Source organism: Tuber melanosporum (genome assembly GCF_000151645.1).
Source record: "Tuber melanosporum whole genome shotgun sequence assembly, scaffold_11, strain Mel28".
NCBI classification, from domain to species: domain Eukaryota; kingdom Fungi; phylum Ascomycota; class Pezizomycetes; order Pezizales; family Tuberaceae; genus Tuber; species Tuber melanosporum.
Window position 1 is genome coordinate 1,201,442 of NW_003298766.1, and position 70,787 is coordinate 1,272,228.

At 46.4% G+C, this 70,787-nt stretch overlaps 6 protein-coding genes; 4 read left to right on the top strand and 2 right to left on the bottom strand.

Moving 5' to 3' along the window:
- Positions 1-1,503: 1,503 nt before the first annotated feature.
- GSTUM_00004384001 (uncharacterized protein) lies at positions 1,504-2,973 on the top strand (the record flags this gene model as incomplete). XM_002835595.2 has 3 exons in its annotated part: positions 1,504-1,723; positions 1,901-2,598; positions 2,680-2,973. Exons 1-3 carry the CDS (start codon positions 1,717-1,719, stop codon positions 2,971-2,973), a joined length of 999 nt encoding a protein of 332 aa, XP_002835641.1. The 5' UTR covers positions 1,504-1,716.
- Positions 2,974-4,813: 1,840 nt separating this feature from the next.
- Positions 4,814-6,592, bottom strand: GSTUM_00004385001 (uncharacterized protein; the record flags this gene model as incomplete). XM_002835596.2 has 7 exons in its annotated part: positions 6,370-6,592; positions 6,263-6,284; positions 6,145-6,208; positions 6,079-6,096; positions 5,670-6,018; positions 4,948-5,607; positions 4,814-4,894 (listed from the first exon to the last, which is right to left on the bottom strand). The coding sequence occupies exons 1-7, from the start codon at positions 6,547-6,549 to the stop codon at positions 4,814-4,816; spliced, it is 1,374 nt and encodes a 457-aa protein (XP_002835642.1). The 5' UTR covers positions 6,550-6,592.
- A 1,539-nt stretch (positions 6,593-8,131) lies between these two features.
- GSTUM_00004386001 (uncharacterized protein) lies at positions 8,132-9,472 on the top strand. XM_002835597.2 has 2 exons: positions 8,132-8,257; positions 8,369-9,472. Exons 1-2 carry the CDS (start codon positions 8,196-8,198, stop codon positions 9,192-9,194), a joined length of 888 nt encoding a protein of 295 aa, XP_002835643.1. The 5' UTR covers positions 8,132-8,195; the 3' UTR covers positions 9,195-9,472.
- Positions 9,473-9,562: 90 nt separating this feature from the next.
- On the bottom strand, positions 9,563-10,983 carry GSTUM_00004387001 (uncharacterized protein). XM_002835598.2 has 4 exons: positions 10,717-10,983; positions 9,965-10,637; positions 9,789-9,907; positions 9,563-9,733 (listed from the first exon to the last, which is right to left on the bottom strand). The coding sequence occupies exons 1-4, from the start codon at positions 10,870-10,872 to the stop codon at positions 9,686-9,688; spliced, it is 996 nt and encodes a 331-aa protein (XP_002835644.1). The 5' UTR covers positions 10,873-10,983; the 3' UTR covers positions 9,563-9,685.
- Positions 10,984-61,327: 50,344 nt separating this feature from the next.
- Positions 61,328-64,104, top strand: GSTUM_00004391001 (uncharacterized protein). XM_002835599.2 has 9 exons: positions 61,328-61,452; positions 61,509-62,037; positions 62,097-62,148; positions 62,194-62,233; positions 62,304-62,577; positions 62,626-62,694; positions 62,756-62,937; positions 62,995-63,601; positions 63,676-64,104. Exons 2-9 carry the CDS (start codon positions 61,952-61,954, stop codon positions 63,977-63,979), a joined length of 1,614 nt encoding a protein of 537 aa, XP_002835645.1. The 5' UTR covers positions 61,328-61,452; positions 61,509-61,951; the 3' UTR covers positions 63,980-64,104.
- A 3,894-nt stretch (positions 64,105-67,998) lies between these two features.
- Positions 67,999-68,704, top strand: GSTUM_00004394001 (uncharacterized protein). XM_002835600.2 has 4 exons: positions 67,999-68,057; positions 68,122-68,227; positions 68,293-68,378; positions 68,439-68,704. The coding sequence occupies exons 1-4, from the start codon at positions 68,041-68,043 to the stop codon at positions 68,449-68,451; spliced, it is 222 nt and encodes a 73-aa protein (XP_002835646.1). The 5' UTR covers positions 67,999-68,040; the 3' UTR covers positions 68,452-68,704.
- The last annotated feature ends 2,083 nt before the right edge of the window (positions 68,705-70,787 follow it).

A 70,787-nucleotide genomic window follows, 5' to 3' on the forward strand; every position in this document is an offset into this window, starting at 1 on the left:
AGATGGAATTCCACTACTTACCGGTCTAGCCCACATGCTCCTCAGCCCATTGGAGTCTTATAATACGGGTTTGTTCTGTAATAGGTGGTTTTTGCATCACGAGGCATCGTTGGAACCCTTTCCTCATCAATGGTGCTTGAATAGCAGTTCTCCCAACTCCAAAATCTAGCTCCACTGCTAGCTGCTCATAAGAAAGGTGTCTGTTCCTTGCTGACAGGCAAATGTGGGTGACAAGATCCTTAACCTGTATTTCACTAAGCACTAGAGGCCGACCAGAATGCTTTTTGGGAGTCGCCGGGCATGCATTATTGGAAGAGCATGCATAGCCAATTTGGCGAAGAGAGAACTTGGTGTATTCCTGGATTCAAGCATATTTCCAGCCAATAGCACACAGCAGTTGACAATCTCGATGCTGATTGTGGATCAAATAGAACCTTTTCGGAGTTGGTGGGGGTGGGGGGGTTGCCGGCTCGGACATGTCTCTTTGTTTGTATATAGTTAAGGCTCCTTGCAGTGAACTTGCTAATAAATGTTCCTGACCCCAAGGATTTTCTCTGTGTTTGCTCAGCGTTTACTTGAATAGAAGGAGTTGTGAAAAATCTTTACTCACACAAGCAGCCAAGCCACCATACCAGATTTGCTGCACTTATTCCAGCCTACAGTACATCCCTGCTAGCAAAATCTACAAAACTTATACGCTGTACCTCCGTACAACGAGCAACAAATTATTTACTCTAGCACTCAATTCCCCCACTCTTTTTGCCCTTCAAACAATGCATAAAAAAATCTAGAACTACTTGAGACCTGCTGATATTTCTCGGTCAATGGTATCCAGAAGGTTTTTTCGCCAAGAGCATGGTATTGAAAAGGTTCACCCCGGTACTTTGTGAGAAATCCTGACTCACACCTTATTGTAACCTCTTAGCGTGAAAGCGACCTTCACTGCTCGAGTACTCGGTAGATAGTGCGGAACCGGTGTTCTGAGGATACAAGTACCCGAGTACAGGGTCCGGCAAGAAGTTATTGAGCAGTTATTTGAGGTTCACCGGTCAAATTCATCCTCATCTGTTCCGGTTTATGGGTTCCTACCCTTGTACCTGGGAATATCTTTTCGCAGTTAATTTAGGTTAGCTTTCAAAATAATCCCTGTCTTGTATCATAACAAAACCTCGCCCTGGCACTTGTACTAGTACACTATCATAAAATCTCTTGAAATCTACCATCGCCCATCGGCATCGGATCGCGCCGATCAGAGACAAACACCCCTAAGAAGGAATAGTGCTTTCCAGACAGGATATAGAGGCTGAGCTTGTTGGATCCCATTAACTGGTATTCGCTATTTTGTCAACCTTCTCTGCTAAGCCTATCATGGTTAAGACAGTAATTTCTGATGTGAACCCTAGGTGATCTTCCAGAATAGGTTTAGAACCCCAATATTGGTGGGGTAGGTGGAGGGGCAACTGCCATCCATCTCATGTAAACTCAACGCCAAACAGAGAGCCACTCTATCGCTCCCACGATAATTCGTTTATCTACCGGACCTCGAATTTTCTACCTCATCTCTACTCACGATATACAATACACCTCAGGTCTATTCGCCACTTCTAGCTTTCATTCTGATCAACCCTCTCTATTCGTAGAGATTTTTATAGCTCAATTGCTTCTTAGCTGTTGCTAACCGCGTGGCCTATAATTTCACACTCGTGATCCGGCAGGATGTCACGTAAGTCGCTCCTACTGATTTCAGCTCCCATATCGTGTCACTTCCTCTCTCACCTTCTCTCTCTCTCCACGCCTACAAGATGTCTCACATCTTCACCCTCACTCTCTTCCACCTGTGATTGAAGCGTCACTAACTTTACAACTTTCCTCACAATTATTTCTCCTTTCAACTTTAAAGACTCAACTATCCCCAACCCAAACGATAAACCCTCCGATTCTAAGCCCGGAATAGTGTACTTTGAAATGAGCGAATTCGATATCCTTGGCCATTACTCTCGTCTCCTTGAGGAAGACCCTTCTAAGAGTATGCCTATCGCGGCAATCGAGTCTCTCTGTGCTCTCTGTGATGGTATTGAAGCCAATACCATTCACGAGCTCCTATCAACTATCCAACTGGGCTCAGACACTCTCAAGGAGTCAGTGCCGAATGCAATCTCCTTAACAGCTGGATGTGATCTATTTACAAAGTTTATTACACGCCATTCCCATGATGACCCTCGCGATTTTGACACGTTCAAGAGGAAACTCCAGTCGAACGGGCACTTGTTTGCCCAGCGTGCTCGCAAGGCTCGATCCATAGTTGCTGAGAATGGACTCAAGATGGTCATGAATAACCCAGTCATATTTGTCCATGGATACAGTCGGTGTATCATGGCTATTCTCCTCAACGCCAAGGAGAAGGGCAGGAAGTTTAAAGTTATCTGTACCGAGACACGCCCTAGCTGCCAGGGCCTGCGAACTGCGAAGGAGCTTAGGGCGGCTGGGGTCTCGGTCGCTGTGATTGACGATAATGCAGTCACATACGCCATGAACAAAGCCACTTTCGTCCTTGTCGGTGCCGAGGGAACGCTCGCCGATGCGAGTATTATCAATGTGGTATATATCGACCTCCTGTTTAGCTATATTTGCACTAGCAGTAGATCTAGTTCTAATAAAAAATTTCCTTATTTACGATAGATGGGGACTCAAAACGTTGCGCTCGCAGCAAGGAATATTGGCCGTCCATTCTATGTCGCTACGGAGACTCACAAATTTGTCGACATGTTCCCAGTGGACCAGTATATGATCCCGGTTAAGCAAAACGTGATTGTTTTCAACCCCGAGGGAGTTGAAGGCGCCATGTCCCAGGATGAGTTGACTTTTGTCGACTACGTTGATCCGAAATACATCACCAGTTTCGTCACCGAGACAGGTTTGATGTCTCCCACTATGGTTGGGGATAAGATCATCGCTACTAGGTTGGAAGGATAGTGGGCTTCTTTTAGATGATTGTACAATACCCTCGATTATTTACTTGACATAAATCTCTCGTTGCGATTAATGTCACGTTTTATCTACAAGGTGCTCTGGGGGCAGGCAAAGAATCTTCTGGCGTTTCACTTTCCTCCCTTCCAAGGGCATTTCCAATCTAGAGAACAACAAACAGCTCACGCCTAGTTTAAACGGTCTCGAAATTCTAGGTCTCCTTTCTATGTATGGCTTGCTCTTGCCCGGAGGCGTAGGATGAGGCGGCACAATGCACAGTTGATAATATAATATCATGGTTGTGTTTTTCCAGCACTGTATTTTTCTTTCTTCCCCCTTGCCCGGCATGCCGCCGTGCCCCCTCTTATTCTTTCCCTACAAGTAAGAATATAAGATAGACATCTTGGCTTCCTCCCCTCCTGTACGAACACTTGTATTTACGATTCCTCTTTTTCGCTCCTGCTCTGGTACCACCCGGACAAGAGGATGTTTGTCAACAGACGGTTATTAAGGAGCAAGTTCCTTTGATCATCGGTACTCACTCGATATGCGATTTTGGTCTCTTGGGTCACCCGTTTTTGGATAGACTTATGGCAGTCAACCACAATTCACCGAACAAGCCCCTCTCAGAAGCCATGGATAAAACATCGCACCATAGAACGCTTATCGATGTGCAGTGCCCAGCAGCCTCCGCCCCATCCTTGGCCCACTCCTTCTGAATCCTGCCTTGCTCCACCACTATTCCCCCCACCCCTTAATACAGTAAAGTTATCCTACTACGACCATTCCTCGAAACACGTTTTGAATCCGAATCGACGAACTGGCTCTGTCAGCGACGACGTGCCGAACCTCACTCCCCCTCCCCTCCCCGAAGTTTCGACCTCGAGAGGGTAAGGTAAGGTAGCAATAGGAAAGGGGGTGGGGTGGGGTTATATCCATCGTGCAAAGTAGCTAATATACGCATAGGCAGGAGTTTGGAAAAAATTCTCAAACTATTCTTGAGGTCGTGGTGGTACCGTACGAACCGTTCTGCACCTTCGAGGTCTTCCCTCCTGGAATCGGTTTTTTGTGTCGCTCTTAAGCTATGTAATACCTACCTATCATATGTGTACTGTACCATGGGTCCGGTGGGTGCATAACTGCATATATCCTTCCCCGCTCAGCAAGATGGATGCATGTCATCGGTAAATTGAGGCGTGTGAGCTCCCCGCGAGTTTGTCGGGGGGGGCTGTGGGGTCTCTGGGGCATGCTGACGCCCTCATTCGTGGCTCTTTTTTTATTATTTTTTCATCTTTCTAGTATTCCGGGTACTGCAATTTCTGGTCAATTATCTGTGATGTGCTCTCTTTGTATTCTTAATGGTAGTTGACGGACCGGCTACCTGCTACCTAAAGGGAAGTAAGGATAGGGAAATAGTGCACGTTTTGTGTGGTAGTGTAGTCATGAGTGGTGATGCGGTATTACTAGCGTATCATTGTAAAAAAAATACCCTTAGCGCTAGGGACAGGAGGGAAAAATGATGGAATCAAAAACAACTGACTAATCTCCTCGGCATTTTTATTAACCCCGGCTTGCGTGGAATCGTGCTTACTGCAAAAGATAGTATTGGCAACCTTTGCTGAGAAACGGAGGAGTTCAGGGTATTAATTGCTGGGAATCAAATTTTTCTACTTCGCAATCAAGTTCACCACTTCGCACTAAAATTCGAGTGAGATGTTTTTGGATTTGGATTGGTTCCCGGACAGACTATCGTAGGTGTATTACAAACAAGATATCATTGAGGGAAGAAGGGAAAAAGAAGCATAAGAAGTACCAACACCCCAGCAATTATCTCGTCGTAACCAAACTAGTCAAAATCATCGTCGCTGGCGTTGTCACCAGCTTTGTCGGGTGGATCGAGCTGGAGGTAGAAGGAGCATTGGACGGCCTGCTGAACCATTAATCAATGTAAAATGAGACAAAGGTGAGAGGGGATCGTACAGTAACGCTGTCGATCCAGAAAATTCCAGAGTTAAGTTTATGGACCTTAGCTTCGAGGTGCATTCCACTGAAACAGAATTGGAGCACTTCCAACTCAAGCCAAATTTCAAACTCAATGAGGTCGGTCTCGGGGTGCAATTCGTCGTCTGGAGTCCACGGCTTGACGAGGAGTCTACCAAGAGCTTTGAGTCCAGTTGCCTCGTACGGCTTTGCGGCAGGGTTGGTGTTCTCATCGGTATTGGTTTCGCTTCCTTCTGGCTCGTCCGCTTTCGCTTCATCTTTGCCCCTCTTCCTTTCAAGGTTGGGGAAGACGATACCAATGACTTCCAAACCCATGAACTCTGCCTTGGTAATTTTCACGTCGAGACCCATCTCCTTCTGCTCAGGGGTTCCACGGGCTTGGACACAGGCATTGAAGATATCGGTAGCCTCCCGAGTAGTCAAGCCGACGGGGGGGGTGAGAGTGTCCCAAGTCTGGGTCTCATCCTTCATGCCAGCGTAGTGACCGCCGAAAAGAGTCGAGCAAGCCATGTTGAAATTTCCTGGAAGACGATGGGAAGTGTGACGACAAAGAGCCAATTCCTTCTCAGCAAGGTCGCAGATCTGAATAGCCTCTTTGATACCATCCGCATGCTCGGGGGCCACGTTGTGGTACAAGACCTGCTCCGGATTAGAAGTTTCCTAGGTAAGCCAGGAGGGGGGAAGGGAGACGCCAAACTCACATAGTTGAGGAAATTACGAACAACCTGCGCAGCAAGTTCCAAGTGTGCGACTTCAATATAACCGAGAACGTAGGGGACTCTATGGGACAAGAACCCGCGGACAACAAATGGAAAGTCAACTTCCCACTCGTCGTCTTCGTCCAGGTTAGTCGAGACAAAATCCGTCGCTGCCATAGCTTCTAGCTGCTCTTTTTCCAAGTGGTCATTCTGCCTGTAGTCTAGGCCTCCGGAGAATTGCTTGGGGCCTGTAGAGATACCACCGAGAGTCAAGTAGGTAGTGAATATTTGGGAACGGAGAGTATCGAATTTACGCTTGGCCTTGTAGCGCTGAATGCATATCTCGATACGCCTAGACAGGGAGGTTAGCGGTAATTCACCTGCTAGAGCGGACCATAGAAAGTGTATATACTCAGAAAACGGCTTAGTCCTATACAATGTTAGTAGTTGTTTGTAAGACGAGACAGGGGTAAGCTACGGATGATAAAGCGACTGCTCTTCTAGAACTGCGTCAAGGGTCAATGGGCCTTCGACATGGTGCTCTACACTGTCGATCAGCTAAAGTTCTGACGTTAGGTACGATTGCTATGTCCCACCTTCAAATCCTGAAGGCCGAGGCTGTTTGATCCAATATTTCTTGTTAGTCAAATACACTAAAGAAATATAGGGAAAAAGCAAAAGAAAATTGGATGGGATGTAATACATTCTTTGGCTTATTCTTCTTTCTTTTCTTTTTCTTCTTAGGCGCCTGCTGGTCTTCAAGTTCACCTATCCTTACACCTTCAAGCTTAGGCACATCTTCGTCTTCGTATTCCTCACCGGCATTAACGATCTCGAGTTTCCCAATAGCTTCAGAAAGAGAAGCCTCAGCAGATTCGGACATTTTTATTTTTATTTTGTCTTTCCCGTGTCTCGTTGATGTTGCGTGGTCCGGGGTTGTATTCAGTTGGGTGAGCGTGGTTGTTGCCCCCTGGTAGTTGACGACCCCACTAAAGCTTTCTGCCAAAGTTTGGTGTTTGGAGGGGGAAGTAAGGAATTAGGGGAAACGAAGGTCGGAAATTTATCAAACACGCGTCGCCTGGGGCAATGTTGAGCGGGGAGGCGGTTGTCGCGACGGGTGGCCTAACATTTTTCTAGCATGCCCGCACACTCTCCATGCGGCTCTGGGCTGGCTGTCTGTTGGCTGGATCGTGAGTTTCTTTGATCTCTCTCACGGTAACTGTGCATTCTTCTCCAAAAATTGGGAATTTTGTCACTGGCTGGAAAATCACTTTGCACTGATTTATCTAGAAGTGCAAATAGCGGGTAAAAGAGTTAGGCCCATCATCTACAATTACATGAACAGGTATAAAGTAGTTTCGGATTTTGTAGGGGGGCCTTTTACAAAAAGGTACTCGTACGTAGTAACTAAATACCTCCTTCTTATAGATCTTACTTTCTTCACTGCTTTATAATTTTCCAGAACTCTGAGGTGTTTCCAATACTTTCCACAGGATTTGTAGTGCACTCAAAAGCTTTGGTAGATTCTCATAGGTATTGGGTGCTCCGGGAGTGAATGGGTGAAGATGGATGTTTCGATGGAAATAGTCACCGAAGGGAAGCTTTTGATCTGGTGTTTTGTGTCACAGACAGCCGGAGAGGTTTATAGTCTATCATCGTGGGTTGATTATTGTTGATAGACTACTCGTACAATAGTCCCACGATACGATACATGGCGGTATAATAGTGTCTATAAACCATGGGGGAATTAAACTTGATTTATCGTACTCCAGGTCATATTTCGTCCTATAATATCATGTGACTGATGCTTTGTCCATGTTCTCTACCCCTTCTATTTTTATAGGTTACTTCCTGGGTCCTCAAGGACAGTACCTCATGCTACCGTACCATACTTGTAAGTGCTGTTCCGCTCATGACCGGGGTCCACTTCCAGAAGACCAAATGTCTCTCCCAGATGAATGATATTAAACACGGGAATTTCCCAATCCGGGTCTAAAATACTGGTACAGTACAGTAATGACTAGAACCGCTGACACCTCAGACCCAAATGACCTTACGATGAGACCCCCATTTCCACACCTTTTGCTGTATCAGGGGCATTCGGTCTGGGAGGGAGAAACATTAATGCGAGCTCTTCGAGTTGAAGGACTTTGGTGTTTCCTTTTTTGCGTACAAATTTGGTAGATCCGCTCCTAGTACAGTATCATAATAATATTATTATATTTATCCTAGCTGAACCGATCCAGCATTCGCTAGCAAAACGCAATCCGAAACTTGGCACACGGAAAGCCCCTTTTAGACCCCGGGGCTTGTGCCTCTAATTATTACCCCACGAGGAGGGTTGTATGAGGTAAACATGAATCCTGTAGCCCCTTGGGTAGAGGCGCGGCCCCTCCCTCCGGGTGAATACCAATATAAAACTATTCCCATTCCCACTACTCTAGTATCCTTCAATCTTTGAGTCTCGATACCAAAGAAAAAACCCACGCTATCATACATATTATACTTCAAATACTCAAAACTCGCCAGATGGCAGCATCCGGACTCAAGGCTTCAGACCTCCAGGCGTTCAACTTTGCGGCGGCTGGACAGTAAGTTTGATTCAACCACCCTTTTTTTCTCTCTCTCTCAACTGTCTCCACCGACCCACTATCTAAACAAACAAACCACAAGCTTGGGCCTGTCGAGCTAACAATGGCCAGCGATGGTGTCCTCTCGGATGAATCCGGAGCACTGGTCATAAAACCCTGCACTGCCCGCGAAGTAGCCTTCTACACCTCCGCCTCCGAACACCCCAAGTTCCAAAAATGGATGCCAACCTTCTTTGGAACCCTTGAGCTCTCCGGCTCCGAGCCGGCCGCGGGACCCGTCACGAGTAACCGTAATACCTCCATCGTTTTGCAGAGCCTCACCTACGGTTTTTGTAAGCCTTGCGTCATGGACATCAAACTGGGAGCCCAGCTCTGGGACGACGAGGCACCGCAGGAGAAGCGTGATCGTCTGGACGCTGTTTCAAACGCCACCACCTCCAGCTCGCTCGGTCTGCGCATTGCCGGGATGAAGGTGTGGAAGGGCGAGGCTGCTGGCGGGTATAAAGTTTTCGACAAACACTACGGGCGCACGTTCACCGCGGAGAATTGCTCACAAGCCATCGAGGAGTACCTCTCCGCGGATATTAGTGAGGAGCAGAAGAAGTTGATCGTTGGGAGATTTTTGAGGAAGGTTACAGAAGTTCGCGAGATGCTTGAGGAACAGGAGAGCAGGATGTATTCTGCTTCTTTCCTCTTCGTGTATGAGGGCGACCGAGAGGTTCTTGGGACCGCATTGGAGGAGGAGGAGGAGAATGCCAAGAAGCCGCCGAAGGGTGAGGATGATGATAGCGAAGAAGATGAGAAGGCTAAGAAGGTTGAGGAACTCAAGTTGATTGACTTTGCCCATGCCAATTGGACTCCTGGCAAGGGACCCGACGAGAATGCTCTGCAGGGGGTTAGAAGTACTGAGAGGTTGCTGGCAGAGTTGGTCAAATGATTGCTGGGCCGTAGTAGTGTTTATACAGCACGCTTTAGATGAATTTACTCTTTGATTGTTCGGGTTATGGTCTCATGTTTGCTTGTGCTTTCTGACACGTCCCGCACGACGGTCTGAAAAGGACGTTGGAGTAAAGTCTGTTCCAACGTCGCGAGAATTTGGCAAGTCTCTGCAGCATGATTAGTCGGGATTTGTTTGCGGTGCCCATCTTCCGTGCGGGTACTCTCAGTGTGCGGCTCTGGAACAGACCGTAGCCCATGCAATCGCCCTTACACCCTCTCGCTTTCGCCCCAAGAACTGCAATAAATTTTGTAAGGGATGTGGCTCCTATCCGCGAATATTTGCACCCCTTATTTTCATTTGCCTCATTTTCTGCCAGTGGAGCTGTTTACTATATTCGGGATAGAATATCACTAGTTACACAATCCATCACTCGACTCTGAATATCTGATACCCGCATTCATCAACAGCTTCGAGATAAAATTTCCTTCTCAAATCTTTAAAATCAATTTCCCGGTAGTGGTGCGAGACTCAAGGTCCTAGGTAGTGGCCCCATGTTAGTCAAGCTTCATTGTAAGGTGAATGAATAATTACCTTTTGCGCCTGCGCGACCTCTTCAAGCGGGTAGGTCTTGTGGACATTGACCTTAACCTTGCCTTCAACGATCCAATCGAAAACTTCCTTAGAATAAGCCTCGAATTCCCCTCTCTCGGCTACACACTATTAACAACTATCCATGTATCCTAGGGTGCTTCAGAGTGACTACCAACCGATATAGCCAAACAATTGTGGCCTCAGAAGCTTAAGGTTCTTGGGCGCTAGCCTTGCAATTGTGAATGGTGGAACAGCCCCACTAGCGTTCCCCAGAGAAACTACTGTCCCTTTCCTCCTCACAACTTCCAAGTCACCATCAAAAGTATCCTTCCCAACGCCATCAAACACAGCAGCAACCCCACCGCCAGCATCCTTGGTGATCTCCTTGACCTCGGCAACCCAGTCCTGGGTTGAGTAGTTGATCAAAAACTCCGCGCCATGCTCTTGAGCTATCGCAAGCTTCTGGTCACTGGAAGCAGTCGCAATAACATGTGCACCAATCACTCTCGCGATTTGAACAAGCCATAGGCCGAAGCCACCGGCTGCAGCGTGAATAAGGACATAGTCTCCTTTCTTGATTTCGTAGCTCTCACGGGCGAACGTCAGAGCGGTGATACCTTGAAGAATACCGGCTGCCGCAACGCCTTCCGGGATACCAGAGGGAACATGCGCGACATGGAGCGGATCGAGAGCGGTATATTCTTGCTGTGCGCCAACTCCTAAGTACGCTACCTTGTCGCCAACCTCGAAGTTCTGAACGGACTTTCCAACTGCAGCGATTGTACCCTCCGCTTCTCGTCCAAGGGTAAGCGGGAACGAAGATGTCGGATAGACACCCTTGCGGAAGTACTGCCCCATTGGTCAGTTTGTGGCATCACCACACCACACCCCTTGGAGTAAAGGCGAGAACAAGGAGAAAAGGACAAACAATATCGATAAAATTCAACCCAGCATACGTATTCTTGACCAAAACTTCATTATCCGTAGGGGTCGGCACGGGTGCATCTGTAACAATCTCGATCACATCTGGTCCCCCATGAGCATTAATTCGAACCGACCGCTGGGTTTTCGGAAGTGAAGACATTTCGTAGTTGAAATGCGAAAGGCTGCTAGGAAATGGCGTGTTTATGTGGGGCAACTGCAAAGTGTACAGTAGTTACTCGCAAGGGGACGTTTAAACAAGGCAGGTATCGTTGCTTATCAAGGATCAGATCTGGTGGTGGTGGTCGAATCATGAATTTGTAAGCTTTATTTCGCAACTACAAGCTAATAACTCAAGCACAAGTATGATCCCATAAATGCCCTTCCGGCTCGCTATCTCCGTCAGCCCGGTATGGGTTCAGCTTGGCAAGTTAACGGAATAGAATATACCAGTTAAGAAGATCCAACACTTCCTCCATGGTAACCTTATACGGTGACGCACTAAAGGAGGGGGTGTTGAGATAATCATGATTTGAGATCATGATTTGGAAATTTGAAACTTTCAATGGGTGTTCGGCAGAGGGCAATTTTCAAGTCATGATTTCAAATTGCTCCTACCTCAAATCACAGCAAGCCAAACAGGCCCTTCTAAAGAGCTTTTGTACCTGAACCCGAGCACTAGAGGGGTAGCGGAGATAAGCGAACGGCAAAGTGTTTTTCCGGTACGGGAGCAAGCCATCTTCCGTGAGAACATAAAATGTAGGAAATGGGTGTTGGAAAGGGTTCGATTAATCAACTAATTAACTATTCTTAGAATAATTCCGGTGCATCCTACGAGTATGATGCTCCGGATGCTAGTAACCAATCCTCTTTACATGTTTGGTTAGGTTACTATGATACGCAAAAATTTATGGCTCCATTTTTTCTGCGGAAATCCGCATATTTCAGCTGGGTATGGTGGTGATATCATAGAACAATCCCACATAGACCCAAAAGTTTTCTTCTGGTTAAAAAACCTCTATTTTAGCCCCAATAATCGTGGAGTTCCTCTATTCTAAACCCTATGTACTCACCAAATATCACTCATATTGTACAGGATGATGTCCTTGTGTCTCAACCAGAATTCCTGTTCCGGCTGTACCCCGTTTAACTATTTGATCTGAGAGAATACAGAAAGCGGCAGTGCAGGTCACTTACCGGAGGTTCAGCTCCAATTGGAGTTGTTGCTGGTTGTGGCCAAACTTTTCTTTGCCTATAGTCTTATATGGTTTCCGTGACCGACATTGAGGATTGACTTCCTGTGTCCGGAGCCATACTGGTATTATACCGGGTCTTATCCATGAGCTGCAATTTCATTTCTTGTATGATAGCAATTGCAATGGTACTTGTACCAGTACATTAGTTTCTGCTGTGAAGGAGAGCTTGGATGAGTACGGTACTGTAAGGTACCATCCCAGTATTAGTATTGGACCCTCACTACAATCAGAAAAAGGTACGAAAAAATCAAAACACACAGTTATTACTGGAACACTGCTCATGCGGAAATCCAGGCCATCCCCGGTCTACAGCCATTGGTTCCTTCATGCTTGCATCTCGCACACTACAAGAACAGACTAAGCTACCGACTCGCAATATATAGATAAGGAATACACGCTCAATCCTCGAGCAAGACATGGAGCCTTCTCGAAGCCTATAATACCCTTAATAGTATTCTTCTGGCATCTACACTTGTAAAACATGATTTATGGTACCCTGTTCGGCATGTACTAATAAAATAAAGATAGCGATACCTCTGACAACAGCATATTCCTATATGCTTGTGCAATCAAACCTTGAAGAAAAAAATAGTATGAGAACAAGATAGCAGGTACTCCTCCTCTGATTCTGTGTGGAGGAGGGGGCATCAAGAGGCCTAAACATTGAGGAGTAATGAGTTGGAAAGTTGCGATGTTGCAAAATATTTCACTCGTGATTCCACACTGCTTTACAACACTGCTATTTCCCCTACTCCTCAACCGGTAGACCTTATGTTGCTTGCTTCTCTGTATAGAATGATTAGAGGAGCATCTGCTACTAGTACTGTGCCGGACTGCCATAATGTATTAAGCGGAAAGCGTGAAGTCGCGTGATTTGGGCTATCACATATCAATGTGCTCACCATTTTCGTCACCAGCTTCATGCATGAGGGGCACAGCAAATACGGCAGTGCGAATAAAGTGCAAATATAAGGAACAGTTTGTTAAAAGGGTCATACGTTGGAACCGTGCTTACTTATGTGGCTTATGCTTTCATTGCAGTAAGATCAGAGAAGTGCATCATGGCTTTGCCAAGTAGATGTAGAGTTCGGGAGTGTAGGTACGGTTATAACCTTCGCTCTTTCCTACCCACGTCAATACCACCATTGCACTGAAATTCAGTACGAGGGGGGGGGAAGAAAGTAATGCGACACCCGTGCAACACAAATTCCTGTACGGAAACAATATCAACAACATATAGTACTACCATTTTCCACAACCACATTCAATAAATAAAATAAGTAAAGGAGATAAAATTAAAAAATGCTTAGTATTTTCTTAAAGTAAAATAAAAAGAAAATCATAAATCAATAATGAGTTTGGTGCCCTTTTCTTCTAATAACCTCTCTGACCTGCTTTGGCATACTTCTGCAAAGATCCATAAACCTTCCATCAGGAATAGCTTTCCATGCTTCCTCCACAGCTCTGATTAGCTCTTCCTTGCTTGCAACTCTTCCATACCTTTTCCACAAGTAAGTTTCCATATCTCCCCAAATATTTTCAATTAAGTTTAGGTCTGGTGACTGTGGTGGCCAGGGCAATATATCCATCCTATTCCTTTTTCTACACTTTGTAGAATATCTGTGATTAAACCAGTAGTTAGATTATATTCTTAAGTAAGTATTTCTATATCAAAAAACAGAAAATACAATAATTATAAGGAGGTAGAACCTACCCTTTATGCCCTGGTGCACCATCTTCAACAACCCTAGTCCAACCAAATCTCTCACAATACTCATGCCAGAAAGGAATTAAAACTGGATCCAGAATATACTTAGTATACTTATAAGAATCCACTTTAACCTTTCCTGATACTACTACTAGCTTTGACCTCAAATCCTCACAAAAGGCTCCCTATACCATAACTGTCTCCCTTCTTGACTCCCAGACCTCATCAATGCAATCCTGATCATATTTCTCAGAAGGTTCTCTTATCACCCATCCTCTCTGCCCAAGTTCAGCTGTAGAGAATGAGGTTTCATCAGTCCATATAATTCTGGACCAGTCTCTTAGTTTCCAAGCTCTTTTTCTCATACACCAACCAAATCTAATTGGTATATTTTTAGGGCGCAATCCCCATCTAAAATATCTTTTAGTTATGTAAACACTTGAATCTTCATTAAAGTACTTACTTCTTGCATAGTTTTCTTTTATTTAAATTAAAACTCTAGCTGCTTTCCTAATTGTTCTGGATGATGCCTTTAATCTCTTCTTTTCTTTAATATCCTCCCACGAGAGTCTTCTATTTCTTTTATTTTCTTTAATAAAAGACTTTAGATCAAGTAGATCAGACTCCTGGAAGATTGGAGGTCTTCCTGTTCACTGGTAGTTGAAAGGACTACCTGTTTCCCGATACTATTGATAGATGCGAGCACAGATACTATAGTGAACTTTAAGGCCTATTTTTTCCTCCAATTCGGCAACTATCTTTCTGAAAGACCACTCCGCTATTTCTCGGAGAGAAATAATACAGATCCAGTCATCATGTGTGGTTTCCTGCTCGAAGCGCTCTTGCTTCTTCGTCAACGATCACCGCTACTCAAGATTTTGTGGACTAATCGCTAAATTATTTAATTTTATTATTGTTTCAACTTTACGTACATATTCCTTTAATTAAACTACTTATGCTCACTTCTGCGGGTTCCCTTTACCCTCATAGTGCTTTTCTGAAATGGTTTGGCAGGTGGTGGTGAATATAGTGAGTATTGTAGTGATGGGGGTTGGGAGTAGAGTTGCGATCTTGTAGGAAGCGGTTGCTACTGTATCGTACTACTTCTTTCTCCCCCTTGTACTGTATGATAAATTGTGGGCAAACAAAAGTGCTTGTACTCATATGGGGGGGGAGATTTGCAGGACTCAGCAGCTTCACCCAACAGCCCAAGTCAGACTGGAAATACTTAATTAGACACTGCCCAACCTGACGCAAACTGGACCGGTACTTGCAGGTGCCTCTCCCCCCTTAGTCAGCCCCCCCAAGCCCCACACACCAGATGCCACAGAGTCCATCCAGTCCCCTCAGCCCCTCAGACAGATCAACCATCTGACAGCCACAGGACAGCCTATACCTAGCCTCATCAGGCAGCCATTGGTCTTGATCTATTAGGAATACCAGGATCCAATACCCAGGAGTCACTCTAAGTAGGGTAACCTTACCTAGAATTGGAATCTCTGGTCTCCAACACAGCCCTCCGGCCCCCTAACGGGGCCCGCATATTATCATACATATCAATCTCAGTTGCGTCCTGTGACTATAATACTACAGAATTAAAGGTGTCAGAATAATACCGTATATATTACTACCATCTGTCCAACCAGATCCTATTCACAGTATATATGCCAGAGGACCTTTGGCTAGGTCTGAGAAGTAAAATGGAGTGAATCCATCAACTACTCAGAAAGTTACTAGGCTTCAAAGATGTGATATCTTTGGCATGTGCAGTAAGTAACGGGACGTTTCTGTACAAAGAGATGGTATTGAATGGTAAAGGAACTTAGCAAGAAACCAATACATTCACACCCATCCTACAATATCTGGAAGAGTTTAGAACTCCGAGGAGCACTACCATAAAAGTTATTGGACTTTACGGAGTGTTGCAACTAGGTTTCGGAACACGTTATAGTTATAAGGATAACTTTTAATACTACAATAGTGATTGAAATCCTGTTACCCAGAGCAACAAAGGGTTACTGACCTAGGGAATATTTGTCAATCAGGTGGAATAGCTTTCTGCAAATTAGTAGGAAGTCCTCCGAAAGACATCTATCGGTTAGGTAAGGAGTTATGGAGGTTTAAAGTCAGGTAATTAAAAAAATTTGTGATGACGACTACCTTCGCAGATGCAATCTGCAGATGAAATTGATCATTTTATCAATAATGGAGACAATTGGAACCAACTCAGTTCAACTTGAAAACTAGGCTACAAGGCTAAAGACTCTAAAGATCAGATAACTACTATTGGAAACAGTATGGTTCCGGGTTAGTTATATTGTAATTACTGAAGAGAGTGTGGTGATTTTCAGAGTCTCCAGATGTTTGCATCTTTCAAGAATACCTGACCTTGCGAGTTATAATCAAAGAGGTACATAGTTGTATGATGAATAGATGTAGTCCGCGAATACCCAGATACGGAATATAAATATTGAAGTACCTCCCAAGCTTTAGACATCATGAAGCAATAGAGAAGAGACCTTAAGAATATAATATTGTTTTATGATTCTATCTTACTTTCCCAAATTTACTTCACTCTTAGTAGTTATAAATGAAATGAGTGAAATTGAGCCTTCCTAGACAATCTCCCTCTACAGAAATGAATCTTGGTTGGCATAGACAATTCTGGAGTCTATCAGATTGTCTTCACCTAACATGATCACACCAATAGAGTCCCATCCCTTGACACCGAGTAGTCAATAGAGGCCTATCAGCAACAGCCAGGAGCCACAGAGGAGGCAGCACCAATACTCAAAGGTACTAGTACTAGCCACATCATCTAAGCCAACCAAACTGAAGTCCAATCAGACTGGAAAAGTGTCAGGAGGAGCCATCTGAGAACAGCCCCACAGGTCTAACAGAGGTACAGACTAAACAATTGGCAAGAGACAACCCCAACTGACATGACAGGAAGGAAGAAGGAAAGGTAACAGAAGTAGACAGATAGAAGATAGGCCCAGACTTGATATAGGTGAGGCTGCCAACCACAATCTACAACTGAACCACCTCGACGTACAGACAATGCGAGTGTCTGGCTGTTAGGCAGAGATAACTTGATAGACTTCAAAGTTGTCTAGGCCAATCAAGATTCGTTTCTATAGACGGAGATTGTCTAGGAAGGCTCGGACTTTGCTCATTTTGTTTATGACTACTAGGAGCGAAGTAAAATAGGTAAAGTAGGGTAGAATTGTAAAAACAGTATTATATTGTTAAGGTCTCTTCTCCGTTGCTTGATGATGTCTAAAGCTTGGGAGGCACTTCGATATTTATATTCCATGTCTGAGTGTTCGCGGACTACATCTATTTATCATACAACTATGTACTTCTTTAAATGTAATTCACAACGTTGAGTTTTCTTCCAAGGTGCGAACACCTGTGGACCCTGAAAACCATCACACCCTCTTCGGTAATTACGATATTTCTTCTTAAGAAACGTACTGTCTCCAATAGTAATATCCTGATTAGCAGAGTCTTTAGACTTATGGCCTAGTTCTTAAGTCGAACTGAGTTGGCTCCAATTGTCTTCGCCGTTGATAAAATGATCAGTTTTATCCATGGCTATATCTTCAAAGGTGGTCGTCATTACAACCATCGTAGGTTGTCTGACTCCGATCCTTTGTAACTCCATACTCAACCAATAGATTTTCTTTAGATGACTTCCTATTAACTCGCAGGAAGCCACTCCACAAGACTGGTAATTAATCCCTTGGTCAGCAACGCTTGGTTGCTCTCTGGGTAGTAGGTTTTAGTAACCATTGTTGTATTGAGAATCACCCCATGGCTACGACGTATTCTGAAACCCAGTTGCAACACTCTGTGAAGTTTGTTGCCTTCTTTGGTAGTGTCTTTTGGAGTTCTAGACTCTTCTGGTGTATGTAAATGTATTGGTCTCTAGTAGAGATCCTTTACTATTTGATACCATCTCTTTGTGTGAAATCGTCCTGTTACTTACGGCCCATGCCAAAGGTGTCATGTTTTTGAAGCCAAGTAACTCTCTGAGTAGTTGACAGAATTACTCTGTTCTACTTCCCAGGCCTAGCCGAAGGCCCTCTCACATATATCCTGCGAACAGGATCCAGTCGGACAGACAGCGACGATGTATATGATGTTATTCTAACACCTTCAATTCTGTGGTAATATAGTCACAGGACGCAATTGAGATTAATATATATAATGATGTGCAGGCCCCATAAGGGAGCCAGAAGGGGGTGTTGGAGACCAGAAATTCCGATTCCGAGTGGGGTTACCCTACTTAGGGTAGTTCCTAGGTATCGGGTTCTGGTATTCCTAACACTGGCAGCCAATCGTCCTACGCTACCTCAGATAACTATAAAAGCCACATCATGGGGTACAGGTTTTCAGGGTTAAAGCCATCCCCACCGAGGCAGAGAGGAAACACTTGACTGAACCACCATAAAGCCACAAGGACAAAAACTCCAAGGAAACAGTGATAAACAACATTATAGAATTCTGATGGTAGAAACAAAAACATAACAAGGAGGGGCTGGGCAGGCACCACCCTGCGACCTGAGGAATGATGTGGCCATTATGACGAGTTGAAATATGAGATGGTCATTAAGTGAACATGTGGGCATTTTGTATCATGAGAACTAAGGACTCTGTTAAAACCCAACAAGAAACATGAGCTGGCCCAAAGAATAACATTGGTAATCCCTCCAAATACAATGTCCAATCTTCCTTGTCAAACGTGAAACCTGTGAGTAGATGATAGACAGGAAGCCGAGGATATTTTACCAAAAGGGGCTCATAAGCGACTGTGATAATGTCACGAATGTGGCTTGGCACGGAAAATGTTTTCTCATGACTCATGATTATGAGTCATAGGTATGTTATTGTTTTGTGCATATGACCGATTTGGATCATATAATTTAGTATGTTATGATTGGTTATGTTTCGCACATGACTCAAATATGAGTCATAGGATGTGCGCCTGGTGAGTATGCCTTGCGCATAAGATTTATGTTTTGCACATAATTCCGTTATGATGTCATGGGTCTCACGCATATGACTCAATTGAGTCATATGATTTGCTTATTGTGTTATAATTGGTTTATCAGTATTCACACATGACCTTGCTATGAGGACATGGGTTTTGAGCGTATGACCACTTTGGTCACATGATTAGTTTGTTATGATTTGGTTTTGTGCTTGTGACCACTTTTTGGTCACATGACTATGGGTGGGAAGAACACTATATAAGGAGGTCGATATAGCCGAGGAGGATAGATTCTTCATGTTTTGTTCTAAGTACTTTTCCTACATCTTGCACTCCGCGTCGGAAGTGAGTATAACCAATACTTTACCTTATTTTGCTCGCAATAAATACTTCATCTGCTGTTACTTGTTTGTGTTTTTCGTTTTGGGCGGTCGGTTAGAAGTAGTTGTTCTTGCTTAGAAGATACTTCAGTGTGAGATATCCCTGGCCTGGTCCCGGTAATCATTGAGTATAGTTTGGGTGAGGATGGTGTCTTCGACAGCCTCCTCCTCCATGGATTCTCCCCTCCCTTCGAGGATGCTATCCCCTGTTCGGTTCTACTCCAACCCCTCCTCCTCGCTTGAGACAGCTCGTGCGGCCTTATCTCTTGTGCCTGCTACTAAGGCCGACTGTGGCCTCATCCCCACAACTATATGGTAATATGTCGCGCTCAAAGGGAACTTTAGTTTCCTACAGTTTCAACTCTGCCACGGGTGTCAGAATGCTGTAAACCTGCAGTTTGATGATTTGGTTCAGCTGATGGTCGCTGATGTGACTGTTGCCACGATGAAAGAAGTGGAGGTTTTGGCGAAGGGTTTCCTAATTGGGAGGGGCTGTTTAGCCACGTGTGGCTTAAACAAGAACACCACCACAGGACTCTTTATTCAGTTCAACTCTGATCACGGCTCGGAATACTCTCTAGCTCCCGCACCCTCCCCACCCAAGGACTCTCAAGCCATTGTGCCTGAATCCTCTGTTTTACCGACCAAGAGTGCAACTACGGTAGAGGCAAGTTCATGATCTACCATCCCTCCCCTCGCTAGGGCCATCCAAAGCAAGATGCCCAGTTTCCTCCACCAGGCTCCTGTATACAAGGCTGGCTTATCAACCCCTTCCTTTCTGGCTGGGATGTTCTCTGGAGAAATGGCTCTTTATGAGACCCCGAAGTTCAGATTAGATGACCCAGAGGATGAGGACTACAACCCCTCTGCTGCTGGAAGACGACGCCATGCACAGTTGGCGTCCCCCGCTAAATGATCCACTGCCCCAGTCCTAGGACCACAGTTTTTGGGGGCCATAAATGTTGATGAAGGTTGGAAAAAACAGATCGTTCCTGCCTTGCCGGGCCTGCCCCTTGACATGCACTACAGACGCCTGGCCATTCCCCCACCTGTGAGTCTCCCTTCGACTATTGAGGCTACAACACATTCTCCATCTCCGCTGGTAACCGAAGATGTCCTACCTACCTTTGAGGTGTTGGCCCGGGACACTCCCATGGATTTGGAAGAAGGGCGCAACTCTGAGGTGACTGGACTGGGCGACAGCATCCACACCCCCTCACCAGCAATGGCGTCCTCACTACCGGTTCTTGGTAGAGAATGGGGATTGAAGGAAGAACACTAGTCTAGCTCCCTGGAGGTTCTATACGATGCCCAGATACCGTTAGAGGTTCACCTTCCGGACACTCAACCTGAGGAAGCCGATGCTGCTGTGGCTCAGGTGGACTCAATCATGGCGGGAGTCTGCGAAATGTTGGAGGCAGGTAGGACTCCATCTCCTGGGCTCTGCTTGGGTAGCATAATTGGATCCATGATGGAAGGGGTAGAGGACATCCGCTCTGGCAACACTCAGCCACTTCTTTCCTCAGAGTCCAGATTGATTGAGGACGACAGGATACACGATATCCGGACCTGGATGTACGATGGCGCCGCATTTGGTAATGAAGGACTAGAGGGCAGAGTAAACTACTGGAGTAGGATGCACCTGCTAGAATGGGTGGTAAAGGCACTGACAGACATTGTTGGCAAACAGGGGGAGGAGATAGAAGCATTGCAAGGCAAGTTGTCCCCCCATTGCCGATCCCCTTCAGTAGGATCTGGCAATACCCCGCCTGTATTGTTGGGAACTGCACCACCCCACACCCCTTTGGAGGGAAGGGAGTATGCTACGGCAGCCCCTACTGCTAAGGCCTCCTTCACAGAGGTAGTGAAAAGAATGGCATACGTGCCCAAACCTCCCGCCGCTCAGAAGGAACAAGCTCCTTCCGCCTGCCCCATATCAGCAGCCTCCTCTCACCAGTCAAGCAGTAGAAGCCTCTCCGGTGAGGGAGAGGTGACTCTACGTATGGTTCGTGGGGGAGAAGGCAAGTCGGTGCACTGGGAAAAAGAGGATGGAGAGGATAAGGGGGAAAAAAGGGAAAGGAGACGTGGTAGATGCCTGAGTGGTGCTGCCAGAAGAAGAAGAAAGGCTGCCGGTAGATCTGATAGCGGAAAGGAGACGGCGACCCCAGCCAAGACTCAGGGGAAGAGTACTAACAGACAGGAACTGGCCCCCGTTACTGGAGCACCTGCCACTCTGCCAGCTCAATCAGAGCCTGCGGCTATGGCCAGCATCAAGGTAGCCGTAGCCCAGATGCGACAGGAGTACCGACGGGTTCCACAGAGACCTCCCAACCCACTCAACTTGGTACCGGTACTACTACAGTCATCACCGACCCCAGATGCCCATGGGAGGCATATTACTATGCAATTCACCACCCGCAAACAAGTAGCCCTACCTGAAGGAGTGGGCATCGAGGCAATTCGGAACCGGATCAATACAACCTTCTCGAACCAGGGAAAGCTTCGAGGCAATGCCCCGTATATCCGTGCGGGGCATGTCCGGCCTGAGATTAGTTGTATTTTGCTAACTCTGGCTGGATATTTTGTCACTGAACTAGGCAACTGGCTTGACAAGGCAAGGCTTGACCTACTTAGAGAGCTGTCACTCTGGGAGTTCGAGTTTCAGAGGAACTTGGAAAAGGTGAAGATCTTTGTTTCTGGGGTCCTGCTTGCTGACACAGGATGAGAGTCAATATGGAGAGTTGAGGGATGGACCGGAAGCGCAGCTTTTGATAGCCTCTGCACTGACTTGGAGCAATCTAATACTGGTGTAGTAATGGTGTCCAGGCCGGATATTATGGGATCCATTCACGCCATGAGGCAGGCTAATGCTATGACGTGTAGCATCCGCTTTGTGGTCGAGAAAAACGAGGCCATTAGGGAAAGGTTGGCTGAGGGAAAGATTTGATTGAGAGGAGGAGCCCGCAATATTCGGGTATTCGAAGAACATAGACCCCTAAAGGTTTGTGGTGAGTGCTTGGAGAGTGGCCACTTCGAAGCCACATGTGGTCGCCCACCCCGCTGCGAATTTTGTTTTGGGGTACACTTCTCCTGGGAACATATGTGTAGCAAGCTCGGGTACCCGAGAGGTGTGGGCCAAGCCTGTGGACACACTAGAAGACAATGCTGGCTATGTGACATGATGGATCATTTCACTGGATACGAGCAGTGCCCAGGAGTCAGGTCGTCACCCCCAGCTCCGTCTTCTTCAAGTATAAAACGAGAGACAGCCCTACCGACAGAACCTGCCAAGAAACCAGAACAACTGGAAAGTCAGACGAGCAGGGCCCAGAGAAGATGCCGCAGTCATGGAAGATCTCCAACACCATGACTGGTCGAGATCAGCAGTGACAAGGAAGATGAAAGCCCTCGTCAGAAGTCGGACAAAGCCAAGGGTAAGGAACCGGAGTGCCCCCTCCCCCTCCCTCTCGCTGGTGCGCAGGATTTTGAAAACTACTGCCACCTCCAAACCCCATCAGGAAGACACCTTTTGGACTGCCCGGGACCAGGATAGTGGTGCCTCCTATGCCTTTGGCCCTTGTAGCCCAAGTGGATCAATTGAGGCACCCTTTTAAATGCTTATTATGACAATGGCATTAAACGTGGGGAGGAGTAGTCAGAATTGGGTGCTGGCATTTGGTTTGTTTTCTTTTGTTGGTTTGTTTTTTACTATTGAACCACCGGTTGATATAGAGGAACTGCATGTACCTATAGATATTGATGGGTGGGATTTGTTTTCCTTTATTAAGAAGACAGGGGTTGAGGTATTTGTTTGGTCCCATATTTGTAGGATGTTTGAAATGATCGGGCATGGGGAGAGTAGTACCAGTGTAGGCTACTGGGAAAAAAAGGTGAAGAGGGTACTTGCTGGAGTATACTTCCGACCTGGGTACACTAAGGACCAATTTGTTAGCTGGTTGGACAAACTCGGAGAGCCAGACATAGTGTTTGGTGACTTCAATGCCAGACACCAGGATTGGGACCCCAATACAGACCACAACAAGACAGGCGGGCGGTGGCTGAAATAATGGTTCACGGCCCCAATGCACGATATGAACATGGTCCTCCCGACAGTGCCTACCTTTCGGAACATATCCAGAATTGACCTTTACCTGCTCAGAGCGCTATATGTCAGGCATCGGTACCTGGATGCCACTGGCTGCGAGTATAGCGCTCAAGCCCTGAAGTTAATGGTCGACCTTCCTGACAATATTATGCGTTGGAGGCCGGCCTGGAAGATGGTAGTATGGGAAAAGATTGGGAAGCAATTAGACACCTTGCAAGAGGTGGAAGATGGGAGGATATGGGAAGGAGTAAGACGAGTGGTGGATGCACTCCCACGGGCCTCCATTGGCAGAAGCCAGTGTGAGTTGTGGATACCCAGGTTGGAAAGAATAAGGTTGGATGTGGCCCGGTTATGTCGATACTCTAAATATGAGGCAGAGTGGGTGGAGGACTACAAATTGGCCTGATGTGTGTACCGAGCATACCTGTTGAGGGCTAGGTTTGAGCACATCAGGGAAAAAATAGCCAAAAGCCAAGACCCATGTACCTTCAGGTTGGCAAGGAAGTTGGAAGCTAAGCGAACCCTTTCCTCCATGGCCCGCCCGGATGGGTCCTATGCTACTACACATTCAGACAATACTGACCTGATTGCACAGCAGTTGTCCCCTGTCGGCCCCACCCCTTGGGAGGATTCTGAGATCGATATGGACAGTGCTCAAGAAATGGAAGTTGCCCTTTCTAGGTCTCCTACGAATACAGGCCCAGGCGAGGATGATATTGGTTATCCCTTCCTACGTTTCTGGAAATGAAGAGATACAACGACATTGAGGTACCTGGTGGACTACAGGTTGCGGCACAACATCCCAGACTGGCACAAGGCTGAGGTGGTGCTCAGACCCAAGCTGGACAAACCCCGGTATGATGTCATGAAGTCATGGAGGATGATACATCTCCTTCCAATACCGGTGAAGGTCGCGGAGTGAGTGGTCTAGTTGAGACTGGCCACCTGCCTGGACCTGAGAGAAACACAATTTGGGTCTCGACGGAAGAGGAGTGTTCATGATGCTATGGCAGTGGTTTTTGAGTTCCTACGGCATAATGAAGGCTACAAAAGACTAATCTTGTCAATGGACATCGTGGGGGGGTTTGATAACATTGATATCGATTTGCGGTCTGACCTTTTGGTGGCTAGGGGGTGCCCCGGATACCTTTGCCAACGGATCCGTCGATGGGCTTCCGGTTGGTCGGTACGGTCTCGCTTCAATGGTTGCATCTCTAAGCCCTACTATGTCAGTAAGGGAGTGCCTCAGGGCTCACCACTTTCTCCGTTTCTTTTCGGTAGGTATGTGGCAGACATATTCAGGCCATGCATGCGATACTCCCCTGGCGTAGGTTAGCTGGTGGTCTCATACGTCAATGATGGGGTTATTATGGTAGCGGTGGAGTCTTATAAAGCAGCCCAATACCATGCGGGAGAAATATTTGCAGACTGTGACCGCATAGCCAGGACTAGGAGAATGGGGTTCAGTGCCCTCAAGACTCAGTAGATTGGATTTGGAGATAAATCATGGGAAGGAATGGATTTGTTAGGAGAAATAGTATTACCTTCAGAGGACTTACGGGTTCTCGGATATAGGTTTAATGTATTTCTTAACTTTTCTTCTTATAAAAAGTACTGGTTGGAAAGGGGGTTGGGAGTTAGGAGAAGGATTTCAGCATTGGGGAGGAGGTTTGGGAGTGTTAGTGGACTAGGGGTGTGGGAGACTTACCGCTTGGTACAAGCAGCCTACCTTCCGACCGTCTACTATGGGCTTGAGTTTGTAACCGACAATGTATCTTATGTGAAGCAGATTCAGGTCCACATTAACGCTTGCCTCCGATCAGTGTTCCGAACGCCTATGAGGTTGGCAAATAACATACTGCTAGCCGAGTTTGGAACGCCACCCGTCACTATCCAGGGGCGGTACCTACAGGGGAGGTATTATAGTCGGTTTATCAATTACCGTTACTGTGACCAGCATCCATGGTTCGGGGATATACGACTACAGTGGAGGGAGGAAGGCATGGTAGCCCATCGGCAGAGTTCGGACAAAGAGCTTACCTGTTGCCTGACAGTCTCGATTGGGAAGGGCAAGGCGGTGATGGCTGCATGCCACCAAGAATTGTACAAGGACTTCTGTACATCTTCGGATGTGGTTATATACATGGATGGATCCAAGTGCTTGGAAGGGGCTAGTGTAGCCTGGGCAGTGTTTGAGAGAGGGGCCATGACCCATGTTGATGGATGCTCGGTTGTCCCGTCCTGGAGTATTGTGGAATGCGAGCTGTTTGCCGTTGTGTGTGCCCTCCGGCCTGCACAGGATATGGCTAAAAGACGTCCAATTTATGTTTTCTTAGACTGTGTGCCGGCTCTCATTATGATTGACAGCATGTTTTTGGATGGTGACTCGGCTGAGTTGTAGGAGGTAATGGCACCCCTGTTGAATACATTCTCGTGCGTTAGTTTCAGCTGGGTGCCCAGCCACATGGGCATTGATGGCAACGAGATGGCTGACTTGAAGGCTAAGGCCTATATCGGATGCCCCTTGCACCCCCTCCTTTGGGAAGGGGTTAGCTTTGAGGTCGGACATGCGGCTCTGGCTCGAGAGCTTCGAAAAGAGGAATGGGGGACCTGGCATGCTAGAGAAGGACACAGTTATGATGCTAGAGAACTAAAGGCACCTCGGCACCTCCGAGGCCTGACCCGGATAGATTTCTACGTTTGGATGAGGATCCATGGTAGGACTGGCATGGTAGGCCATGATGGCTATGATGTGAAGGAAGACTGGCACCACTGGACTAAGTGCCCCCACTATGCTAGGGGACGATCTACTGATGAAGACTTGTATAAAGATTCGGCAGTCCCGAGATAGAGGTATTGGTGGACAGAGCATCGGTGGCTAGGCCTGGGGGTCCCTCGACATGTCAAACTAATAGATGGGGAGCTGGTTGTGGCAGGTAATTCCTTTGACGGCACACTGGTGGTAGAAAGGAATGGGGGGACGGTGTTGATAGGAGACCCTACGACCTGCACCTGGTGCAAGAAGAGACACGATGGCAGTGGCTGCATACTCCCTGGTGAGGTGACATTATCGAAAAAGTAGTTCTTCTTGCCTAACTAGCAACAGTGCGATTGTCACTGTTGTGGTACCGCCATTGCCGCTGCAGCCACGAAGAAATGCACCACTTTCACAGAACACTTCGAAAGATGTCCCCGGTGTCTGTGGATTTGTCGCAATCGATACTGGTACTCCCAACATTTGGGGTGGGATGAGCTGAACCTGGCGACGCGGACGTCGGTGGTTTTGAGGTGGGCTAAGATAAATGGGTTACTGAAGGAATCATGCTGCCCCTACTGCGGCATGGTGTTGGCAGAGGGTTACTTGGATCTTGGGTTGCATTACAAGAGGATGGAGGAATGTTGGAATAGACTGTATGTTTCTTTTGTGGAGTATGTGAGTCAGGTTGTGTTGGGGGCGGATGAGGGTGAGGGTATGAGGCGGTGGCTGGATAGCGAGGTAGGAAGATGCGTTAATCTGGGGCAGCAATAGTTGCTGTGAGCGCCCGTGAGCCCACTTAGGTAGTGATTTTTGGATTTATGTTTGGAAGGAGTGGCTGCGAGGTGGAATAGTCTGCAGTAGTGTATTTTAGATAGTTTGTTTTATGGGGCGTGGGGGAGACTGGTCATATGCCAGTGTTGGTAGTACTAATATAAATAAAATTAGATTGAATTCTAAGTACCTTTCCTACTTCTTGCGCTCCATGTTGGAAGTGAGTGCACCAATACTTTACCTTATTTCGCTCGCGATAAATTCTTCATCTACTGGTACTTGTTTGTGTTTTTTGTTTCAGGCGGTCGGTTAGAAGTAGTGGTTCTCGCTTAGAAGATACTTGAGTGTGAGATATCTGTAGTCTGGTCCTGGTAATCACTGAGTATAGTTTGGGTGAGGATGGCGTCTTCGACAGCCTCCTCTTTCATGGATTCTCCCCCCGTTCAAGGATATCATCCCCTGTTCAGTTCGACTCCAACCTTTCCTCCTCGCTTGAGACAGCCTGTACAGTCTTGTCTCTTGTGCCTACTACTGAGGCTGACTGTGGCCTTATCCCCATAACGATACGGTCATATGTTGCACCCAAAGGAAACTTTAACTTCCTACAGTTTCACTACTGTCATGGGTGTCGAAATGCAGTGAACCAACAGTTTGATGACTTGGTTCAGCAGACGGTCGCTGACACGACCATTGCCATAATGAAAGATGTAGAAATTTTGGTGAGAGGTTTCCTAATCGGGAGAGGCTGTTCAGCCATGTGTGGCTTGAACAAGGACACCATCACAGGACTCTTTGTTCGGTTCAACTCTGATCACGGCTCGGAATACTCTCCAGTCCCAGCACCCTCCCCCTCCAAAGACTCTCAGGCCATCTTCCCTGAATCCTCTATACTACCAACCAAAAGTGACTCGACTATGGCTATAGTTGAGGCAAGTTCATGGTCTGCTACCCCTCCCCTCGCTAGGGCCGTCCAAAGTAAGATGCCCAGTTTTCTCTGCCAGGCCCCTGCATGCAAGGCTGACTTGTCCACTCCTTCCTTTCTGGCCAGGATGTCATCTGGAGAAAGGGCTCTTTATGAGACCCCAAAGTTCAGATTAGATAACCTGGAGGATGACGATTACAACTCCCCTACCGCTGGGACAAGGCGCCGTGCGCAGTCGGCGTCTTCCGCTAAACAATCTGCTGCTCTATTTCTGGGACCACAGTTTTTGAGGGCCATCAATATCGATGAAGGTTGGAAAAAGCAGATCGTTCCCGCCCTCCCTGGCCTGCTCCTTGATATACATCACGGGTGCTTGGCAGTTCCCCACCTGTGAGTCTCCCGTCGACCAGTGAGGCTACACCACCATTCCCATCCCTACTGGTAACCAAAGATGTCCTGCCTAACTCTGAGGTGTTGGCTCAGAACACTCCTATGGATTTGAAGGAAGGCTGTAACTCCGAAGTGACTAGACTGGACGACAGCATCTACGCCTCCTCTTCGGCAATGGCATCATCACCACCAGACTTTAATAGAGAGTAGACCTCGCCGGAAGTACAGCTATTGAGTTCTCAGAAAGCCTCGCATGATGCCCAGACACCGTTGGAAGTTCAACTTCCCGATACCCAATCTGAGAAAGCCGATGCCACTGTGGCCTAGGCATATTCAATTGTGGCAGGAGTATGCAAGATGCTTGATGCAGGTAGGACTCCCTCTCCGGGACCCCGCTCGGGTAGTATTGTCCGGGGACAAAATTCATTAACTGTCAATGGTCGGAAAATCTTCGGTAATGACAACCACACTCCCCTACTAACCCACTATCATGAAAACCCAAAAGAAAATTAAAAAATATAAATACATAGTAGAAATTAATATTTAGTATACCATCTATCAGCCTTAATAATTGCTTCTACCCTATCTACCATTGATCCTGCCAAAGTATCAAAAACCTTTAGGTCCAGAAGTTCTCAACAATGAGTGATAGACTCCTCTATAATTTTTTTGATCTCATTGACAGGGCCCTTCAGGAGAAACAGCTCAGGATAGTGCTTATGAAGCTTGTCTTTCACAAGAGACTAAACATTTTCAATTGGATTAAGGTCTGGTGAATAGGGTGTAATTTCCATCAGAGAAATTCCATTTCTCCTGAGCCATCTCCAGAAAGGCAAGTGAGTCTTAGCATTGTCAATGATCAAAAATACCTCTTCCTCTCCAACAGGCTCCTTGATATCCTCCCATATCTCTGGAAAGTCATATTGATCATAAACATCAATAATTGACTTTCCAGTCACTCCACCTCCAGCAGAAGTAGGATCAGGAAAAACAGGTAAAAAAAGACCATGAGTTTGACCATAGAAACAACCAGTCATCATCTGACTAATCTTTCTCTCTCCTTTCCTAGCAGTAGGTTCAACACAATCCTTATTCCACTTTTCTTTTGGCTATCTAAATACCCATTTTCTTCTCTTTAGGTTAGTGGTGGGGTCCAATGGTGGTGAATACCGTCTGGAGAAAGTGCTACGGATGGGATAGGGGGCGAAGCCCCCTCCTCCATCACATTCCCCTAGAGAGTAACATATTTAAGAGCAATACAATTTATCAATTACATTAAAGAACACGCAATTCCCATCCATCCATTCCGCATTGGCCCAGTTCGCTAAGCAAGGGTCATGGTTAAAGCAACCTATAACTGGGCAACCATGAACTACCTGAGTTTTCCGACAGTACTTGTCCGTACTGGTGAACTCAGCCTGTGAACCGAACCAACATTTAAATACATCCATACGCGTAAATTCCACATCATCAAAAACCACATACTTGTAAGTCTCGTGATACAAGGAAAGATTAAAGAAACCCGAAAAGAAAATATGAGACCCTAAACTCCGCGCCCATTCAGTCTTACCGGTCCTTGTAGGACCGTATAAGATCAAGGCCAAAGGTCATAAACCAAGGATACCCCTACATGAATCATCGCGATACAATGAAAGGAAACGATTACACCAAACCACTAAATCCGAAGGCAAATCCCAACTCTCAACAGGATAAGGAGATCTATATACATTTTCTACGGTCGGATAATGTTTCTCCGCTACCATGCGAACGTTATTATAGCTACCGAGATAAAGTCTCGAAGCTACACTACGGACATTCTCGAGAAACTCTTTTTTTCATCCCGTCAGCCTATGGTCCCCAGGACATGTATATCCCCCCCCATGATTCTAATCCAAATGAACGACAATGAGGAATATACAAGGTCTTTCTGTATCGACCGCCTGTTTGGGGAGCTGGTGAGGGGGTTTACTCACTTGATCCTTAGTTTCTGCAGCGAAACATCCAAGCAACGCATCTCTATCCTTACATTTTCCTGTACCGCGTCCCCCACAATCTTCCCTTTCGAAATCCTGTACGAGCACCCGTCCTTCCTTCCGGCAATAATCCCACGCTTTTTCTGGAGTTCGGTAAACCGTTTGGAGGTTTGGATGATAAACACGGCCCCCGAATTCCACCTCGAGACATCGCATGTTTGTGGTTTCGAACCGTTTTCCATCTACTCGACGGATGAGAGCGTAGTAATGAATTCCTCCATCTGCGTGACGTTCCTGTCCAAGTACGAGGTGAAGACCACGTTGTCTGCAAGTGTCGATAATCGGTTCAGTCGGGAGATCGTCACAACGGGGGTAAGTGACCAGCAGGTATTTTGTACAGATTCTTCCGCGAGGAACGGGTCGGACAATTGTTCTGAGGTCAGGTGTTGCCACTAGCCGGGAACTCGGTTTGGGTTGCGGGGTGGGCGACCAATCGATCGGAGTTGAGGTGGTGATGATGGCATCGAGGTCCCGTCCATTATGTTGAGGAGTACTTTCATGGCCTCGCCTTCCGCCTTCCATTTCCTCCATTGGGTCGGCGTCGGTATCGGCGATGGTTTGCGTTCGAGGAGAGGTAGTTCGCTCATCTCGCTCGATGTGTAGGGATCGGTCGTAGGCATACAGAACATTCGCTATTATTCGCAACAGGAGGAGGAGGAGTCTCAGGAAGTATTGGAGAAGCATGGAGAGAGAGGTTTTGTGTTTTATTGATGGGAGTCATGGCGGTGGTGGTTTGATTGTTGGAATGAATCCTTCACAACGGCGAAAATGTGTCCCATTATATCCTAAGCGAGGTACGTACCACTCCCAATGGGTGTCACGTGCTCCCACTCTGACTATTTAATATTATAGTCAAAGTGGGAGTGGTGGGACTCTACGCCAAGGTTTCCTCTTTTGGTTGTTTGGTTGTTGTGACAGGGGTCTGTGTGTGCATTTGCATCATAAATATTTACCACTCCTACTCTTCCCTGTTTTTTTTTTTCTTTCGCGCACACACACACACACATACACATACACACACACACAGTCTCCTTCTTTTCAACTCTGAGGGTTAGGTGTATCAGTGCGGTGTTCGGGGGGCTCACCCAATCAAACGCCCTTGAAGAGCTTCTCACGATGGCTTCAAGTCTTTAACTTCCCCACCTTCGGAAGGTTCACATTTTTGTGCTCCGTTGGCTCGCTTTCCTTTGTTTGCCTATTGATACGGCACCGAGTGGACCTTACGGTCCTTATTTTTCCCCACGTTCTTTTGCTCTTGCTTGTCGGTCGGATGTCCTTGGTTTCCGGCCAGGATACAGTTGGTCGTATAGGGAGGCCGTCCTCCCCCCCTCTTCGGAGCGACCGTTCGGACACTCATGCAATTCCGGTTCCTCCTTGGTCCTCCTTCTCGCCTGCTTGGGCCCTTAGGGCCTTGCGCCCCTCACTGTCTTTTCCCAGCTTCGAGCTGGGGCCCCCGCGTGAACCCGGTGTTCCTGAACCCCTATGGGGGGGATGGCTTTGACCCGGAGAAATTGACCTTCGCCACCCCCTCTTTTGGGGTGTGGCTCAACTGGTGTGGCCCGCCCCCCTTCGGGCCACGGCCAAATGCTTGGCAGTGACGGCTCGGCAATCTACATTTCCTCATCTGGCCCAGACGAATATGACGACGACTGACCTGTCCCGAACTCCGCTGACCGTTCGGTTTTGTTGTCGACATTGCGGTATAGCCCTTGCTGTAATGGCTTGGGGGTACAGTCGCTTAATGGGGAGCTCCCCGGGGAACCGCCTTCGGGTGGCGCCTGCGACTCGGGGCCGTGGACGCTTGGCTAATGTTGCTAGGGGTAGGGTTGGGTGTAGGTGCGGGCGCTGGGCTGTTGTTTCTTTTGTTGCGCGTTGATGTAATGATTGTTTTTGTGGCAGGTGGCCCGCGAGGGGGATTTCTTTAAGGGGGGCCTTGGGCTGGGGGCTGTATCTCATGCCGTACTCCGATTACTTTAGTTAGTAGGTGAGATAGTGGAAGAATAAAAGGTTTACACACACACATGCGCCTATGAGTCAACAAGACGACGAGTCATATCAAACATCACAGAGTGAATCGGCCCCATCTGTCACTGAGTCATACCTACGTCAACATCATCCGGAGGTCTATCATACGCTCGAGGACATTCCATCAGATTCCGAATCAGAGGAGGGTATGAGGTATTATCGACGTCGTTTTTACGGTGTTCGTCGTCGTCGTTACCCTTTTCGTCATCGGTACTATCGTCACTATTAGAGAAAGATGCCCACACGGTGCTTCTGCTGTAAGGTGCATGCTGCCGTAGCGCATCGCAAGCATGTCAATTGGCATAGCACCATCCCGAGAGGTCCCCTACCGTCCCTGGAGGATCAGAGTCACTATATCGTCACAGCCCCCACGGTGGGCGACGATCGCAATTTCTTTCTCCCAACATGGCAAGTCATCCGACCGGGACATCATCGCTGAGGCAATGTCAGGGCCCTGGCGGATGCTATGACGTCCGAATTCGAGGAGCGCAAGCATCTATGTTATCATCCTATCATCAAGGTTCAGAAACTTTCCATCAATTTCCGTCTCACTTGGCGTCGCCCGATCTACATGCGCATTATCTGTTTCTCCCAACAGTCGTTGGCCGCTCCCAACTGGACGCTGTTCCATCGTCTCCTGACACCACCTAGCAATACTCCGCCCCCCGCTTCCAATCTGGTGGGGGTCGCGCCCATCGGTTACGCCGGTGCCGTCAACGCCCAGAAGCAGGTCGACGGTCCCCTATTGTATGACCAACAGGAATGCAATGGGGAATGGATCGGATTCTCGGCCAAGAACAAACGTCACTATCGCCGGATACTATACGATACGGGTTCCAAGCTCTTTAGGTGTGCGCCCAGCATGTCCGTCAAGAAGAGGTCGTTCAGTTTCAAGCGCCGACCTAGACGTTACATCGTGTTCGATCAACGCCCCACCCTTGAGCAGAACCCTGTGAAGCCCATGTATCAGGAGGCGCCCGTCTGGTGGGTAGGATTCTATTCTCCTTCCCTCAGTACCACGGATAGGACCCCGTTCTCCGCAGTTGAGACCGAGGCTGATGGCAACATCTACGATCAGGGTTATGATGAGGATGACGGTGTTGATGCTCCTAAGGGTGCACTGGCGAAGATTCATAGATTTCACGGCTTCGTAGGCTGGACCGAGATGCCTTTTTAGATAGACTAATAAAACTTTTACTTTTGCTTCTCTCCTGAAAGGCAAGTGAGTCTTAGCATTGTCAATGATCAAAAATACCTCTTCATCTCCAACATGCTCCTTGATATCCTCCCATATCTCTGGAAAGTCATATTGATCATAAACATCAATAATTGACTTTCCAATCACTCCACCTCCAGCAGAAGTAGGATCAGGAAAAACAGGTAAAAAAAGACCATGAGTTTGACCATAGAAACAACCAGTCATCATCTGACTAATCTTTCTCTCTCCTTTCCTAGCAGTAGGTTCAACACAATCCTTATTCCACTTTTCTTTTGGACATCTAAATACCCATTTTCTTCTCTTTCCTCCTCCCCTCTCCACAGCTACCTCATCCTCCCACATTGCCTTCCTTCTCCACATCTGCCTTATCCAATTCCTGTGGGCTAATGCTCATTCTAATCTCTTTTGAGCTAGATCCTCATCTAAATGAACCCTCTCTTGTGCCATCTACTTTTTAAGAAGCTTTTGTGCAAGTCTTCTCTTCACAGTCTTAGCAGAAACATTGGGAGCCACTCTCTCAGCAATCTCAGAGTAGCTGGTATGGCGATTTTTGAGAGCTTCCTCTACTATAGCATCATCCTACAACTTAGTAGTTTTAGGATGTCTTCCTCTACCTCCATTCTCCTTGCCCTCTTGATCTCTCTTTGCAAATGTGCTTTTAACAGTACTGAGAGGAATGTCAAGGTAGTGGGAAATTTGGTGATTTGTTATCTGAGGGTCACATAACCCGAGAATCTGTCTCCTTGTAAACTCAGAAAGGTGCTTGGAGGGAATAGGCTGTTTGGTATGACTGTGAAGAATAGGAGGCATAGTTTATTGGAAAAAAAATTTAAGTAAATTGGTTTGGTTTTGGTTGGCGTAGAGCAATTTCTTTAGGAAGTGTTGAGGGAGCGGGGTGATGAGGAGGGGAGCATTGCCATTGCCGTTGAGAGCTAGTTAATTTTGTCCCCGGACAATATAATTGGATCCATATTGGAGGGGCTAGAGGACATCCGCTCTGGCAACACTCAGCTCCTCCTCTCCTCAGAATCTGGCTCGATTGAGGACACCACTGTACTCGATATCTGGGCCTGGATGGACAATGGCGCCTCATTTGGTAATGAAGGACCAGAGGGTAGAGTGAATTACTGAAGTCGAGTACACCTACTGGAACGGGTGGTGAAGGCGCCGACAGATATTGTTGGCAAGCAAGGGGAAGAGATAGAGACCCTGCGAGGTAAGTTGTCCCCCGGCCGCTGATCCCCTTCAGTGGTATCTGGCAACACCGTGTTGTTGGGAACAACACCACCCCCTGCCCCCGTTAAGAGAAAGGAGACTGCTACGGTGGCTCCTACTGCTAAGGCCTCCTTTATGGAGATAGTGAAATAGATGGTATATGTGCCCAAGCCTCCCTCCGCTCAGAAAGAACAGGCACCCTCCATCCACCCCACATCAGCAGCCTCCTCCCACCAGTCTAGCAGTGGGAGCTCCTCCAGTGAAGGGGAGGTGACTCTAAGTGTGGCTCGTGGGGGAGAAGGCAAATCGGTACACTGGGAAAAAGAGGATAGGGAGGAAGAAAAGAGAAAGGGTAGGAAACGTAGTAGGCACCTGAGCGGCGCTGCCAGAAGGAGAAGAAAGGCTGCCAGTGGATCTGGAAGTGAGAAGGAAACGGCAACTCCAGCCAAGACTCAAGGGAAGAACACTGACAGACAGGAACCGGCTCCCATTGCTGGTGCACCTGCTACTCTGCCAGCTTAATCAGGGCCTGCGGCCATGGTCAGCATCAAGGTAACTACAGCCCCAATGTGACAAGAGTACCGACGGGTTCCACAGGGACCCCTAGACCCACTCAACTCAGTACTGACACCACCACAGTCATCGCCAACCCCGGATGCCTGCGGGAGGCATATTACTATGCGGTTCACTACATGCAAGGAGGTTGCCTTACCAGAAGGGATTGGCATTGAGGCTATTAGGAACAGGATCAACATGACCTTTTCAAATCAGGTAAGGATTCGAGGAAATGCTCTGTACATCCATATCGGGCACATCCGGCCTGAGATTAGTTGTATTTTTTTAACACTGGCTGAATATTCTGACACTGAATTAGGCAACTGGCTCGACAAGGCAAGGCTTGACCTACTTAGAAAGTTGTCACTCCCAGAGTTTGAGTTTCAGAGGAACTTGGAAAAGGTGAAGATCTTTATTTCTGGTGTTCCGCTTGCTGACACAGGACGGGGATCAATATGGAGGGTTAAGGGATGGACTGGAAGTGCAGCTTTTGATAGTCTTCATACTGACTTGGAGCAATCCAATACTAGTGTAGTAATGGTGTCTAGGCCAGATATTATGGGGTCCATCCACACTATGAGGTCGGCTAATACTACGACATGTGGTATCCGCTTTGTGGTCGAAAAGAATGAGGCTATCAGGGAAAGGCTGGCCAAGGAAAAACTCTGGTTGAGAGGAGGGGCCTGCAACATCTGGGTATTTGAAGAACATAGACCCCTAAAAATTTATGATAAGTGCCTAGAGACTGGTCACTTTGAGGCCACATGTGGTCATCCACCCTGCTGTCGGTTCGGTTTTGGAGTACATTTCTCCCGGGAACATACGTGCAGCAAGCTCAGATGCTCAGGAGGTGTAGGCCAGGTCTGTGGATACACTAGGAGACAATGTTGGCTCTGTGACCGAATGGACCACTTCACAGGATACAAGCAGTGCCCAGGTATCAGGTCATCACCCCAAGCTACATTGTCCTCGATTCTGAAACAAGAGATGACCCCACCAACAGAACCTGCTAAGAAACCAGAACTGGAAAGTCAAACGAGCAGGGGCCAGAGAAGATGCCGCAGTTGTGGAAGATCCCCAACACTATGGCTTGTTGAGATCAGCAGCGACGAGGAAAATGAAGGCCTCTGTCAGAAGTCGGATAAGGCCAAGAGTAAGAAACCGGAACACCCTCCCCCTTCCCCTCGCCAGCGCGTGGGATTTTGGAAACTACTGCCACCTCTAAACCCAACCAGGAAGATACTTGTTGGACCGCCCAGGACCAGGATAGTGGCGTCACTTACGCCTCTGGCCCTTGTGGCCCGAGTGGATCAGTCGAGGCACCCTTTTAATGCTTATTACGATAATGGCATTAAATATAGGTAGGAGTAGTCGGAATCGGGTGCTGGCATTTGATATGTTTTCTTTTGTTGATTTGTTTTTTATTATTGAACCACTGGTTGACCTGGAGGGACTACATGTACTTATAGATGTTGATGGGTGGAATTTGTTTTCCTTTATTAAGAAGTCAGGTGTTGAGGTGTTTGTTCAGTTCCACATCTATGGGATGTTTGAAATTGTAGGGCACAGGGAGAGCAGTGCCAGTGTGGGCTATTGGGAAAGGAAGGTGAAGAAAGTGCTCGCTGGGGATTACTTCCGACCGGGATATACTAAGGACCAATTTGTGGGCAAGTTGGATGAACTCGGGAAAGCAGACATTGTGTTTGGTGACTTTAATGCCAGACACCAGGACTGGGACCCCAATGCAGACTACAACAATACGGGTGGACGATAGCTGAAACAGTGGTTCATGGACCTGACTCGCGACATGAACATGGTCCTCCCAACAGTGTCAACCTTCCGAGACATTTCCAGAATCGACCTTTGCCTACATCGGGCACCATATGTTAGGCATCAATACCTGGATGCCGTTGGTGGTGAGCACAGTACTCATGCCCTTAAGTTGGCCGTTGACCTCTCTGATAACATCATGCGCAGGAGACCAGCCTGGAAGAACGTAGTATAGGAAAAGGTGGGAAAATAGTTGAATGCCCTACAAGAGGTGGAGAATGGGAAGTTGTGAGAAGAAGTGAGAGGAGTGGTAGACACACTCCCACGGGCCTCCATTGGAAGAGGTCAGTGTGAGTGGTAGATACTCGAGTTGGACAAGATGAGGTTGGATGTGGCCCGGCTACGTCGATACTCCAAACGCAGGGTGAAGCTGACGGCGGACTACAAATTGGCCCGATGTGTCTACCAGGCATGCCTGCTAAGGGTTAGATTCAAACATATCAGGGAAATGATAGCCGAGAGCCAAGATCCAAACATTTTTAGGTTGGCACGGAAGTTGGAAGCTAAGTGAACCCTTCCCTCCATGGTACGAACAGATGGGTCCTATGCTACTACACATTCAGACATTAGTGACCTGATTGCACAGCAGTTGTCTCCTGTTGACTCCACCCCTTGGGAGGATTCCGAGATCGACATGGACAGTGCTCAAGAAATAGAAATTGCCCTGGCCAGGTCTCCTACAAATACAGGTCCAGGTGAGGATGATATTGGTTATCCCTTCCTATGGTTTTGGAAATAAAGAGATACAAGATTGAGGCGCTTGGTGGACTACAGGCTGCGGCATGATATTCCAGACTGGCACAAGGCTGAGGTGATACTCATACCCAAACTGGAGAAACTCAGGTATGATGTAGTGAAATCGTGGAGGATGATACACCTCCTGCGGACACCAGCGAAACTCGCAGAACCTGTTATCCTGTTAAGGCTGGCTGCCTTGATCTGGGGGAAACACAGTTTGGGTTTCGACATAAGCAGGGTGTTCATGATGCCATGGCAGTAGTCTTTGAATTCCTACAGCATAATAAGGATTACAAAAGATTGATCTTATTAATGAATGTCGAAGGAGGGTTTGATAACATTGATATCGATCTCCTGTCAGACTTTCTGGTGGCCAGGGGGTGCCCTGTATACCTTTGCCAATGAATCAGGTAGTGGGCTTCCTGCCAATCGGTACAGTTTCGCTTCAACGGATGCGTCTCTCACCCCTACCATATCAGTAAAGGAGTACCTCAGGGCTCACCCCTTTCCCCATTCCTTTTCAGTGGGCACGTAGCGGATATATTTAGGCCATGCATGCGATACTCTCCTGGTGTACGTCAGTTGGTAGTCTCGTACATCGATGATAGGGTTATTATAGTAGTAGCGGAATCAAGTAAGGCCACCCGCTACCATGTGGGTGAGATATTTACAGACTGTGACATCATAGCCAGAGCTAGGAGAATGGGATTCAGTGCCCTTAAGACTCAGCGGATTGGATTTGGAGATAAGGCATGGGAAGGAATGGAATTGTTAGAAGAAATAGTGTTGCCTTCAGAGGATTTACGAGTTCTCGGGTATAGGTTTAATGTATTTCTTAACTTTTCTTCTCATGTAAAGGATTGGTTGGAAAGGGGGTTGGGTGTTAGGAGAAGGATTTCAGCATTGGGGAGGAGGTTTGGGAGTGTTGGAGGGTTAGGGGTATGGAAGACTTACCGCTTGGTGCAGGCAGCCTACCTTCTGACTGTCTACTATAGGCTTGAGTTTATAACTGACCACGCAATGTATGTGAAGCAGATTCAGGTCCACGTTAATGACTGCCTCTAATCAGTGTTTCAAACGCCTATGAGGTTGGTAAACAACATACCGCTAGCTGAGTTCGGAACACCGCCTAGTGCTATTCAGGGAAGGTACTTACAATGGAGGTGTTATAGTCAGTTCATCAATTACCAGTACTGTGACTAGCATCCACGGTTCGGGAAAATAAGGCTATAGTGGAAGGAGGAAGGCATAGTGGCGCATCAGCAGAGTTTGGATAAGAAGCTCACCTACCACTCGACAGTCTCGATTGGGAAAGGCAATGCGGTGATGGCTGCACACCACCGTGCACTTTACATGTATCTCTATACATCCTCAGATGTGGTCATATACACGGACGGGTCTAAGTGTTCTGAAGGGGCTAGTGTAGCTAGGGCGGTGTTTGAGAGAGGGGCCTTGACCCATGTGGATGGGTGCACAGTTCCCCCATCCTGGAGTATCGTGAAATGCGAGTTGTTTGCTGTTGTATGTTCCCAAGGGTATGTACAGGGTATAGCCAAGTGACGGCCAATCCATGTGTTCTTGGACTGTGTACGGGCCCTCATCATGGTTGACAGCATGTTTTCGGATGGTGACTCAGCTGAGCTGTGGGAGGTAATGGTCTCCTTGTTGAATGAATTCTCTCATATCAGCTTCAGTTGTGTACCTGGTTACGTGGGTATTGATGGCAACGAGATGATCGACCTGAAGGCTAAGGCATGTGTTGGATGCCCCTTGCACTCCCTACTTTGGGAATGGATTAGCTTTGGGATTAGTCATGCGGCCATGGCTAGGGAACTGCATAAGGAAGAGTGGGGGACCTGGCACACTAGAGAAGGGCACGAATATTATGCTCAGGAACCAAAAGCACCCTGCCACCTCTGAGGTCTGAGCCGAATGGATTCCTATGTTCTATTAAGGATCCGCAGTGGGACGGGCATGGTCGCCCATGACAGCTGTAAAGGTGTCACGAACATGGCTTGGCATAAAAGAGGTTTTCACATGACACATGGTTATGAGTCACAGGTATGTTATTGTTTCACACATATGACTCATTTGGGTCATATGATTTGTTGTGTGGGATTTGTGATTCTTTCGTACATGGCTCAAATATAAGTCATGGGACGTACGCCTGGCGAGTATGCCTTGTGAGGGTACCTTGCAGGTAAGCCTTGCGCATATGATTTATATTTTGCACATGACCTCGTTAAGAGGTCATGGGTTTCGCACATATGACTCAGTCGAGTCATATGACTTGTTTATTGCGTTATGATTAGTTTATGAGTTTTTGTACATGACCTTGCTATAAGGTCATGGGTTTTGAGCATGTAATCACTTTGGTCACATGACTAGTTTGTTATAATTTGGTTTCACACATGTGACTGCTTTAGGTCACATGACTACGGGCGGGAAGAATACTATATAAGGAGGCCGATGCGGCCGAGGATGATAGGTTCTTCAGGTTTTGTTCTAAGTACTTTTCCTACTTATTACTTTAACGAATATAAAATACCTTTATGATCTTTGTCTTTATTGCAACATTATTGTTACGCCAAGGAAAGCCCTTTACGAAGAAGAGTTAGAGAAAGCTTACGATAGGCATTCCCGATAGAAGAAAAGGGTCTTGTTCTATCGGTAATGTAGGCAGAGTCCTAGAGCTATCATAAGACGAAGGAAGAGGAAGACAAAAACGAGAAGTATCGTTCCCCATCGCCAAGAACTAACTATCCAAGGAGAGATCGTTACATTACAAAGCGTCACCTAGTGCGACGCCAAACGATACAAGACGGCATCCTTCAATCCAGACAGGGAAGAAGCTATCGATATTGACGATCAAAACCTTAACCTCGGAGGATTCAGCGATGCCCTAGATCATGTCTCAGCAGAGCCCTCGAGAGCAGCAAGCCCAGTAACCCCAGAGAAGGGATCACTAGTTGATAGCTCTCCTGCAGGAACTCCACGACCCGAGAGAATGTCGGGATCAGCAGTACCTGGGCCACCGGCCCCAGCCACTCCGGCACCAGGAACTAGCATACTTGGAATGACTGAAAATCAGTTTCAGGCGTTTCTCGCAGCAACACAGAATACAGGAGAAGGAAACGTCCAACGACCGCAAGCAAAGGAGCCCGACACATACAAAGGAGCCGAAGACAAGGTAGGAATAGTCTTAGTGTAATATGAAGGATATTTTGCCATTAAAGGATATGGAGATCACCATGACGAGATCAAGATTCCATACATGGAATCTCTCCTCAGAAGACTCGCAGGACAATGGATCATGCCTTTCCAAGACGGAAGGAAGCAGAAGGAATGGGTCACATACAAAGAGTTTAAGGTGACACTCTTCGAACAATTCGGAGATCCCAATGCCAAAGAAACAGCAAGACAAAAGCTGGAAAAACTCCAATAAGGGAAGCAAACATTCTCGACATACTGGAATGAATGCCGACTATTGGAATATGAAGCCAAGTTTGATGATGCTACTCTCTACATCATCCTCCTGAGAAACTGCAGCGAGAGACTCCGAGAGGTATGGGGAATATCCGACCTGCACTATACAACAGCAGAACGATTTGCAAGATGTGCGATCGATAAGGAAAGCAAACTAAACATAGTTCGAAGCAACTCGGAAAATACTATAGCACACAGGGTTGTCCAATCATCCAGGAATGTGGACGGAACCTTCAAACCACAAGCGGCTCGAGGAGAAAGTCGAGCATTACCACCAGGCGAGCCAATGGAGTTAGACAAATCAAGAGCAGGACCTGCTCTAAACCTGTCTAAGGAAGAATACGCCAGAAAAATGAACGGGAAACTCTGGCTAAGGTGCGGAAAAGCAGGATATCGAATACGAGAATGCAGAAGCCGACCTGACAGCGGATACCAAGAGACTAGAGCTGCTGGGATTAATCGTTTCCAAAATCAAAAATGGAGCAACATTCGTGAAATAATTGCAGAAGATTCACCGGCGTAAAACAATGAGAGTCCCCAGTAAACAGTGGTCTGGGAGACCCAAGATATGGGCCTGGAAAGCCCATCAAGTTAGCAAACTACTACACGGCACTACATACGCAAAGAGGAGAAAAAGATGGAGATCATGTGATGATCAAAACGAAGATATACAATGAAGAAAACGAAGAAACAACAATATATGCAATGCTCGACTCAGGGGCTACCAAAGACTTCATCGACAAAGAAATCTGCGACAAATACGACCCCCACACCAAATAAGCAAAGAAAGCAAGACAGGTCTACCTAGCGGATGGAAAGCCAAGCGCTATGGGTCCTATATCTCATACGGCGACAGTACCTATAGATATTGACAGCCATAGGGAAACGGCAACCTTTCAGATAGCTGATCTTAAAAACCATGAAATAGTCCTAGGGATGCTATGGTTACAAAAGCATAATCCGACAATCAATTGGAACGAAAACAAGATGACCTTTACAAGCGAACTATGTGCAACACGATGTCTCAACAGTTCACCTGTGGTGTACTCAAAACTGATACAAGAAGCGGGGGAAGAAACTTTGCATGCAAAGTTCGCCAGATGCGGCAAGATAAGAGAGTCCAGATACAAAGACTGGACCAAGAGGCAAGAGTGCCTACCAGGGGTTCCAAAGGGGCAGCAGGACATGACCTGTATGCCAACGAATGAATCAAGATACCTGCCAACGGGCAGGCTCTTAGGCGGAGACTACTTGATAGATTTTAAGATTGTCTAGGCCAATCGAGATTCGTTTTTGTAGAGGGAGATTGTCTAGGAAGGCTGGGACTTAGCTCGTTTCGTTTATGACTACTAGGTGCGAAGTCATGTAGGTAAAGTAGGGTAGAATCGTAAAAACAATATTATATTGTTAAGGTCTCTTCTCTGTTGCTTGATGATGTCTAAAGCTTAGAAGACACTTCGATATTTATATTCCGCATCTGAGTATTCACGGACTTCATCTATTTATCATACAACTATGTACTTCTTCAATCGTAATTCACAACATCGAGTTTTCTTCCAAGGTGTGAACACCTGTGGACCCTGAAAACCATCACACCCTCTTCGGTAATTACGATATTTCTTTTTAGGAAACGTACTGTCCCCAATAATAATATCCCAATTAGCAGAGTCTTTAGACTTATAGCCTAGTTCTTAAGTCGAACTGAGTTGGCTCCAATTGTCTTTGCCATTGATAAAATGATCAGTCTTATCCACCGCTATATCTGCAAAGGTGGTCGTCATTAAAACCATCATAGGTCATTTGATTCTGATCCTTTGTAACTCCATATCCAACTGATAGATTTTCTTTAGATAACTTCCTATTCACTCGCAGGAAGCCACTCCACTAGACTGGTCATTAATCCCTCAGTTGGCAACCCTTGGTTGCTCTCTGGGTAGTAGGTTTCAGTAATCATTGTAGTATTGAGAATTACCCCATGACTACAACATATTCCGAAACCCAGTTGCAACTCTCCATAAAGTTTGTTGGCTTCTTTGGTAGTGTCTTTTGGAGTTCTAGACTGTTCTGGTATATGTAAATGTATTGGTCTCTAGTAGAGATCCTTTACTATTTGATACCATCTTATTGTACAAAATTGTCCAGTTACTTACGGCCCATGCCAAAGGTGTCATGTCCTTGAAGCCTAGTAACTCTCTGAGTAGTTTACGGAATTACTCCGTTCTACTTCTCAGGCCTAGACGAAGGTCTCCTCTCATATATCTGTGAACAGTATCTGGTCGGACAGACAGTGGCGACGTATATGGTGTTATTCTAACACCTTCAATTATGTGGTAATATAGTTACAGGACGCAACTGAGATTGATATATATGATGACGCGCGGGTCCCGTAAGGGAGCCGGAGGGGGGTGTTGGAGACCAAAGATCCCGATTCCAAGTGGGGTTACCCTACTTAGGGTGGTTCCTAAGTATCGGGTTCTGGTATTCCTAACACAGGCAACGATAGCAACAGGAATAGCCATCAGACTACCAGAAGGCACCTATGGACGAATAGCACCCTGCAGTGGTCTAGCAGTCAAACATCGACTCATGACCATGGCAGGAGTGATCGACGTCGACTATACAGGTGAAATCAAAGTGGTCCTAGCCAACCTGGCTCAAGGGGACTACCAAGTCCAAAAAGGCGATTGAATCGCACAGTTGATAATCAAAAAAATCAACAAAGAGGATCTGCACGAAGTAGATCAACTGGAAGAAACCTCAAGAAGAGACAAAGGATTTGGAAGCATGGACCAAAACCAGCCCGGTACAACAAAAAGAATCGAGATGAAAGAGATCACAGCACAAGCCTTTGGAAGGTACTATCGAAGGGGAGATGCAACAGGAATTCTCAAATGGACATGCGAAGACGCAAAAGCAGTTCTAGCGAAAGTCACCATCAGCGTAGAGCTAGCAATCCAGGATAAGAAATATCAAAGCAAAAAGGAATGGAAAGAATTGGTGTCAAAGGAATATCATCAATTCACGAACCTATTCCAAGAAGAGGAAGCTATGGAGCTACCACCTCGAAGACCAGGAATCGATCACGGAATTCAGCTGGACAAAGACAAAAAAACAGGAAAAACAAAAGAGATTCCCTATAAGAGGTTAAACCCACTAGGAGAAGCAGAGCTCGAAGAACTTAGGAAGTACATCGAGCAAAACTTAAAGTGAGGATGGATCAGGGACTCTTTCACGTCAGGAGGATCCCCAATACTATTGGTTAAAAAGAAAGACGGAAAAATGAGACTCTGTGTGGACTACAGAGCTCTCAATTCGGTTAACAAGAAAGACCGATATCTACTACCCTTGATTGGAGAAGCACTGGATAGACTGCGGTCAGCAAAATACTTCACCAAACTCGACATCAAGGACAAATACCACAATATACATATTAAGGCAGGAGATGAATGGAAGACTACATTCGCCTCAAGATACAGAATGTTTGAATACTTGATTATGCCCTTTGGGCTAACCAATGCACCGGCTTCATTCCAGAGATGGATCAACAAGGCACTCAATAAGTACCTCGACATATGTTGCATCGTATACTTCGACGATGTACTCATATACTCAGAAAACATACAACAACACCAAAGGATATCAGCAATATCATGGCCGCAATACAAGGATTAGGAATGAAGATCAAACCAACAAAGTGCGAATTCCATAAAGAAGAAATGGAATACCTCAGATTTATGATCAATCGAAGTGGGGTCAAGGTCGACCCTGTCAAAACAGCAGCCATATGGCATTGGGCCAAACCAAATAACAAAACAGATGTTTAATGCTTTAGGGGATTCTGCAACTTTTATCGAAGGTTCATAGAGGGATTTAGTAGGCTTGCAAAACCACTCTATAACCTAACAAAGAAAGACAAGAAATGAGAATGGGGAGAGACGGAACAAAAGGCATACGATGCAATACAAACGCATCTAACATCAGCACCCATACTGGTTCATTTCAACCCAAATCGAAGGACAATGATCGAAACATACGCCTCAAAATATGTGTGCTCAGGCATACTATCGCAACAATGCGGCAATGGAAAATGGAGGCCAGTGTCTTACCGATCCAAGACAATGACCCCTGCAGAGTGCAACTAGGATGTTATAGACAAAGAACTATTAGTGATAGTTCAAGCATTAAAGGAATGGAGGAGATATGTTTTGAACAATGACCATCCCGTCCGAGTTCTAACCGACCACAAGAACTTGGTCCCATTCATGACTACGAAAGAACTGAATGACCGCCAGATAAGATAGATGGAACACCTCAGCAAATACCACTTCAAAATCGAATACCGACCAAGCAAAGAGAGTGGAAAGTCAGATGCTCTCACAAGAATTGCAAGCGACAAACTACAAACCAAAGAAGACGAAAGAATCAAACAAAAAACACGAACACTATTACCAAAAACCTACTTCGAGGCAATGGAGGTTATCCAATTCACATCAACAGAGGAAAGGGAAATTGAGAATGCAAACGAGAAAGACCAAACAATTCAGGCAATAAGAGAAGCATTGAAAGAAGGAAAAAAGAAGATGAAAGGAATTGCTCTGGGTTTATGCCGATGGAAGGATGGAAGTATGTGGCACGATAGAAAACAATGGATCCCGGAAGAGGAGGAGATAAGGACGGACATCATACGACAACACCACGATATCTGAGTGGCAGGACACGCGGGAATGGCTAAAACCACAGAATTCATCACGAGGTCATTCTATTGGCCAGGACTGCGTGAAGATGTCAAACAATATGTCAAAAACTGTGACATATGCCAAAGGACAAAAATGGCTAAACACGCACCATATGGATTACTGAAATCAAAAGAAGTTCCCGAACAACCATGGGAAACAATTACTATGGACTTCATCACGGACCTACGGGCATCGGAAAATTGCGATAGCATCCTGGTCGTGGTGGATCGTCTGACCAAAATTAGTCATTTCATTCTGGTTAGAAAAGATATCAACATGAGGGATTTTATACAGACATTCTTGCGAGAGGTCTTCCGATTTCACAGCCTCCCAAAAAATATCATTACAGATCGAGGAACACTATTCACATCGGGTCCATGGAAGAAAGTAACTGGAGAAATAGGGATACAAAACAGGATGAGAACAGCATTCCACCTACAGACGGATGGACAAACGGAATGGGTAAATGCGATACTCGAACAATATTTAAGAGCCTATGTCAATTATCAACAAGATGATTGGTATAAGCTGTTCTCTATGGCCGAATTCGCATACAACAATGGAAAAAAAGAAACAATCGGCACGACACGATTCTTCGCGAATTATGGACAACATCCACAAAGTCAGACCACATATCATACGATTAATGATGTGATACCGGACAAAACCGATATGGGAAAACTACACGAAACATTACAATATGAAATGTGTCAAGCACAACAACGACAAAAGGAACAATATGATAAGCACTGAAGACCAGATCCGAACATAAAACTGGGAAATATAGTATGGCTAATATCATGCAATATCCATACGACATGACCATCAAAGAAATTGGACTACAAGAAAATCAGACCATTCAGGATATTGAAAAGAGTGGGCAGCCGAGCTTACAAACTCGACCTTCCCTCCTCGATGCGAATACACAACACATTCTACATCTCACTCCTCGAACTATACAACAACAACAAGTTTCCCTCACAAATACTTATTCCTCCTCCTCCAATCGAACCAGACGGAGAACCAGAATACGAGCTCAAGGAAATAGTCGATTCCCACTTCTTCCACTATTACCTCCAATACTAAGCCAAGTGGACAGGATATTCGCCTAAACACGATAAAACTTAGTACTTCGCACACAACTTTGAATACGTACAAGATGCCATCTGAACCTTCCACCAGCGATACCCAATCAAGCCCAGCCCAGGTGGCGATCACGTTCAACCAAGACAAAGGCGAGGGAAAGGCTCCCACGCCATTGCAACAACGCGAGGGCTGGGGCGATAGCCCATGCCAAACCACACCCACCAGCTCCGAATACTCATTCATGGGGCCGACCAACGAAGAACTCAAGGAAAGGGAATAACAAGCACAGCATAATGCCATGTCGTAGATGGTATGCTACGATGACAGTTGCTAAACACATTTTGGCAACAAAGAAGGCTTGGAATAGTTCCCTAGGGAATGTTGAAAATATGGTCCATACCCGGACCACATCCTGAAGCATTGGCAACAATGCTTCAGAAATGGGTGCAGGATGTACCGGGCATAGAAAATATCTGCGGGATTCTACCCGCAGAAGGATGGACGTAGGAAAGAGTTGGAAGCAGAAGATGCCAGAAAGGCATGGGCTGTAAAAACATGGTCCAGGGAGGGAGGGGCCCAAACCTCCTCAGCAGACATGGAACTGGACATCAGGAGCCTACACAGGCAGATCCGGGGACTCTGAGAACAACTTGGCCAAGCCGAGACCACAATTTCGGCAAACGACAAAACGTTCGCTGAGTTATGACAGCTGAACGATAATCAGCGGCATACGATCGAGATGGCGAATCTGACTCTAGAATCGGTAAGGGTCAGATGGAGGATGGCATACAAAAAGTTCCACAAGCTGAGAAGAACCATGCACTCGGCAGGATGGGAACTACTGAAACTGGGAGAAAAAGTCTGAGGGGACTCAGGCTTAGGAGGAGGGGAGCTAATATCACGAACGTGGTCTAGCATAAAAGAGGTTTTCACGTGACACATGGTTATGAGTCACAGGTATATTATTGTTTCACACATATGACTCATTCGGGCCATATGATTTGTTATGTGTGGGATTTGTGATGCTTTCGCACATGGCTCAAATATGAGTCATGGGACATGCGCCTAGCGAGTATGCCTTGCGAGGGTGCCTTGCGGATAAGCCTTGTGCATATGATTTATGTTTTGCACATCACCTCGTTAAGAGGTCATGGGTTTCGCGCACATGACTCAGTCGAGTCATAAGACTTGTTTATTGCGTTATGATTGGTTTATGAGTTTTTGTACATGACCTCACTATGAGGTCATGGGTTTTGAGCATGTGATTACTTTGGTCACATGACTAGTTTGTTATGATTTGGTTTCGCACATGTGACCACTTTAGGTCACATGACTACGGGCGGGAAGAATACTATATAAGGAGGCCGATGCAGCCGAGGAAGATAGGCTCTTTACGCTTTGTTCTAAGTACTTTTCCTACTTATTACTTTAACGAATATAAAACACCTTTATGATCTTTATCTTTATTGCAACATTATCGTTACACCAAGGAAAGCCCTTTACGAAGAAGAGTTAGAGAAAGCTTATGATAGGCGTTCTTGATAGAAGACAAGGGTCTTGTACTATCGGTAATGTAGGCAGAGGCCTAGAGCTATCTTAAGATGAAGAAAGAGGAAGACAGAAACGAGAAGTATCGTTCCCCATCACCAAGAACTAACTATCCAAGGAGGGATCGTTACAGAAGGGAAGGAAGGCAGACACTACTAGACTGAGTTCCCCCGCTATACTAGAGGGTGCCCTGCTGATGAAGACCTGTATAAGGATTCGGCAGTCCCGAGGTAGAAGTATTGGTAGATGGATCATCGGCAGTTGGGCATGGGAATCTCTCGCCATGTTGAAATTATTGGTGGGGAGCTGGTTGTGGCAGGTAACCCTTTTGACGGCATACTGATGGTGGAAAGGATTGGGGGGACAGTATTGATAGGAGATCCTACGACCTGTACCCAGTGTGAGAAGAGACACAATGGTAGTGGCTGCGTATTGCCAGGCGAGGTGACACTGCCAAAGAAGTAGTTCTTTTTACCTGACCAATGACGGTACGAGTGTCCCTGTTGAGATACTGCTATTTCCGCTACAGCCACCAAGAAACACTCCACCTTTGCAGAGCACTTCGAGAAATGCCCCTGGTACTTACGGGTATGTCATGATCAGTTTTGGCATTCTCAGCATTTGCAGTAGGACGAGCTGAACCTGGCGATGCAAACATTGGTAGTCTTGAGATGGGCTAAGGCGAATGGATTGCTGCAGGAACCCTACTGCCCCTTTTGTAGTTTGGTATTGGCTGAAGGATATTTGGACCTTGGGGTGCATTACAACAGAACGGAGGGATGTTGGAACAGATTGTATGTTTCCTTTGTTGAGTATGTAGGCCAAATTGTGTTGGGGGCGGATAGGAGTGAAGGTATGAGATGGTGGTTGGGTAGCAAGATGGAAACACGCATGAATCTGGGGCAGCGCTAGTCGCTGTGAGCATCCGTGAGTCCATTTAGGTAGTGATTTATGGATTTATATTTGGGAGGAGCAGTTGCGGGGCAGAATGGGTCTGTGGTAGTGTATTTTAGATAGTTTGTTTTATGGGACGTGGGGGAGACTGGTCATATGCCAGTGTTAGTGGTACTAGTATAAATAAAATTAGATTGAATTCTAAGTACTTTTCCTACTTATTACTTTAACAAATATAAAACATCTTTACGATCTTTATCTTTATTGCAACATTATCATTACGCCAAGGAAGGTTCTTCACGAAGAAGAGTTAGAGAAAGCTTACGATAGGCATTCCTGACAGAAGACAAAGGTCTGGTACAAGAGGGGGGAAGAAAGTAATGCGACACCCGTACAACACAAATTCCTGTACGGAAATAATATCAACAACATATAGTACTACTATTTTCCACAACCACATTCAATAAATAAAATAAGTAAAGGAGATAAAATTAAAAAATGCTTAGTATTTCCTTAAAGTAAAATAAAAAGAAAATCATAAATCAATAATGAGTTTGGTGTCCTTTTCTTCTAATAACCTCTCTGACCTGCTTTGACATACTTCTGCAAACATCTATAAACCTTCCATCAGGAATAGCTTTCCATGCTTCCTCCACAGCTCTGATTAGCTCTTCCTTGCTTGCAACTCTTGTAACGTGTTCGCAAGGTGCTAATCACGTTATCGGTAATAGATACGATAGTTGGCCGGTGGCCTGCTCTTCCAGAGAGGAGGCGAGAGCTGAGAACTAAAGGAGGCTTCGAGGGTGTACTGGGGAACAAAGAAGTAACCGTTCAACTAAGTATATTGAAATACTGTCTGTCGAAGTCTGCCTTTTCTATTGTAGAAATAGGCGGTCTTTAAATACACAAATCTGTTCATATCTAGCATGAACGAAACTAATCAAAGGTATCAATCGATACACTTTGGTAAAACTCCTTAAGTTATCAAAGTGATACTTAAAACAAAACATAAAACAAAACCAAGTATCAAACGATACTTAAAACAAACCAAGTATCAAAGCGATACTTAAAACAAAACATAAAACAAAACCAAGTATTAAACGATACTTAAAACAAAACATAAAACAAAACCAAGTATCAAACGATACTTAAAACAAAACATAAAACAAAACCAAGTATCAAACGATACTTAAAACAAAACATAAAACAAAACCAAGTATCAAACGATACTTAAAACAAACCAAGTATCAAAGCGATACTCAAAGCAAAACATAAAACAAAACCAATAACCGAGTACCCGTACCAGTTACATTCCCCAAAACAAAACAACTGTTTAAATAAACAAAACCTAATAGTCATCAAAAGCGGAGTCTGAGAAACTAAAGGCTTCAGTTTCCGCTATAAGTTCTTCATCGTAAGTGTCACACCAGGGACAAGAGGAAACTCTAAGAAAACACTTAGATTCAAAGAAATCCAAGTCACAGTAGTCACGAATACCAGATTCGCGCTGTACATCCACCCAAGTGTGATCACAATCAGGGCAGTAGTCTATCCAGAGGATTTCGAAGTAGTCTTCAAGTTGGATAACCTCGCGGTTCAACAACAGTCCAACAATCTGTTGTCGCAGCTTCACATTGAGTTCCACATAGTTTGACATCGTTATGGTATTCGGATGGAGGATCGTGGTTAGATAAGATTATCGAGTGCTTGTTCCATAGCCTGGTTTTCCTCGTCACTGCTTTCGAATTCCGACTCAAAGTATGGTGCCCAAAACCCATCCCTAGCTTCGAGTTCTGCATGCTATCGCTCAGTTTCCGGCACTGTCAGTATCCAATATATGGTGATATAATTGATCGTTGGGGGGAGGGATTCGTTTGGCATGTTATCTTTCCACCATTCGTTCACCATATCCATAGCGTGCTCTAGTCCTTCCAGCGGTTCCCAGCTGTTTTCGCTCGTTGGATATCCTTTCCATTTGACCAGGAACTGATCATTTCTGTGCCAAAGGCGGTGGTCTCTGATTTCTTCAACTTCCCATTCATCTTTCTTGTCGATGATGATAGGTTCAGGTCGCGAGTGGGTTCTTCCAGGAAACTTGGAGTCGTCATTTGGGTGGAATCACTTGACAGCAGAGGCATGGAAGACTGCAGTATTGCAGCGGTACATGCGTCCTTCCATCTGAACAGTGTAGTTTTCTGTATGCTCGTCAAAAGATAAGACTTTGAAAGGTCTTCGCCATCATGGTTGTAATTTCTTGCTGCGTCCAACATTGGTAATGAACATGTTTCCATGTACCATAAGCATATCACCTGGTGGAATGGGGACATGTTTGCGTTGTCGTTTCTGAGCAGTAGTGGTGCTTCGGAATCGGGCAGCTTTAACAGCTTGGAAGGCATCGTTCCAAATTGCTTGATGGCGGTTTAGATGGTCATCAGAGGCAGGGACTGAGGAGTTCTTAAATAGAGTTGTAGGTAGGAGAGGGTATTAACGGCCGAAAACTGCCTTGTATGGAGACATTTCCAAGGTGTCTGAAAATCTGGCATTGATATATGCGGCCAGTTCAACAAGGGCTGGTTCCCAGTTGGTTTGTCGTTCATTGATCATGTTCTTGATTCCAGTCTTAACTTCGCTGATTTTTCATTCTGCTTGGCCATTAGTCTCATGGTATCCAGGGGCAGCCATAATGTGGTTGATTCCGAGGGAGGTCAAGGTTTGCTTCCAGAATCTGGCGGTGAAACGGGGATCAGCATTACTGACAATAGATAAGGGGTATCCATGAGGGGTAAATAGGTATTATTGAAGGTTGTTGCAGGTGTCTTTGGAGGGGTCGGTAACCTTCATTGGTATGAGCCATGTATATTCAGAAAATCGATTCACAGCTACCAAGATAGTGTCATATCCGGCGGACTTGTTGAATGACCCAGCGAAATCGATGGTGTAGGATTCGAATATTTCACAGGGTAGTTGGAGGGCCTGAGCTTTCCCTTCAGGTAGTTGTGTTCGCTCCTTATTTGCCTGGCATAATTCGCATTGTTTGACGAAATTGCGGAAGTCCTTTCGTATTTCAGGCCAGTAGACATATTCTGAGGCGTATTGGAGGTTGCGGTCCGCACTGTGGTGTCCTTTATTGTGAATCTCAGTAATGACATATTCCCTAATTGTCATTCCATTGAACATATGGCCTTTTGGGATGTATAAGCAATGTTCACCATAACGGGTGCTGGTATAGACCATTCCATTGGATATGTTGTAGGGGGCGAGGTCTCCATGCCTGGAGCTATCCATGGCTTTGAAGTAAATCAGGTCATGGCGATATCCTGCTATCATTTGGCTTCCAAAAGAAGAGGTTAATTCTTCCGTGGTTGATCTAACATCTTGTTCATCCTCGATTAGGAATCCTCTTGTTGGTTCGATAGGGGCTTCCTCTTCCTCAAAGGTTTCATAGAGTTGTCAATGATGCTCGGGAATAGTAGGAGGTATGACCGAGACAATGGTTTCATTATTGTATACTCATAAGAGCCCACCATATAGTGGTCATGAATCGGTTATGGGAGGAGAGAATGGTGGGGCTGACGGTGGGGGATGTAAATAAGATATTGCATCCACGTAGGCTGCTGCTTGTTCGAGTTCTTCAAGACCTTGGTATCGTGTTGGAACAGGATTAAGGGTATGAGGAGATTGGGTTGATTCATCTTCATCGATCATCTCTTCTGCTCCTTCTGCGGTGTCGAAGCTGGTGTTTTTGGAATCTTCAGTAGGCATATAGTACGGTCGCTGGTATCTGTTGCCGAACTTAATCTCAGTCTGGTGAAAAGGGCAGGTGTCGTGATAACAGTGGGACCAGTGGAGTTTGCTTTGTTCAAGTTCGTGAGGAGGTGTGCTGCAGAGCGTGCAATTGTCTTTCCATTCTTCATCAATGTCTTTTCCTCGTTCCGTTCCGGCAGCATTGTACATGGTGTAAGAGAAAGGATTGGAGGGAGCGGCAGAGCTGGCGGTAGCCATCGATGGTTCTTGTTTATAGGAGGTGTCGTCAGGGCTGTCTTCGCTTTGTCTTGTGTGGTCATGAACAAGAGGAGGATCTGTGAGGCTTTGATTCTCATATAGGCGGGTGTCACGAACATGGCTTAGCATGAAAAAGGTTTTCACGTGACAAATGGTTATGAGTTACAGGTATGGTATTGTTTTGCGCATATGACCTATTCGGGTTATATGATTTGTTATGTGTGGGATTTGTGATGCTCTCGCACATGGCTCAAGTATGAGTCATAGGACATGCGCCTGACGAGTATGCCTTATGAGTGTGCCTTACGGGTAAGCCTTGCGCATATGATTTATGTTTTGCACATGACCTCATTACGAGGTCTTGGGTTTTATGCATATGACTCAGTCGAGTCATATGACTTGTTTATTGTATTATGATTAGTTTATGAGTTTTGCACATGACCTCGCTATGAGGTCATGGGTTTTGAGCATGTGATCACTTTGGTCACATGACTAGTTTGTTATGATTTGGTTTCACACATGTGACCACTTTAGGTCACATGACTAAAGGCGGGAAGAACACTATATAAGGAGGCCGATGCAGCCGAGGAAGATAGGTTCTTCACGCTTTGTTCTAAGTACTTTTCCTACTTATTACTATAATGAATATAAAACACCTTTACGATCTTTATCTTTATTGCAACGATATCGTTGTGCCGAGAAAGGGCTTCGAAGAAGACAAGTTAGAGAAAGCTTATAATAGGCATTCCCGATAGAAGACAAAGGTCTTGTACTATCGGTAACATAGGCATAGGCCTATAGCTATCGTGAGACAGAGGAAGGAGAAGACAGAAGAGGTAAGTATCGTTCCCCATCGCCAAGAACTAACTACCAAGAAAGGGATCATTACAGCGGGAGAGAGCATCAGCTAAATAGTTCGTTCTTCCAGGGGTATAGATGATTTTTGCATCGTATTTGCTGATTTCGCCTATCCATCTTGTTCTTCTCCTTCCAGGTATTCTTTCTGTTTTAAGATTAGTGAGAGGTTGGTGGTCGGTAACAATAGTGAAGGTATTGCCCATCAGGATGTGGTTGAAAGCGGCGAGAGCATCAATCACAGCAAGGGCTTCCTTGTCTGTTGTTCCATAGTTCATCTGTGAGTTAGTGAACTTCCTGCTGTGTAATGCCACTAGTCTCGCCGTTTAATGAGAGACCCCTTGTCCAACCCATGCTCCAACTCCAACATCCGATGCATCAGTAATTAGCCATATCGGTTCTGGTTTCCTATAGTCGATAGGTTGAATAACGTTGGTGTTCTTAATCAACTCCTTGATGTTGGTAAAGGCTTGGTCATGAGTGTGGGTCCAGACAAATTCTGCATTGCCGGTAAAGTCTGTGAGTGGTGCTGTTACAGTGGCGTGGTGTGGTAGGAACTGGGAAATATAGTTGACTAGTCACTAGGAATCGCATGAGTTCTTTTTGATTCTGGGGAGTCGTCCATTCCATTAAACAGGATATTTTTCCAGGGGCTGCCTGTATTCCTTTATCATCTATAACATGTCCTAGGATATCGAATTTATCGGCAAACAGGATTGATTTGTTTCTGCTAGCGTAGAATTTAGCTTCCCTAAGTTTGGTACAAACCAAATCTATATGGTAGGCATGTTCTATTTTGGTGTTCGAGAAGCTGAGAATATCATCAATGTAGACCCAAACAAAATGGTGGAGGTATTCGCTCAGGAGGTTTTCCATAATTCACATAAAGGTGGCAGGCGCATTCATATCACCTTGTAACATAAATCGGCTAATGAAACTTCTGAAGGGTGTTTTGAAACTGTTGTAGCATTCGCTTTCTGGATCTAACCTTGTTTGGAAGTAGGCATCGCTTAGGTCAATCTTACTTCGGAATCTAGCCTGTCCAACTGCATCTAGAATCTGGGTTTGGTTTGGGATAGCAGAGCTGTCCATAACTGTGTTTTCATTCCATAGCTTGAGGTCAACCAAGGGGCGGATTCTTTTTCCATCTGCTTTGGGTTGAACAAACATGGGAGCGGCACCTGGGGCTTCTGCTCGGTAGATGACTCCTCTTCTTTGTTGTTAGTTGATCCAATCACATAGTGGACCTTTGTATGCGTCAGGAATAGAGTAGGTGGGTTGGTTTTTAAGATTAGAGGGGTCTCGGAGGTGAATATGATGGTTCACTTCTCTCATAGGTGGTAGTTCTTCGGGAATCTGGTCAGGGAAAACATCAGAGTATTCATCCAATAGGCGTTGGGCTGTTGCTTCACAGACTGTGGCTCGGTACTCTCCGCTTGTTGGTTTGCATGAGACTCTGACCTTCTGATCTGGGAAATCGATGGTCGAGTCCCCACACCTGATTACAGCTTTGTGGCGGTTCAGGAAAGGCATTCCTATGAGGGCATCGTATTTGGCTAGGTTTCCAACCAGCATTTCCTGGAGGGGTAGGATGGCAGAACCAAGTCGAATAGTTGCACTGCAGGTTTTATGACTTGTGGATCGTGATCCCTTTACTGCCATGTTAACTGGTATGGGTTGGTTAAGGTCTCGGGTTGGGAGTCCATGGACAGAAATAAAGGCATTGCTGATCATATCTCTCCCGATTGCGCCAGTGTCAAATAGGACTCGAGCCTTTTTGCCATTGTTGAGAATAGTACCTTCCAGGGTGGTGTGTGCCTTAAAGGTAGCTGGAGGTCAGACACTGTTGCATTCCACATCGATATATCCGATATGGATCTCCTCATATTCGCTGGGTTGGACATCATTGCTATCGCTCTCAACATTGTTGGCCGATGCTTCTTGCTTAATTGCCTTTCCTTTCCCTTTCTTCATAGGGCAGTTCTTTGCCATGTGTCCTGTCTTTCCACATTCGAAACATTCTCCTTTCTGCCATCTCGATTCTTTGGAGGATTTTGTTTTCTTCTTGAAAACCTGTAGGGTATCGTCTTCAGAGTTGCCAGAGGCTTTGTGCCGTGGCTGGCTATTCCTACTAGAGGGTGTCTGTGTTTTGTAGGCCTTGATCTCATGGAGAATGGCGTCCTTTCGTTCTGCTCTTGCAATTATTACTACAATATCGTCGCCGTCTTCCTCGAGTGGTTCTACTTCTCGCTGGAGGGTAGGGTGCATAGTGTCGTAGAATCGTCACTTCAGGATGTATTTGGAGATACTTCCTTTCTCTATTCGGTCCTTATACATCATCAGGTCCGTAGCCACATCGGTGATTCTCTTGACATGCGTTCCATTAACTTGCTGGAGCTGGTTGAATTTGTTGTATAGGAGGTCATTGGTTATAGAGGATTGGAATCGTCCTTTCAGGTAATCGAGAACTGTAGATCCTCTTAATCTTACATTCCCGCCGTATTCCTTATAGCATTGGTGGTATGCGTCGGTTGCCTTTCCTTCACAGAATGATCCAATGTATAGTCCGGTTGTAGAGTCTTCCACATCTTTCCCTTGCAGGAGAAGATACTGTGTGAGTTCCGTCACCCATTAGTCAAAGGCTTCGGGTTTGAGGTTTTTTCCTTCTCCTGTGAACTTCGCTGGAAGGTGGAGTTTGAACTTAGGAGATTCAAAAGCTGCGGGTACTTCCTCTTCTTCAGGCCTAGCCTGGGATTTTCCTCCTCCAGAGGGTCCTCCTCCTGTGCTAGCCATATCTGATTCGCTACTGGATTCGGGGTCGATTGGAGGTTCAAAGGAAGGCTTTTTTGCTGGAGTAGAAGGGAATTCTCCTGGAGGTTGTGTGTCTTCCGTGTTTGCAGGATCGCCCGGCTCTTTAACAGAGCACCGGTGTTGTTTCATTCTTGTAAGGTCTTGCCGTGGGATTTGCTTCCTACTCCTGGTCGTCAAAGACTCTATCTTGGGTATGAGAAGAAGCCGAATGTGCCGTGATTCTGCCGCTTCTCTCCGCTCGCGTTCTGAGGTGGATATCGATAGGTTGATCAAGCCTAAATCCGGGGACAGGTTCTTAACCACTTGCTGAGGTTAAAAAAATATAACGTGTTCGCAAGATGCTAATTACGTTATCAGTAATAGATACAATAGTTGGCAGGTAGCCTGCTCTTCCAGAGAGGAGGCGAGAGCTGAGAACTAAAGGAGGCTTCGAGGGTGTACTGGGGAACAAAGAAGTAACTGTTCAACCAAGTATATTGAAATACTGTCTGTCGAAGTCTGCCTTTTCTATCGTAGAAACAGGCAGTCTTTAAATACACAAATCTGTTCATATCTAGCATGAACGAAACTAATCAAAGGTATCAATCGATACACTTTGGTAAAACTCCTTAAGTATCAAAGCGATACTTAAAACAAAACATAAAACAAAACCAAGTTTCAAAGCGATACTTAAAACAAAACATAAAACAAAACCAATAACCGAGTACCCGTACCGGTTACAACTCTTCCATACCTTTTCCACAAGTAAGTTTTCATATCTCCCTAAATATTTTCAATTAAGTTTAGGTCTGGTGACTATGGTGGCCAGGATAATATATCCACCCCATTCCTTTTTCTACACTTTGTAGAATATCTGTGATTAAACCAGTAGTTAGATTATATTCTTAAGTAAGTATTTCTATATCAAGAAACAGAAAATACAATAATTATAAGGAGGTAGAACCTACCCTTTATGCCCTGGTGCACCATCTTCAACAACCCTAGTCCAACCAAATCTCTCACAATACTCATGCCAGAAAGGAAGTAAAACTGGATCCAGAATATACTTAGTATACCCATAAGAATCCACTTTAACCTTTCCTGATACTACCACTAGCTTTGACCTCAAATTCCCACAAAAGGCTCCCCATACCATAACTGTCTCCCTTTCTGACTCTCAGACCTCATCAATGCAATCCTGATCATATTCCTCAGAAGGTTCTCTTATCACCCATCCTCTCTGCCCAAATCCAGCTATAGAGAATGAGGTTTCATCAGTTCATATGATTCTGGACCAGTCTCTTAGTTTCCAAGCTCTTTTTCTCATACACTAACCAAATCTAATTAGTATATTTTTAGGGCGCAATCCCCATCTAAAATATCTTTTAGTTATGTAAACACTTGAATCTTCATTAAAGTACTTACTTCTTGCATAGTTTTCTTTTATTTAAATTAAAACTCTTAGCTGCTTTCCTAATTGTCCCGGATGATGCCTTTAATCTCTTCTCTTCTTTAATATCCTCCCAAGAGAGTCTTCTATTTTTTTTATTTTCTTTAATAAAAGACTTTAGATCAAGTAGATCAGACTCCTGGAAGATTGGAGGTCTTCCTGTTCGCTGGTAGTTGGAAGGACCACCTGTTTCCCGATACCGTTGATAGATGCGAGCACAGGTACTATGGTGAACTTTAAGGCCTATTTTTTCCTCCAATTCAGCAGCTATCTTTCTGAAAGACTACTCCACTATTTCTTGGAGAGCAATAATACAGATCCGGTCATCACGCGTAGTTTCCCGCTCAAAGCGCTGTCACTTCTTCGTCAACAATCACCACCACTCAATATTTCGTGGACTAATTGCTAAATTATTTAATTTTATTATTATTTCAACTTTATGTACATATTCATTTAATTAAACTACTTATGCTCACTTCTGCGGGTTCCCTTTACCCTCATAGTGCTTTTCTGAAATGGTTTGGCAGGTGGTGGTGGATATAGTGAGTATTGTAGTGATGGGGGTTGGGAGTAGAGTTGCGATCTTGTAGGAAGCGGTTGCTACTGTGTCGCACTACTTCTTTCCCCCCCCTCGTACTATCGGTAACGTAGGCAGAGGCCTAGTGCATTCATAGAGGTTGCGTTGCTAACCACCTAGGTCCAGCGCGACATCCCGGTCTAATGCGCTCTACTCGATCAGAACATTGCCCCGTGTAACCTACATGTAGGTTATAAGCTGAGTATATGTAGTGTTAGAGGCACTGTGGATATAATGCCCAGAGATGCGTTGTTCTTCATAGGATAGGAGAGGCCGGGGGGCTTATATATAATACATGGTGAAGATCCACTTTTTGCCTCTCAAATTGAGACCACGTCCTCTGGTCGTAATTGATTGCGCGGCCATTCACGAGTCCGATAGTAGCTCTTTAGGAGCTCTCATGACACCCCTTTCCCGCTCTGAGTCTCCAATTCCTTCCGATCAAACCTCTATACTAACTGTCCGAGCATGTCACTCCAGGAGTTGGTTTGTTTACTATTTCGACTGACGTTAGTCTACCTCGAGGATCTGGTCAGGGTAGGCAAAGACCAAAGCTAGCCTAAATACCAGCACAATTCTAGCACTCGAGCTCGCCTGCTAGGGGTCGGCTCCGGTCACGTGGGGCCGTCGACACCCGCCTTTGCATTTGCCATGCACGCATTCTTAAGAAGTTGTTTCCATAATCGATGTCTCTGGGCACGAAAAAATCCGTTTACCACCGCAGACGATTTCTGATATAAGTTAATTCCTGGGTTCCCCTTGGCGTTTTTAATGTGTGCAATAATAATGCCTGGCTCGCTTTCCTATGATACGATAGGGGTTCCCCCAATCGGAGACAGTGACTGCCCCCACTGCCTCCCGTAATACCACCAACAGATGCGGGATTTCTCTTTCCACATTGACACCAAGAGCGTGTGTACGGTAGTTCTATTAGCGAGTATCATACCCGATGGGGACAAATTCCTACTTTCTCTGGGCGAGGATGCTTGAGTTAATTTCCAGAAGCAGGGCGTTACCAAGGGCTCCCCAAATAGCGGTCCTACCTTCAGAGCTTGTGGAGGATGGCAGGTGTAGCCCCCCAAATGCGGGGACTCCTATGGGATCTTTAACATGATAGAGAAACAAGTGGTAGGACCACCACGTCAACACTGGCGGAGCGTGATACGCTGTTACGCACGTGTGTACGGATTCACAAAAGAAGGGAGGGAAGGAACATATGCTCGAGCATAGAGAGTCCTCAGCCTCCACATTGCAGTGTGCGCAAGATCTTAGGTTCAGTTAAATTACCAACTTGTTCATTGGTGGGAATTCCTATACCGCAGCTACAGGACAACCAAAGGTATTATTAATTTTGTTCCTTCCCTAGCCAAATGGCTTGGGCGTGGATGATGCGTGGATGATGATCGGAATGTGGGACGAGGGAAGAAGCCCCCTTCGAGGCCTCCTTACGCCCGTACTATGCCCTTGTTCGGATGCGAGGCGACACCCAAAATTAAGGGTGGTTTCATGATAATAATATTAATTTTAAAAATTAGCGGCAACCGGCATCGTGGGAGCAACCATGCAATACAATATCGTGGGTTATGACGAACGGGGCTTCTTAACGGAGGACTCTCTCACCTACCGGTACTGTACTAGTACAGTACCGTACTTGTCATTGTCTGCCGAATTACCCTATCCGCACAGTTAGCGGCGATCATCTCTCGGAACGGACCGACTCCGAGTATTACTGATGCACGAGGTCCCGGACGGGTAGCCAATAGTTGTATCGTTCTCCCGATAACGAAACCATGGTCGCAGGTTGGTGTTGCGCACTGAGCTGTGTGCATCTACTCCGGTAACCACAGCACCCGATAGTCATGAAGGAATGGAATACTACTTGTGTTATAGTATGATACTCGTAGTTAATATTGTTTCTCTTTCTCCTCCATTTCCGGATTTTTCGGCGTTAACGGTAATGACATCCCTGTCAGATTTTCCCCACATCAAATCCCCTAACGGCTCTCAGATTCAAACCCAAAAGTCCAATTGCTCTACGGAATCAATGTGCACTTGCACAATGGGTGCTCACGATAATTCCGGGCTACCGCATCGATCTGTGATATCGTGCCAGGAACCTAAATTGCGCGAGATTCCATTTTGGGGTGTAACCAGCTGTGGTCGAAAGGGTCTTCAATATCTGCAGCTGATGCGGAGTCCACACAGTGTGCCCGATTGTGCAGGTCTATGGCTGGCAAGCTGCCCTACCTTTAGGGTGTCCCATCCATCCCCAGCTTTAGGAGCAGCGGTGGGGGCGAAAGGTCGGAAGCCTAACCTACGGATTCCGGTAAGCACAGACAAGCACGTTCAGAGCTGAAAACGAAGAAACGCCTGGGTGATCTCGTACTATCTGTGTCTTGAGACCCAGGTTAACAAAGGGTTCCAACTAGGCCTCTCCGGATAGTTTCCCAGTGACAAAACTGACGCCATTCCAGAATAACCAAGGCAGTTCGAGATTCCATGCATGTTCGAGATTCCCCCAATCAATACCATTGTCAAGCTATGATCTCCGGCTCGAACTTCCCTGGAGTCCGAAAAGCCACTATGATATCCAGATTTCTGGGATCCTGGCACATTTGGCCCTGTCAATTTGTTCTCGTCAAGCGAAGATCCACATTGGTAAATACGTTATGCTAGTATCACAAACACAGAGAATCTCCCGATTAGTACGGCACGCCGCCCGAACACCCACAGAATTGTCAATTCCCCGTCTCTCCAGAGAAGCCACTAGGGACGCCTCTAACTAGTATAAGAGACCCCTATTCCTCTCTTCCAGCCCCCCCCTCATCAGCAACAGCCCAGGTGATACCCTACAGTCTTCTTCATATCGAAGTCTTCATTTGCGAGCCTCACTATCTCTCCATAATGGCCCCACCTCATGTCGATGATCAGTACTCTGCGGGCTCCACCTACCCACCAAACTGGATTCCAGTTGTGGAGAAACCCCTACGCACCCCGAAACGAGTGAGAATTATTACTGTAGGTGCTGGGCATTCCGGATTAATGCTTACGTACAAGATTAGAAACCAGTTCAAGTACGGGGACTTTATGGACCACATTATCTATGAGAAAAACGTAAGCTCCCCGAAGTCGCCATTCACAGTTATCTGATTTCCACAGCATGATATTGGCGGAACGTGGCTTGAGAACAGATACCCAGGTACATCCCCAAGATTAATATCCCCCATCCCCCCAGCGGGACACTTTCTAAGCCCTTTTTTTTCGACTAGGGGTTGCCTGTGATGTTCCTGCTCATATATACACCTTCTCATGGGAGCCAAATCCGGACTGGAGCGAGTTTTACGTTGGCGGAGAAGAAATTTTCCAATACATGAAGCGTACAACGGCGAAATACGACCTTGCAAGAGATGTTGTTTTCAATTCCAAGGTTGTGGAAGCCATCTGGGACCAGGGGCGAGGTAAATGGGAGCTCAAGATTGAGCAAGAGGGACGATTTATCTGGGACGAATGCGATATCTTTATAAACGCCTCAGGGATCCTGAAGTGAGCCACCTCTCTCCGACCCTCGAACGATTTCTAACCCGATAAAAGTAAATGGAAGTTACCATCCATTGAAGGAATAAACGCTTTCAAGGGACACTTGGTGCATAGTGCGAAATGGTGAGCTCAGGGGCCGTTCGTCAGAATTTGGGTGCTACACAGGTTTACTGATGCTATCCAGGGAGGATACTTACGACTTTGCTGGAAAGAGAGTTGGAATTATTGGAAACGGATCTTCCGCACTTCAGATCGTCCCCAAGCTACAGGAAGTCGCTGGACACCTAGTAAACTTCATGCGTACCCCAACCTGGATTAGTGCGACATACTCTTCTGAGCTTCTTCCTGATGGAAAGAACTTCTACTGTAAGACTCGTTGAACTTCTTTTCATCAAAATTTCTCGCTAACTTTTTGATGACCAGATACAGAAGAGCAGAAGTCTGAATTCCGGAACAATCCTAAGTTGTTAAACGAGTATCGCAAAAAAATTGAGAGCGGCTTCAACAAATTCTTCTATGCCCTTCTCAACGACTCCCCTGCCCAAGCTGCTATAACGGAGCAGTACACACAAATTATGTCCGAGCGCCTCGGTAACGACCCAGAGCTTATCAAAAAATTTATACCAAGCTGGAGAGTTGGTTGCCGTCGTCTATCTCCCGGGGAAGGGTATCTGGAAGCCCTGCAGGCCCCCAATGCGAAATACACATGGGATCCTATCGAGCGCATTACCGAGAAGGGCGTAGTGACATCCGCTGGCGAAATCGAACTGGATGCAATTGTATGCGCCACGGGCTTCGACGTCTCTTTCATGCCCCAGTGGAAAATGCGAGGGCTCAACGGCTCTACATTGGACAAATGGCGGGATGACCCTGAAGGATATTTGGGAATATTCGCCCCCAGCATGCCCAATTACTTCATCGTTAACGGGCCCAATTGCCCCGTCGGACACGGCTCACTGCTCTCCGTCATGGAGTGGACAACGGAGTACATCATCCGCTGGGCCAAGAAAATAGCTTCCGAGAACATCAAGTAATTAACAACCATCCCCCATCAAAGAAAAAATTTCTTCAGAAAAAACGGGCAATTCTAACAAAACCCTTCAGAGCCGTAATGGTAAAGCCCAACGTAGTCCGAGAATGGAATGTCTACGCCCAAGAATACCTCAAGCGCACCGTCTGGACCAGCGGTTGCCGCTCCTGGTACAAGAATGGCAAAATCGAGGGGAAAGTCACGGCAACATACCCTGGTAGCGTCATCCACTACAAAGAAGTCTTGGAAACCATCCGCGGTGAAGACTTTAACATCGAGTACTCCGAGCCCAGGAACAGGTTTGGCTTCATGGGAAATGGTTTCACGGCTCTTGAGATGGATGAGGATGCGGATTTGGCATTTTATATGTATAAGTGAGGCTCTGTAATCGAGTTCTTGCAGACTTAGTTTCGAGATAGCCATTCAGCTCCCGTGTTTGTTAGTTGGGTATATTTGTTAGATTGGCCTCAGGGATTTAATTTGAGTCTACAACGATACACCCGCCTCCACCATTCTCCCAGAAGGCGGTCGAGTGAGGATTTGTGATCTTGGGTATGAGAATCCTGCCGCCTTTAATTGGGAAAGCGTGGGCCATCCCAGCCCATAATACGGTAATACTAGCAAGTCAATCTCCTGGACCGAGGGGAGATATATAGTACCCCCTGCCCCCCTACCTGCCTAATAACTTACAAGCAACCATGCTAGGCCAATCCTTTTAACGAATTATTGAATCGGCGTACCCGCCGATGGTAAGGCATAGTGCACCAAGTAATTGGGCCCAAAATTCTATCCCGAGGTAATACTTGTAAGGATTTCCTTTCCAATAAGCCCAAGGGCGCCGTAGACACGCCTCTCTATTCAAGCACGGACACTGCGTCTACGAGCGGACAGACACATGACATACTGTGAATTAACAGCCCAAGGATAATTACCCCGCCTAACAGCGTAATCCCTTCGCAGACAAGTACCAAGCACATTGACCACCAAGAGTTGAGCACCTAGTAATTTACCCAAGCGGGGTCGGAAAGCAAACTGGATGTGACCAGATGGTTTCCAGCTGTGATGCTAACCAATGGGGTCACGTGCATACTGTGAATACTCAAATAATCAGGCAGGGCACTACACTCTTCGCCACTCTTCCAAAGCGGAGAACCCTGGACCATATACTGTCCACACCGCGCTCACGGCGGGACTGGGCGGGTGAGGATCGGGGATATTTGGTGGGCAAGAGGGGAAAATTACCAAAGCAGGGCAAGAGACTTTGTCGGTCGTTACAGATCCCGGTCCTTCGCCTATCATACCTAGCTCCGTCGTGGGTCGGTGAAGTTCGTATGATATGATAGCATACGCCTCGGAGCTCGATATATTTCGGGTGGAAGGCGTTAGGGAAAGTTGGGTGACATATGCCCACCGCGGCAGCGAGGGGGTGAACTCCGGGGTCTGTTCTTTTAGCTGTGGCCGACTCCTTCTGCCGTTAGGCCACGCTTGCTCTCTAGCCCCCCAGGGAGCGTTTGTATGCATAACCTTACGCGTTGTCGGCCTCACACCGTGTGTATGTATGCGACGCGATAAATTCTTGAATGCATAGAACTAAGAAATCTTCGAGCATACGAGTGGGTGTTTACAGCAGCTTCTGGGGCTTCCCCGGCTATATTTAACCTGGTAGATATATTGCGAACTCTCCGTAGTAGGGCAAGGGAAGCATTCTTACACATCACCGTACTCTTAAAATCTGTGCATCTTTCAAGCTTCTATTCCTGCTCCTATGCAGGCATCCCCGGGTATCTAGGGTCTCAGTGTTGTAGTTCTTGATTGAGGTTGTATTGCTTGCTTGATTGTTACTCTCCCTGAGTGGCTATAGGCCCTTACTTGTGCTACAGGGGGCGAACTAAAACAGTACTAGTACATGACATAGGCTGCATGTAAGACAAAAAGAAAAGTCAACGACAAGAGTACTACTTGTGCATAATTCTACCGCAATAAAGGAAAAGCGAGCAATATTCGGAAGTCATATTACAACACTCAGCAGGACCTTCCATCGAGTGCTAGCCCGTGATACAACAATGCCGATAGAGACATCACTGATAAGGTTCACCTTTCACCTTTGTGTCGCGCAACTCTCTACGGGTCACCGGCGTGAGGAATCTAAGCATTTGAGTTTGAACCTAGTATGGGCACTCAGATGTGTGCAGACGATTCGCCATACAAAATTTTGTCCCCTGAGTTGGGGTTCCGCTGCATGCCGAGGACTTGTAAACCTACCATACCATTCCCCAGGAGAGGGTAACAACCGAGTTCTTATCATACTCCAAAGTAGGCTTAGCTCTTTTTAGGAAAGCCGCAGCTCCCCACAGAACCCCTACGAGTACCGTGATACCAACCCCTGAAGATCCCCCAAAGCATAAGAAAGGCCTCTTGGCTGACCGCCAATTTAATCCCCCCTCACACACACAACTCCGCAAAACAAACCGGTTAATCGGAAACCACCATGGCATTTGTTGATCTCCCAAACGAAATAATTCTGCAAATCGCAGAAGAGCAGGAACCTTCGGATATAAACGCGCTCGTGAGAACCAACCGCCGGCTCGCTTTCTGCTTAACTCCCAGCCTTTGGGCCAGTATATTCCGATCTCCTCCTCAGCTCTATGCCGTGGAAGCACTACTCTCTGCAGCGGAGAACGAAAACAAAGATGTGGTGAAACGGCTACTTGACAAGGGCATACTTCAGTACTCTCAGACACCGCTCTGGAAGATTTTGCGGAAAGCGATAACTGAGTGGGACACGAAGACCCTACGCACACTCATAGAGTGTGGCATGTCGATGGATGCGACGGACCCTGATGGATGGACGCTCTTGGGGTTGGCGGTGGAGAAGGGCTGTTTGGAGACATTTTTGCTGCTAGTGGCTCAGGGCTTCGAAATTAATGAGCCGGGGAGCCCCCGATGCGAATCCCCACTTGGCCTCGCGGCCAGGAAAAAACACGACGAGGTGGTGCAAGTTCTCCTAACCCTCCCGGGCATAAACCTCAATCCCAAAACTGAATTGGCCTCCAATACGCCACTACACAGCGCAGCGAAGGAGGGGGACGAAACCATAGTAGAAATTCTACTAACGGACGAGAGGATAGATGTTAACCCTGTGAACTCCGACGGTTGGACACCTCTTCACATAGCGGCCAGTGAAGGCCATGAGGGGGTAGTGGACCTGCTACTCGCACACCGGGACATCAGAGCCGATCTCCCGGAAGACGCTGGCAAGACGCCAATACATGTCGCTGCCTGTGGCGGGCACAGCTCAATTGTCCGTCGTTTGCTGAACGACCAGTCGGTTAACAGTCTGGACTACTGCCGCCGAACACCGTTATACTGGGCATCCAAGCTGGGATCCGAATCAGTTGTGCGGCTACTGTTACAACACAATGGCGTCGAGGTTAACTTGGCTGAACGCGCGGGCAGGGGGCCGATGCACATAGCAGCATGCGAAGGGATGGAAGGGGTCGTGCAGATCCTGTTACAGGATGAAAGGGTTGAAATCGACACCAAGGATAATTACGGGCGAACGCCATTATGGTGGGCAGCGATGGAGGTCCACGAGGGAATCGTCCGGCTTCTACTCAGCGATGATAGGGTTGATGTCAATCAGCGCAACGATCACGGTGAAACGATCCTGCATATTATGGCCGGATACTGGGGGGATGAGGCGATAGTGCGGCTATTGCTAAGTCATGAGAAGACGATCCCGGATATCCGCGATCATGATGGGAGGACCCCGCTGTATTGGGCTGTCATGAAGGAGCATGACACTGTCGTGCGGCTTCTACCCGGGGATCCAAAAAGCCCGTCCTTGATATAGGTGTATTATGATATCAGGGGAGGAGCGAGGCAATGAGTTCGCCGCCCTAAACAGAGCAAGGGAATACGTGCCGCCGGAGGGCGGGAGGCGACCCCCCCGCTAAAGTGATTGCTTACCCACCTCACTAGAGCGTATCCAAGTTTGCCATACCAGGCCGGACCTCCTATCGGCTGAGTTTCTTTATCCAGGGTCACTTGTATCACATGTATTGTAGTCCAACAACAATCGCTTCACAGCCGACGGACGAAACCAATAACCTGAGTCACGGTATCCCAAGTTTTAGCCCACGAGCAAGCTGTATATCTATTCTCCCTACATCAAGAAAGATAAACCAGTGCTCAAAACCAAGCCCCAAAGCCTGGTCATCCATCGCCAAAAATTACCATACCAAAAAACAAATACAGGTATCACCCCAATAACCCCACCACAGTGATAATCCATGACCAACCCACCTACCGATCCGATCCCCAAAAACCGTCAGTCACCCTCTTTGAGCCGCATGTGTCATCCGTCACCCCGCCATTCCCAACCCATCACAACCTCCCATCCACCTCACAACCACGAAGGAAATCCCCAACAACTCACCATGATCGAAGTAATCTGGTATGATACCTCCCCTTTCTCCCATCTAACTTCCAGAACAAACAAACAGGCTAACACAAACCAGCAACGACCGCCTCGGCAAAAAAGTGCGCGTAAAATGCGAACCGAATGATACGATCGGTGACTTTAAAAGGTTGGTGGCGGCGCAGATAGGGACTTCGGCGGAGAAGGTATGTCTGCTCCCACCAGGAAGGAAGGAAGTATCATAGAGGGGAGTGCTGACGAGGTTGACCAGATTGTGCTCAAGAAGTGGTACAACACGTTTAAGGATCACATCACCCTGGCCGATTACGAGATTAGCAATGGGACTTCTTTGGAGATGTAGGTTTTTCTTTCCAAACTTGGGTTTTGGGTTAGGCTCTGTGCTGATGGGGTGCGTAGGTATTACAGTTGAGCCGGTGGGATAACATGTTTTTGTTTGCTTGCTCGCTGGTTTGTTCGTTGGATCCTCGGATTGGTGGGGGGATATTTGCTTTGCGGAGGGTTTTGATAGATTGATGGTGGCGATTACGGGGCCACTTTGCTTGCCTCTTCCTTTTTTTATATAATTTGAGTTCGTACCAGTTAAAATCTGAACATGGGACACTTTTTGTTGTAAGCGGGAAAACTTATTGACCTTAAAGAAAATTTGAGATATCATACGACTACTTTTGTATCAACACTACCTTCATAGAATAACTACAGGATCAAGAAGAAGAAAAATCACCCTTTAAAATTCATCCGAAAACTCTAAAATCCAATCTCTGAAATCCAATTTAGGATCATGCGTTTAATGGTATGGATTTTATTTTTAAACTAGAGGCTCATTTACTCGAGTACAGTACATCGTTTCATGTGCTTTTTTGTTGCTAGGACCAGGTAGACAGCCACGTCTTTTGCCTAAATTTCATGGAATCCTGCACCTCCCCAGCCTCAATCTCCCTTATCGATTCCTGAGGTATAAGATGAGTATGATAGATATTAAACCATGTATTAAGAACTGCGGTACTCGAGTATCATAAGGCTGGATAGCTTTGGAGCGAGAAAAGGTATGATACCATTCAGAAATTCAGTGATACCGGTATATAAAGTTAATGCAGGACCGTGAAGAAGAGTGAATAGCGGAGGAGAGGGGGTAGAAAAAGGAGAAACAGATATTGAGGAAATCCTAGGCTACCATCCCCCTCCCTCCCTCCCCAACCCGGTCGCGTGCTAGCTGAACCTGTTAAGTTGGGGTACGAGGAAATACAGGAGATATCTGCAGGGCAAGAAAAAAAGTGAACAAAAAGTTGTGTACGGGAAAGGTTCCGCCCAACCGCTACCGGTATTGTTATCGTGTGTTCTGGTAGGGGGGTCTTGGGACGTTCTGGGGGTCGTACCTTTTCCTGGGTGGTGGGCACAGCCTGCGAGGCGAGACTGGCACTATATATATATATAGATATATTTGGAATCACCGTCCGTTCTGCTGCAAGTGAGGCGACGACCTCACTGCTTCTTCATATAGTATCCTCGGTCAATGGCAAACAATGATAGGATTGAATATTCCAATGATGTATGATAGGGTCAACCTCTTTCTGCTCCCGTAAGTAGTTTCCTAACTACTTCTGAATCGCCATTCTCAGTACGGTAGCCCACGAGAGTGCCGCTGTCGTCCGTCCAGCCAGCCACACTTAGATCAACATCTTCCCGCTCCAGGAGTAATCTCGCTACTTCCAGATGTCCATATCGAGCAGCGCGCAAGAGTAGTTGCTCGTTTGAGATGGCTTTTTCATATCAGGGTCCATATATTTTTCCGCTCCAAAAGCAGCTTCGCTACTTCTAGATGCATATTCAGCAGCAAGGCAAACGAGAGTGGCGTCTGGCCTTATATAAGTTATTCAGTATCTTCCAAATCCGGATGAATATCTTCCCGCTCCAGCAGCCGTCCCGCCCCACTTCTATATGCCCATATCTAGCAGCAAGGGGGGAAGCAAGAGTGGTATCGGATCGAGATGATTTTTTTTCTTTTATCAAGTTTTGCCTCTTCCTCTCTTGTTCCCTGTATCATACCGGAACAGCTTTCACACAATTCTCAATGCCCCCATTATTTTTCCCAGTAAAAAGCCCAGGAAGAGACGGGGGTCCATCCGACCATATTGAATATTCCTCCAAACTTGGACGCTGCAGTAGTAGAATCTTCAACAATCCCCTCGTTCCGGTTTTCTGGCAACCACACGAAGTGGTGTGTGAGATCCCTTGTCTTCATATCCCAGCTCTCCCCCCCCCCACAAGAAGAAAATCAAGGCCACTTGCGATTGCACCAATCCCGGGAGAACAGCGATGTCCTGAAGCCCAGTATATAAAGAAAGCTCCCGGCGTTGGGAAGATATATGCTGCAGTTTGAGCGCAAGCTTAAGTACTTTCATGGGTTCTGTCGTCCCCCTTCTAGCATGAGCTCCCCAGTATGATGAGCCGGAAGTGGCCCGAGAGAAGGGCCCTCGGGGAGCCGAACGAACCCTTGATGCATTCTTAGTTTAAGGTTAAGTTAAACATTTTTCCCACAGATTATAATACTTGTAAATAATAAGAAATCATCGAGCGAGCACACGTCCCCCCGCAAATGGGAAATTTTTTGCGAACGAAGTTTCGGTGATAGTCTGCCAGAGTAATTTAACCAATACCGGCGCAGAGTGGAGACTGGGTTGGTAGGGCATTGTCTGAGAGCTATGAGGTTTTTACCCCATAGAATTTCCTGTCTTTGTACATGCCTTG

Coding starts and splice junctions, on each gene's coding strand:
- GSTUM_00004391001 (XM_002835599.2), top strand. CDS start 61,952: ATGTCGATGATCAGTACTCTGCGGGCTCCACCTACCCACCAAACTGGA. Junction 62,234..62,303: donor GCTTGAGAACAGATACCCAG/GTACATCCCCAA, acceptor TTTTTCGACTAG/GGGTTGCCTGTGATGTTCCT. Junction 63,602..63,675: donor ATAGCTTCCGAGAACATCAA/GTAATTAACAAC, acceptor AAAACCCTTCAG/AGCCGTAATGGTAAAGCCCA.
- GSTUM_00004387001 (XM_002835598.2), bottom strand. CDS start 10,872: ATGTCTTCACTTCCGAAAACCCAGCGGTCGGTTCGAATTAATGCTCAT. Junction 10,638..10,716: donor GGTTGAATTTTATCGATATT/GTTTGTCCTTTT, acceptor CCAATGGGGCAG/TACTTCCGCAAGGGTGTCTA. Junction 9,734..9,788: donor AGGTCGCGCAGGCGCAAAAG/GTAATTATTCAT, acceptor GCCACTACCTAG/GACCTTGAGTCTCGCACCAC.
- GSTUM_00004394001 (XM_002835600.2), top strand. Junction 68,228..68,292: donor TAGGGACTTCGGCGGAGAAG/GTATGTCTGCTC, acceptor GAGGTTGACCAG/ATTGTGCTCAAGAAGTGGTA.
- GSTUM_00004386001 (XM_002835597.2), top strand. CDS start 8,196: ATGGCAGCATCCGGACTCAAGGCTTCAGACCTCCAGGCGTTCAACTTT. Junction 8,258..8,368: donor AACTTTGCGGCGGCTGGACA/GTAAGTTTGATT, acceptor AACAATGGCCAG/CGATGGTGTCCTCTCGGATG.